This window comes from Heterocephalus glaber, unplaced genomic scaffold (genome assembly GCF_053883595.1).
Source record: "Heterocephalus glaber isolate CG9 unplaced genomic scaffold, H.glaber_assembly_v1.0 deba00001457, whole genome shotgun sequence".
In the NCBI taxonomy this organism is placed as follows: Eukaryota; Metazoa; Chordata; class Mammalia; order Rodentia; family Bathyergidae; genus Heterocephalus; species Heterocephalus glaber.
Genome location: NW_028258305.1, coordinates 33,074,714 through 33,146,802, shown reverse-complemented (window position 1 = coordinate 33,146,802; position 72,089 = coordinate 33,074,714).

The window sequence follows — 72,089 nt, the reverse complement described above, 5'->3', positions numbered from 1 at the left end:
TTTTACTGTAATACCGTTTTAAAATTTTTTAAACATTCACCATTTTATTATACCTCACATTTGTACATATGAAATACATTATAAACTGAAATGCTATAAAAGTTGAAAATAAAATAAACACACAGAAATTATCTTTATCAAGATATGCTCTTCAGGTATCTTTTTTTATCCACTGGGTATTTGCGATTATATACTTAAAATATCTGGGACAACAAACATGGTCCTAGGACCCTTGCATATGATAAGCTGGAGGCTGTCATCCCATGATAATTGTGTTTACACTTCAGCATACTTATTTTAGTTAAAAAATACATTTTTTCTAGGTAATGTTTCATTATGAGAAAATTATAGTGGGCTATTTATTGTTATGTCATCTGCCTCAAAGATTGTCTAATGCAGATAATAACACACCTGCACTCAAATCTAAGACAAGATAGAGCCCGAGAAGGTAAATTGGGCAATGCACAATATTTGGAATGCTTAGATTAGCTAATTAGTGGATTGAAATGATAGCATACTTCTTTGTGGTGGGAGCAATGGCACACACAAATAAAATCTTCAAAGAACATGGTGTTTAAATTACTCTATGCTTTATGAAAGGCACAAAGCTAAATAAGGCACAATCTCTGTCCCCAGGTGCTCCCAAGGCAATACAGACACACAGAAATTTATAAATAACCAACTGAATTAGAAGAAAGACCTTTGTGTTACAATACACAGCATTAACAAAATGATTCAGAGAGGATCAGTGTAGCCATCATTCAGCAGGGGACATTTGAATTGACCCATTAGTACAGTCATGTTTAAACCAAGATTATTTTGAAGACTACAGGAAGATAGATGATAGATAGATAGATAGATAGATAGATAGATAGATAGAGTTTAAAACCAAATTTGACTATGAAATTGGCTCATAGCACTGAAGCCCTCTCAAAACACTTCAGGCAACTGGTTGACATTGGAGACCTTTGAGGAAGGGCGTGAGCCACCTTATATTTTAGGAGGACAAGGAGGGAGAGTTGGCTTATTTGTAATTAGTTGAAGAGATAATTTATTGCAGTAAAGTCAGAATACAGATAATGGTGAATAATAGAGATTTGAGAGTAGAAGAATTAAACACAAAGGTAGGATGTAGGTGATATTGAATGTAGAAGAAAACAACTGTAAGGTAAAGATTAAAAAAGAGTTCCAAATACATGTGAATAGATGTCTATAAAATCATCAGTCAAATTGGGAATCCAAAGAGAGATCATTTTGAGGAACAAAGTTGAATCCCAAGTTCTGGGGCTGATTGAAACTATGGAAAGTGAGGAGTCTAAAATTACAGTGGAAACAGCATAGACCTGATATTCATTAAAGAGAGATGGGTGAGGAGAGATGTGGAAGCTACTTCCAGAGTTGATTGTTAGTCATGAAAGCAATTGATCTGGGACACAGAAACTTTACACTTATAAATGACCTGCATTTGAAGTTTGAATGAGGAGAACGTCTACAAAATTAAATGTAGAAGTGATAAAAAGAGTGAACTTTTTAAGGCATAGAAGGTAATTGACTCACTCTTCATTTTCTTTACTTCAGTCAATAAGTACCTCAGTCAGTAAATAAATTATGGCCAGTAGTAAACACAACATATAAAAATATGGAAATCTATCCTCTAATGACTATTACATTCTCTCAATGAAACACAGAAGAATGTTCTAATATATAGCCTTCAAATCAAAGGGAAGTTTAAAAGGAAGTCAATGATTTACTCAATTCTTAGACTTAGTAGGAAAAGATATCTTTATTCTTCAGCGGTATGTACTCACTTGTCAAGCCATCCTCCACTCCAACTGCAATGCTAATCTCATCCTAGTAAGGTTCACACAAGGAGTACAAGACCTCAGCTGCAGAGAGCACTCAGCAGCATCAGAAAAGCTGCACCCCATGCTACGTGGAAGTAAGAGGTCAAGGTTGAGGGCAGGCAGTGTGGCCATTCTCCGCAAATTGGAAGTCAGCTCTCCACAGGGACTGCCAAGCTTTTCCTTTAGTAGAAACCCACAGAGAAATATTTCTAACTGTTCTGGTCATTACATAAGACTAGTAAACTACCTTTCAGTAAACTTAAAAGCACAAGACAGATATTTTAGAAAAATTGGTTTATTTTAAACTCTGTGAATAAAGCAATGAAAATGTTAAAAGAGCTGTCATGTTTCATACGTGATTTACATTAGGTCATTAATTATAAAACACCTTCCATTATATTTAGAAAAGATGAAGTTCATGAAGGGATTGATTATGTTGTTACTATGCATTTAGTTAGAATTAAGCTAGAATTATCTTTATGGAGTTTAAAACTCAATTAAAACTGGTCATCGCTATTATGCATATACTTTAAACGTGGAGAAACATGCTGAAAATTATTAAGTATTATCAGGTTGTTTTGATTAATGAATTTGGAGGTGGTTTGCTAAAATAGGGTTAGAGTGATAAAAGATAAAAAATATTAATTTATTGCTATGAGTATTTAAAATCTCATTTATGGCTTAGTTCGACTCAGATTTAAATAATTCATTGAGTTTATTTGTATACAACTGGAAATAGGTAGATGTTAAACAAATTGATATGTTGCATATTTTAAGGAAGTCATTTCGTTCTTTTAACAAATATTTTTGATTGCTCAGGAGGATTCTTGTAAGTTGTGGACACACAAACTTTAATGAGACATGTACCTGACTTTGAGGAAAATCAAATATAGGGCAACAGACAGGCACACCAACCACAAATTACTCTGGAGTAATGATCCTAAAGGGCTCAGGAATACCGAGGAAGGTATCAGAGTCAAGGGGAAAGAGGAGAGAGAAAAAAAAATTCAAAAAAAGTATTAAATATTTTTACAGACCATCACTATTTAGTTACTAGCTGTCTGTATTAGTAGCTAAAATATATCCAAGATTCATTCCAGGTTTCAAATTCCAGGTGGTCTTAGATAATTATAGTACATTAAAAATATAAACCTTCAGGAGAAATCAAACAAAGCAGAGCAATTATTGCTTTAGTCTTGGACATTTAATACCCTTCATGAGTAGTATAATAATTAAATTTTTATCTTGAGAACTTTTTAGGGAGAAATTTCTGAAAACCTCTTGTGGTAAAAGTATTAAGAGACACTGGGCCGCGCGATGGTTCTGCCACCTGCCTCGCAAGCGCAAGGGCCCAAGTTTGATCCCCAATACCAAAAAAAAAAGAGAGACACAACACAATGACACATTCACTGAGTTTTTATAGCTATCTCGTTAAGAAGTATTTCTCTTTTTTTGGAGTTTCTATACAGTTTTCTTACAGGAAATTTTAAATTTTCATTCTCCAGGATCTATATTTTTTTTAAAAAACTGAATAAAACAAAAAAGATCTGTCATGCTTCATAAGTGATTTACATTATATAATTATGTATTTCATGATAGACTGATATCTATTATGAAATATGGTGTTTAACAAAAGATAAAGTTCATTGTCTTCACCCTACCACGCTACTCAAAGGACAAGTACAATGCCCTTGGACAAACAGAATGAGAGTCCATTCACCTCTGTTCCCCTTACCAGAGTTTATAAGCATAAATACTATGGTGGTCTTTGTTCTAATCCCTGGGAAATAGAGATTCAGAATTAGGGCCCCATTCTTAAAAGCTAATCATCATTTGAGATAAGCAGATAAATGCTGAACCTAGTGTAATCTGAGAGAGACTATGATAACAGAGATGCACGGGTGTGAAGAGAGAGGGTGTGGTTATGCTTCATGGGTCATTTGTCTGTGAGCAAGACTTTCCAGCCAAACCTAAATGAGTCAGTAGGATTTTGTTAAACAAAAAGCAAAGGCATAGGAAGCATATAGGGTATAGGAAAAGCTGAAGCAAAAAGAGCTGAATGTATTTCGTGAGCTATTACCTAAAGAGAGATCATAAGAACTTATTTTGGAATAAATAATTAAAGGTAGTATCATAATTTGAGATGTCTAAAAACTTGGGATAACACAGGAAAGACTATTCAAGACACACATTCATGTGACCCCTCATTTGATAAAGAATAAAGATGAAAAGATCAGCTTTGATGATATTTAGGTTTCCTTCCAATTCCGTGAGTGTTCTTCTGAAGTAATTAGACTTTTATAAAAATTCACTTCCTAAGTTTCTACATTTCATATTTTTTAACTCTCATGAGAGTTTATTGCAAGGAGATTCAAAACCATGAGAACATTCATTTCAAAGCATCGTAACCAAATTTGCTAGCAGCAATTTAGAGCCTGAAATATATCAGAATTGCAAGGATGACTGGAAAAGTTTCACATTGTTCTTCAGGATATATTAACCACTCTAATGGCCCAGTTTGAACTGTTTTCACAAGGGTTATGGTTTAGATATGGGTTATCGCTGCCCAGATCCTCTTCTCCTGGGAGGTGGGGCTTTGGTAGCTGATTGAATCATGGGGACCATGTAGCTGGGTCGCAGTTAGGAGTGGGGTCTGTGTGAAGAGACTGCCTCTGGGGGTGGGACCAGAAAGGTCCATCTCCTCTCTGGGGTCCTCCCTTCTCTCCTCACTGGCCACCATGAAGTGGGCAGCTTTCCTCCACCAGATCCTGCCCATATGCTGTTTCTTCTTGGACCCAATTAACCAGAGACAGTAATGAGCCAAAGTAAAAATCTCTTCCCTTAGGTTGTGGGTGTTGGGTATAGGGTCCTATAAATAAAAAGTGATTGATACAATAGAATTTCCTCCTTTTATCATTTCTATGTGGGCCTCAGTTATTCATTTTCTGCGCGCGCGCGCACACACACACACACACACACACACCCATCCAATAGAGAATATCATATTGGTAGGTGTTTGGGCAGATATTAAGTCACTTTTTGGTAGCCAGTCCTTTGGGTCGCTAACTAATCCATGAATGCCTCTGGCTCCATATACAGTGACAGGGTGGAGGGCACTGACTAAAAGAAACCTATACTAAAATAACTTCTGGCTAGTTTCCTCAAAAGGAAGTAGCATGGTATCAATGATTTTTAAAAAACTGATACACAACTAAATGGATTCTTCTTTGATCAAAAGTCATACAATAAACATCTGTTAGAGAAATAAACAAACTCTGCTCTGTTTGATTTGATGTTGATTGCCCAAAATATGTCTAAGAAAAAAACATTTAATTCTATCATGACAGCTACATTGGTTTGATCAGTAGGAGTACCCCTCCCTAAAACACACACACACACACACACACACACACCCACAAACACACACACCATTGAGCCCTCTCACCCTCCAACTCCCACTGATTTAAATTTGGAGCATTAATTTGCTCAGGACTAAAAGTGGTCATTTCACAAAAATCCTTAGATGCTACATAGAAATTTACTTCTTTTTTAAAAATAATGATAGTCTTAAGATGTCCATTTAACAGGTTTATTTTATTGATTCAGCTCAGTCATAAAACTTACAATCAACAAAATATTATTAACATTTCCTCATGTTTCCTATAAGTAGTTTCTAAACTGGAGAAACCTAGTGAAAACAGTGCAATTCAGGGAAATGGCACATGGTGTTATTCTTCCTCACAGAACTCCGCCTGGCTTTCAGAAAGGACCGCCTAAGGAAGAGGGAGGGGCTGCGGTCCAGATGTGAATGTGTCTATGTCTCACTTGATACATGTTTTGACTTCTTTTATAGTTGTTATTCCTCCCCATTGCACTCTTCAAAGTTAGTTTGTGCAGATCAAGTCAACATCGAGACATTCAAAGAGTGGGAAATTTTAAAAAGCAGATTTTCAGTTGACAAAATTATATTAAGACTTTTTTATGCCAAAAAGGAAGAATACAAAAACACAAATCAAGAATGGCACAGTCTGAGCGATGTATACCATCTTGGTGAGCCGAAAATTTTCTTCTAGAAAAATGGGCTTTTCTCACATTGTATTTCTCTGTAGGACAGTGTTGCTGCCAACTATGGATCTAAGGTAATTGATGATGTGTGCAGATAATTTCAGTAACACATAATTATCTCTTAATTTCCACAACATCTAAATTAGTGCATATTGCAATTAATTGTACCCTGTGGCCATTTAGTTACAAAACATACCATTCCATTGTCTGTGAAGTGAAAATTGTTGATACAAGCTTTCATCGAGAAACTAGCAACCTCTGTGGGAGTCCAGAGAGAACAGTAGGCTAGGTGCTCAAGCCCTCACCTGAGGCATAAATTGAGGCAAATCCCTTCTCTGACTGAATCTTCAGTTTTGTTGGCCGCCCTGTGTGAATAGTGGTGGCTATCTGTGCTCATCAGACTCAGTGAAATCTCCTATGGTTCTTATCAAATAGGTATAAAGTGGTTGCAGTTCTTTTGGGGGAGTTAATATTATATCCAGAAAAAGTGTGTAGATCATGGAACTAGAGGAAAGGTGCCTCCCCTAGTATACACAAGGCTTGCTGTTTGACTTTGTGCAAATAATTCCACTTTTTTCCTTTCTGCTCTGTGAACATAGCATATTTGATCATATACTCCTTAAAACCTTGTATATCTCTGAAAATGCATGACATGTTATTAGTCTCATTTCATATTCCTTTCCTTCTGAACCCTTTAAGTGCCAGAAATGTAACTTTTGATATGTGCAATGCTAAGTACATATTTCTTTGCCACATGATTAAAATTAACATGCTATTCCAATAAGCAAGTAAAGAATTAAACCATACTGTTTGTGAGTAAACTAGTATGAGTACGTGCTGCAAGAATTTAGAAATAGGCTGACTTAAATCTTACATATTGAAGCACCAGATGTGACTGCAAATGTAATGATCCCAAACTCAGTCAGCATCATCCACAAAGCTATTAGTCTTAAAATGCTCCAAACCATCCAGGTTTTATTTTGCTCTGTTAACACAAAATTTCACATTTAGAAATAACTCACTCATAACTGGTAAAATACAAGAGTGATCATAGAGTTTCCAGTGTGTCCCAAGGTGTTTTATATGATAAAGCTGAATTGGAATGTACTTTAGGAGACTATCCTTATATTAGGCACATGGATGAGTGCACCTTGTCATTGTGATTTATAGCAACTCAATTCTGCTGAGGAAGAATATAGGTCTTGGGAGAAGCCCCAGTCTTAGTCTGGAGAATCTGTTTGTTCATGCTAATTGGAAATTCTCAAAAGGCACAGTTCTTGTCTCATGAGAACTTACTAGGTTTGCATAGTAAATCAGCAGCAAATCTGCTAATCTATCTAATTCATGCATAACTGCTCAAAATATTCCAACTTGGTTTTAAAATGACTGAAGATTCTTTGAATATGAGTGATACCCCTGATCAAAGTACCCTCAGGATGATTAAATGCATGATTGAATAAATTCACTATAAAAATATAAGACAGTTTTAAATTGAGACAACTTAGTCATTAAGTTCTTAAAAAACTTGCTAACCCCCTGGACGTGAACAATTTATACTCTAGTACAAGTGTTTGTAAAGATTAAAACTTTTTAAAATATACATACATATTTATATAGATTTCTGTACTATGTAGTAGATTTCTATACTATATACTATACTATATATAGTATATATATATACTACATAGTACATAGTGTATATATATATATACTATGTAGATTCCTACAATATATAATGTACTCTATATACTGTATATTTATGTAGATTTCTATACTATATAGATTTCTACACTGTGTAAGTCTTTATCACAACTTTTCAACTCAGGCAGTGATGATCTGACTACATAAACATTTCCTATTATGGAATACATAAATGACTATGTAAAGTTTCAGTCAAACACATTATCTTGATAAATGATCAGTAAGACAGATAGGGCCAACTGAACATAACTTGCTGTATTGTTCCTCTAATAGTTTGCCTTATTATGAAAAGAAGATACAAATATAAATAAAATGAAGGAAAACTAAACACAGAAAAAAAAGACATACATATGCTAAATGGCACACACACACAAAAATGTAAGAACAAGGTCTGTAGATGAAAGAAATTCCTTAAAAATTTAGGGAGTAAGAAGGGATTCAAAAAGGATGTCCTCAGTGAGTGAGTGGCTAGCTGTATCTAGTCACCCTTCAATTATTACCTGAATCTGCTCCCCATGACTAGTGGGGTACCATGCCTAGAGTTAGGAGAGTGATTTCAGACTTTGCTATTTTATACACTGTTCTGCGACGCTAAAATGTGAGTTGACTGTAACTCTAAATGAGTTAATATAATAGGTCAGAAAAATATAGGCTTTTGGACTTAACGAAATGTACATTAATCTAAAATGTTTATCAAATTTCTGACCATTTATAGATGATTAATTTATAAAACTTGAATTTTGCTCTCCCCCTGCTTCCTTTTCAGTATTATTTAATAATCTAAACCTCTCTTAAGCAGATCCTTCATTTTTTTGTCTTTCTCTCCATCAAAACCTGGTCAAAAACTGCTTTTAAGACATACCCTCAACACTAATATAAATACATTTGACTTTTCCTTTAAATATATCTCAGACATTTTTGTACCCAGTTATTATGTATCCAATTATATCCTCTTTCTGCATTTATATTCTTTGACTTGTGACTTTGAAGTTGCTCTAAATCTATGCCTTCATCTCTTAAACCTGGGGTTTATTCTGTAATTTATTTGACTAATAAAATGTTAGCAGATGTAAGGGATAATACAAACTGAAATTTGATAACGTGCTTTTGAGTTTTTGCTTAACTGATATACTTCAACTATCACCATAAGATTATACCCAGGTTAACTCTTTGCAGAAAGAGGAATATATGGAGCAGAGACAAGTATACTCAATTGTCAAGGTCATCTTAAATTTAAGACACACACACGAGTAAACATAGTGCAAACCAAAAAAAAAAAGAACTAGACAAATTACAAATTAACAAATAAGTAATTGTTGTTTTTACCACTGGAATATTGTGGTGGTTTGTTAGACAGCATGAATAAAGTTTTAGATAAACAGCATCCATGGATTATTATGTGAAAATAAAAAGTCATTTGTAAAGTATTTCAAGTAATGATTATTTCAGATATGCTACCCTTGTGGCAGTCATAGTAGACACTTAGAATAAAAAGCCAATGAGAATATACTTCATAGTAAAATCATTATGAGTAATCCCACTCATGAATCTCACTCGGACAGATTTGTAAAAAGTTTCACTCCTGAATAAAAATGTTTAAATATCTTAGATAAAAATGCATAAACTATTTCTAGCAGCTGAAGGAATAATTCATCAAATATCTATGAAAATGACAGAGGCGGAAACTCCAAGGCCTCATGTCTTTTCTAAAAGATGGAAAAATCTGTTGAAATTGCCAGAGTCAACCCTATGAGAACTCTGGAAATAGTCAAGGATTTAGAGTAGCCAAGGGAATGCTCACTTAAGATAAAGGTCCTTGAAACACATTAGGAAAGCTTTGTGATATTTAGCCTCTGTCCCATCCCACCATCCCCAAAGAGGAGCAATGATGCAAAAAGTATGAACCCCATTCAGACACCTGGTTGAGGGGAAGGCGGAGTGGCCTGTATTTTCTAAGAATATTTAGTCTGACCTGCACGAAGCAATGCTTGAAGAAGTAACACAAGAGGTGATTTTGATTCATCTAACTTGATGCTCAGGGTGAAGAAATGGCTTTGCAAAAAATATTCCTTAAAATTTTGGAAGGGAAGTGAACAAGTGATCACTCCCGCAGAGGGAATAGGAATAATACTAAAGACAAAGATCAGACATACCAAAAGCCTGAGAGGAAGACTCTACTGCTTTAAATTTACATTGCAAACCTCGGGTTAATTAGCAAGAAAGTATGCTTTAAATGAACTAAGAAGAAAAACAAAATTATACATAATTTAGAAGATCAATTAAACAAAAAATAAACAAAAAATGAAACATTAAGAAACAAGAGAACATAAGATAAAACCAAAATAAAAGGACAAGTTTTTTTAATAGTAATTAATTTTAACATAAGTAGAATAAAATGTTCCATGTAAAGGCAAGAAAGGAGAAAAATATAAGCAAAAGAAATTATCAAAGGAAAAAGTCTACGACCTCATGATTTCAGTGATAAATTCAAGCAAATATTTTTTAAAAGAATCAATGGTAGTTTTTCATAAACTCTTCCCAAAATAGAGGATAAAACACTTCCCTACACATTCTCCAGGGCCATCATGGCCCTAATAACAAAGCCAGTCAATGAAATCAGGAAAAGAAAAAGAAGGAAAGGAAGAAGGAGAGAAAGCAAGAAAGCAAAGAAGGAAGGAAGGAAGGAAGGGAGGGAGGAAAGAAAAGAAAGAAAGAAAGAAAAAGAAAGAAAGAAAGAAAGAAAGAAAGAAAGAAAGAAAGAAAGAAAGAAAGAAAGAAAGAAAGAAAGAAAAAGAAAGGAAGGACTACAGAGCAGTATCTCTTATGAATACAGATGAAAAAAACCCTCAGCACAATACTAGCAATTCAAATAGAGCAATTATATACTACGAAAAGAAGGATTTGTCCAAGTAATGAAAGTTTAGCTTCATATCCAAAAGCAAATACTCTTCAATAAAATAAAAAATAAAAGCCACATGATCATCTCAATAATCTACTTGACAAAATTCAACACATCATGGACAGCAAGACTGAATATCCAGCTCTTGAAAGCCACCACTCACAAATCGATCTACAGATTTGATACAATAAAACCTCTGACTTCTAGGCAGAAATTGAAAGATGACTTTAAATTAATGTGGATGTTCAAGAGACCCATATAACACAATCTTGAATATGAAGAACCAAGTTGGAGAACTCACCCTTTCCACTAGTAAGTAACAAAGACAATGTAGCATAGAACTAGCTGTCTGTATAGATCAATAGAGGAGAACTGGCAATCCAGACATCCATCCTCATATGTTCAGTGATTCATTCTTGAAACAAAAATTCAACAAGGAAATAAAATAGTCTCTTCAAAAAAATGAGGATGGAAAACTGGATATCATTATCCAAAGATTTTAGACACCTACTTCATACTATATCCAGAAATTACGTCAAAACTAGTTGAACACCTATATATAGAAGCTGAACTTATAAGATTAGAAGAAACCTTTACTATCTTTGAGAAAGCAATGGTTTCTTGTGCTAAAACACAACAACAAACAAATTGGATAAATTTGAAAACTTAAAAATGTTAAAACTTATTTAAAAACACATCTTTATTCAGTCTCCAGTTGATGGGCATTTGGGCTGTTTCCAAGTTTTAGCTATTACAAACTGTGTCCCTATAAACAAGGGTGCACATATATCACAAGGGGATGATTCTTTTAATTCTTTTGGGAAGATACTCAGCAGGGGAATAGTTGGGTCAAATGGGACCTTGTACTACTCAGCCATAAAGAATGATAAAGCAGAGACATTTATAGCTAAATGGATGCACATTGAGGCCATACTTTTAAGTGTAATAGATAGGACACACATGGGTAAACACTGAATAGTTTCTCTGGTGTGAGAAACTGAAAGTGTAAATAAGGATCAAAATGTATAATAGGGGGCCGGGGATTTAGCTCAGTGGTTCCACTGCCTGCTTTGCAAGTGCAAGGACCCGAGTTCAATCCCCGGTACCAAAAAAAAAAAAATGTGTAATAGATAATCTGAAATAGGAAGAAAAGGTCCAAAGGGAAAAGAGAAGTGGGAGGGGTAGGGAAAAGGAGAGAAGGGAAAGGAATAAATAGAAGAAAAGGGAAAAAATGGAAACAAAGCCTGTGAACAGGGAGTGGTGGAGGGGTCGAAGGGAGGGCAGAGGAATGAGGAAAAAATAAGAAACAAGATATAGCATGTAAAGGTAGAAATTCCCAATGATGAATATCATCATATTGTATATCTAAAATGTACCAATCAACTTAATGAATAAAAAAAAATTAAAAACTTTGTGTCTCAGAAGATAGCATAAAATAGTGAAAAGACAAGCTACACTGGGGATAAAATATTTGCAAAGCATTTATCCAATAAAAGATTTGTATCCAGTATATATAAATAACTGATACAACTCAATAATTAAAGACAATTGAAAGTGGTCAAAGGATCAAGATAACAATTTTTTAGAGAAGGTAAACAAATAACTAAAAGGGTATAAAAATATGGGTGTAATCATTAGTCATTCTGGTAATTGAAGTAACCACAATAAGATACCATTGTACATGTATAAGAATGCCACAATAGAGAGGGAAGGCAATTTGTGTTAGTAAAAATACACATCATATACAACCCATGTACCCTAATGCCAGGAGCATGAACAGGATAGCTGCTTTGGAAAGCTTTCAGTCTGTTCATCAAGTAATGAATCATAGTTACATGATCCAGCGATTTGACCCCTAGGTTCATACCAAAGGGAAATGAAATGTCCACGGGAAACCTTTCATAAAAATATTTATAGATGAAGGAGCAAGGCTGCAGAGCAGAGATCGACAGCAAAGTGCAGCCTCTCTGGGGCCTGCAGTTGAGATACCTCAAAGACGATAACTTGATAAAGAGAGAGAAAAAAAAAAGAGGTGGATTTCCGGAAATTGGGAGCGAGGTGATGAGAAGATTGGAAAGTGCAAAGAAGTTAGAGAGACAGCACAGCACAGAGAAAGGGGTGAGGCAGCCGGGAAGGCTCCCTCGGCCTTCCAGGGAGGGCTCCTGCCCCAGTGATGCCTGGTGGGGGGAGAGGCAACAGTCAGGGCCGAAGTGCTGGCCGGAAGAGAAGTCCATGGCTATTACACACGATCGGCATGGAGTTTTACTCTAATCGTGACTCATTCTCCAAGGCACACTGGAGTTGAGGCGAATTCTAGGGCCACACCTGTCTTACCCAATAGTCTTGAAATTATCATATTACAGTGATATGTGCCTACCCATGTTTATACCAGCACAACTCATAATAGCTAAATCTTGACAGTGGCCTATGTGTCCATCAAAAGATGAATGGATAAAGAAATTGTATTTATACATTGTGCAGTACTATTCTTCCATAAAGAAGGATAAACTGAAATCTTCTAGGAAAACAGATACACCTTGAGACCATAATTTTAGCTGAATTAAATCAGAATCTCAAGCTTAAATGTTGCATGATTTCTCTTATATAAGAAGCCCCAAATACACATAAATTAAAAGCAAAGTAAAAGACAGACAGTAGGAAACAGAGAGATAAATCTTTTGCAAAAAGGAAAAGGACCAACAGATAGAGGGAAGGCAGAGGCAGGGGAGTAGAAGGGAATGAAAAAAATTAAATTGCTCCATGTATAGGTACCAAGTTTCTATAATGAGCATAATCATTATGTATTGCAAACATGTACTAATAGATATAAAAATGAAAAAGACCCTAGTTAAGAGACATGATCAAATTTTAAAATAATATTTATAGAAGCATATTTATAGCAATACAAAAAAGGAAGCAATGGAAATGTTCATCAACTGATGAATGGGTAAATACAATGTGGCATATTAATATAATCATATATTTCTCTGCAATAAAAATAAATGAAAAATGGATACATATCACACTGCAGGTGAATCTTGAAAATATGCTAAATGAAATATCTATAAAATCTCCATATTTATAAAATCTTCAGATCAACAAATTTTTTAAGTTAGAAAATTAGATTAATTAATTAGAAAATTAGCATAGTGATTGCCAAGAGCTGACAGGAATGGTAGTTAAGGGGAGAGATATTAACAAGAGTGTTTTTTAGGGTCAGGTGTGTAATGAAAACATCCTAAGACTGATGATACTAACAGAGGCTCAAATCTTTGAACAAATTGAACGCAATTGATTTTTACACTTTAAGTGGACAAATCACATGATAGGTGAATTATTTTTAGTAGTATTGCTCAAAAAGTGTAAATAATTTAAGACCCTTCCTAAGAGATGAAGGATATTAGCTTCCAAACTGAATAAATTCTACAGTGTTCTGCACCATAAATGAAATAAATGTAAATTAAGGCACATTATCTGCACTCCTGGGATATAAAAGCCTCTAATGAGAAAAACAAACCCCTAAAATGTATTAAAAGGAGAATAGTACCTAATTTCTCAACAATTATATAGGAACTCATAGTCCTAAAAAGATATTAAAAAAAAGAATGCTATCTAATTGCCCAACAGTTACATCTGAACTGAGATTAAAGGAAGAAGTAATCTTGGTGTTAAATTCTATTCCCACTTAGAAAATAAAGTATACATTTAAAATAAAAATATTTTCAGGAGTCTAAGATTTCAAAATATTGCCTTTCTTGTACCTTTTCTTGGGACACTAGTAGATGTTGTTTTTTAACAACACGAAAGAGTCAGAGAAGGAAAGCGAAGAAGATACATTACTGGGAATCATGAAATCAAAGGAAGAATGCTTAGAGAGGCCACAGGGCATAGATTGGATGCAATGTACCTACCTAGTCTGGAGAAAGACTGAGACAGAAACGGTGATGCCAAGGGAATGATAAACACAGACACCACCCTCCCTGTATTGACCGCTGTAAGCAGTATTGGAAATTACGGAACAATATGGACAAATAAAAGATAATAAAACAGAAAAACTAAGTTGAAAAAATAAGGAAAATAAAATTTAAAAATAAAGTAATAACTGTAGTACTGCCATGGAGTGAATAATTCGTACCTCATTAAAAGAACACACTGACTACTAAATAACCAAAAATTGTTATAAGAATTAGAGAAATGTAAGAATAAGAAGAGGAAGTCCAAATTTAGGAAAAATTTTTAAAAACTGATGTAAAGTTACTAGTTTTGCGGAGAAAAGTATAAGAAGAGGTAAATTAAAAATGTGTACGGGGCAGGGATTTAGGTCAGTGGTTCTGCTGCCTGTCTCACAAGTGCAAGTTCTCACAAGTCCTGAGTTTGATGCCTGGTACCAAAAAAAAACCGTGATTATGCAGATTCATGGATGGGTGGAGATGGTGTAGAAAATAGCTGGATTTTATTTAAGATTAAAGTAGTTTTTCACTTGCTACAGTATTTGTGTTCTTATATGCTTGATTAAATATACATTATAACAAAATTAAAAATTATATTTTTGAAAAGGTTCATTGGAAAAAAGCAGTAGGCTTGGCAAATAATATTTGCAAACACATGTACAATACTGAAATGATTGCTTTGGACAAGCTGACACTAAGTGCAATAACTCTGAGTATTGAAGGACCTCAGTTGCCCTCCAAGCCTCCTGTGTGCACCGACTCACACACACTCTTCACCCACTTTTCAACCACTGAGTATGCCAGTTTTTATAAAGAAAATTAGAGAGCACCCAGGTTGCCATGGCAGCCACACGCTGATAGGCTAAGCAATTGCTTCCAGATTGTATTTATTGCAATATTTCCCACATTTCTGGTGTTAGTATTCTACTAAATAATGTAGGCACAGCAAAAACATAGGACCTGCCAAATTTAAAATATCACAATTTATGATGTAATCAAATAAATTAATAATTATAAATATTTTCTTAAATAAAGTAAATTGATATAGTTTAGGTAAATTGGTATCACTTATATAAAATAGATATAATTTTCATAGAATGATATAGTTTTCAGCTTCACTGTGACCCTGTTGGTTTTTCTGAAATTGTATTACCCTGCCCACAATTATAGTTGGTCTGGAGTGACAGAACCTATTTGATAACCATATTGGAACTCTGTATTAAGATGAAACATGAAATTATGAAAATATATACTGTGTAAAACATTTTCATTGGATCCATCATAGTTCAAATCGACATGGACATATTTTTTTAAAACCTGGAAGTTAAAATGGGTCAACTTGGGATATAGGAGTAACAGTTTCCTAATGTAGATATGCATTTATTGCTTTTAGCGCTAGACAGGATTCTATCACATTGTGTGTAAACATGTAGCTGTGATTTACAGGTGAAAGAAAACAACCACCATTCTGGAAATGAATGTATTTCTTGGCAATTAACAGAATCGTGTCAATGTTTTGACTGCTACTGAGCCCAAACTTTGAAATAACATTTCCTTTTGAAAAGAGTAAGTTAAAACTCTTGAAGAAGTCACTTTCATTTCTGAAACATTCCAGTGGAACAATGTAGTGGTGATTATATTATGGTTTTCTACTAGCATTAGGAATGTAATTAAGCAATTTTTACTTCATCCATAATTTGCACTGATTATTTGATCTTGTCCATTTGCTGTTGATTTACTCATGCATGCTAAAGCAAAGTGATTTTGGTAGGTTGCTTCCTCACTGCCATTTCCTCTAGAATGTGGTGAAAACAATGATGCTCTAGGCCATGATTTGACTGTCAACAATCTGCATTGTTTTCTTTAATAAAAAAACCAAGATGAAACAGCGTTTTGCAATTGTTTTCAGTGAATAAAGCAAGAACTCAGGTGTAAACCTTTATTCAAGTCACAGAATCCTTCCTTGTATCATCCTTCCTTCAATCATGATTGCAATAAAATTACATGTCTACGTCAAGAATTACAAATAGTAAGTGGGTGCTCACTATGTAGGTAAAAGAATGGATTTCTATGATGTACAGGTTTAGCCAAATATAAATGTATATTTATCTGTAAGTTAGTAAACATGATAATGCTCTTATTTCCTGCAAGAGCATTGAATATGTAACATCCAATAATGTCATCTGAAAAAGAATTTGCATTTGTTTTTTTAATGGGCACAATTTAACCTTGCTGCTATTTCATAAGATATTACATAATCAACTGACTAATTTTTGCCATAAGAAAAACAATTTCAATTTCTTCCTTTATAAATTTGGTGTCATCTCTTCCTTTAGTGACTATATCTACCAAAATATCTTGGACATCCTTACTGTGTATTTGTTCGGGAAAATCTATTGACACAACAGGGAGGTTATTGTACTTTATTTGAAAATGTCAAGAAGGTAATCAATGGCTTCAAGATTCTTTGTCCAAAATTTTAATGGACAAGCTGGTAAAGACTAGGAGCAAAATAACTGAATTTACAAAGAAAAAAATCTAAGTCTCAGTTATTTATTGTATTATTTCACTTTTGCTTTGGATATCTATATAATGCTACCATACCTACATAGACACTTTCTAACCAAACACTTATTCTTATTCTTTTTAGATTAAGATTTGTGATCAGTCATATTTTATAATTGGAAGTGCCAATTTAGCAAATATAAGCAAGAGCACCAAAAGATAGGGAAATACTTGAGACAGGGAGAAAACTATAAGCAAAAATTTACGTGCCCACTAAAAGTTGTCCTTGATTTTAAAAAAGCAGATTCAATCTTTAAGCAATACTTTAATGACTAGTTTGGTGAAAACCTGAATTATACATACATATAGTGAAACTTGTGAAATAACAGGGTAAATTGCTTCATTAACTTTAACTTCTAATCTGACAAACCATTTATAGACCACTCAGTAGCACTGAGAGCCCATGAATAGCTCCGTGAATGCATTTTGGAAACCCTTGCATTGTTACCTTCGTTAAACTGCCTATAGCAAAAACTAGACTCTGTTGAGCAGCTAGGTGAAAGGCAGATGGTAGTTTTAAACATCTTTTCATATAATGTCCCAAAGAGAATAAAGAAAAAGACAAAGAAAACCAGTATAGTTAATAAAACACAGAACCCTAACCAGATAGAAACTCATAAGCACTAGAGGCTTGGGTGAAAAAGCCCAAAGATCTTTCTGTGCATCTATCGCCTGGTTTCCTTGCAACATACGATTGCTCTCTAAAGACATCTGCTTTTTAGTTTGACACAGTAAAGGAGAATTTGGAACAGTAAATAGAAAAAAAATGTCTCTCTCCCTAGGTAACACCTCTTATTATGTCCTCTTCTGCTTTGGATAATTCTACAATGAGCATTAACCATAGCACTTTTATTTAGAAGTTCATCTGAACTTGTTATGGATGGATAACTAGGACCAGTCCTGGTCTTGTCAGTCCAATGTAAATCCTGAATCTTGCTCAATTCTTGGCATGAGGGGCTGGCAGTTCCTGCGGATGTGTAACAAGAAGCCAGGTTACATTACCACTCAGGTTGTCTTTGCTCATCTAAGTGAAAGAAACAAAATTATTTTACTCAGTTATAATTTCTTGAATAAGTCAATATAGAATGTATCATTCTCTATGTTTTACCAAGAAAAATCCTTACATTGATGAACTGCAGCAAATTCTAAGGTGCATGATTTGTGTTTGTCCATTTACTGTTAATATTCATGTTGGAATTTCATGATGTTTATAAAACCTCACTGTAAAAAAGCCAACAGTAAAAAAAAAACCCATTTAATTGTGATTATAAATAAATAGACTCTAAGAAGCAGCTTGCTTATTTTCAAATGAATGTTGCTTTAACTGCATTTTGAAACAATAAAATTAGTAATGTATTTGAACAACCTATCTAATGTATGCTGTGCTATCGAATTTGCAGAGACATCTGTCTAAATTGACAATTAGTCCACATTGACCATCAGATCTAATTGCATGATGGATGCTCTATTACAGCACAGAAAGTCCTTGATCTTCAAGCAGTGTCTTTATAAGTAGGAAATACAGCTTCCTTCATTGAGAATAATGGCTGGAAGTTTTAAGTATCTCATTCCTGGAATACTCTTAGCCCCCTATTTAAAAATCTTATCTATGATATACAGAAAAGTATCATCTTTCCATGAAAATTTATCTTCAGTAGCATATCTACTTGCAAACAGTTTACATTTTTACACAGATCATCATTGTTTAATCAGTGATTATTCTGCTTCTTTACTGGGCTAAGCACTTACATGGGTCATTCCTAATTCTTAATCAACTTTGAAAAATAATCATCATTAATCTCCCTTTACAGGTAATAGAAAAGTGACTCCGGAAAAAAATAATATGTCTAATTTAACACAGAAAATAATCACTAGAGATTTTCTTTTAAATTTATAATTACTCTGACTTCAAAGTCCATGCCGCCCTGGAGAAAGCTGGCTAATTCCTATACTGGCGCCTGACATGTGGGTGCTTGTATCATAGTATAATTGTACATGCATTTTATTTCCATTATTGGACTAAGAAGTCCTAGAAAGCTTAAGAAAAAAATTTTTTTGTATCCATTAGATACAAAGTTCATATTCTATTAGTTCATATTCATATAAATATAACTTGTTAAATACTGACCCTGATAAACTACTTTACTAACACATTTCAATGTGATTTTGACGCTTCTTTTCCCAAGGAAACCATTTTGAATTAAAAGTCTTACAAATTTAGTAACACAGAATTTTGAATAAATATTCACTTAAATGGGTTTGAATGCAAAAATGCATAACTTCATGAATGAACAAATAGCTTTCTTCAAGTTAATTAGGCAAATTCCCTGTAAGACTGTTAGTATCTATGAAAATTTCCATGAGCAACAGACTACAAATACTTTCAAGTTGGAAAGATAAAGAGAACCAGAATATGCCTTCAAAATGCTTGCAAAATTTGGAGGCACTTTCTAGCACGGGATCTTTGCCAATTGTAGACATAGCTCTGCAAGATAACACTTTGAGAGTTAGGTTACAACTCCTTGAGGCTGTAATGTTCCATTCTTCTGTGCCTAACATTTTTTTTCTAGACCCATTTCCTCTAATAAACATTTCCTAAATATTGCTGTAATAATAGAACTTGCTATGGACATACTTGCATCTATGCATTTTTTTTTGTTTTCAATAAATATTCATTAAAGACTCATTTTGTACCACTATTTAGGACAGGTTTTTTCTTACTGTACCAGGTAGAACATTTTGCCTATTGAAGGCAAAAACTATGTCCTATAATATTTGTAAGAGTGTAATAGTGACAAAATTCATGCCTGCTAATAAAGCACAGATTATTTCATAGAAACACGGTTATCTAAAATATGATCTAATTATGATATAAAATATTATCTTTGATGTTCATGCAAGTCATTTAAAAATTAATCTATTTTGAAATAATGTAATAATGCATTTATGGAATACAATGTGAGGTTTTGATAAAAATCTTAATCCACTGATGAAATGTCCTCCACCCTTCCACATTTTAGGGCATTGTCATCATTTGGCATCTTTCACAAATGTGTTCTTCCAATTACTCTCTCCACTTCTGCCACTTTCTGTTCACCTCAATCTTTTTAGATATCTTACAGTATTTTCATTATCTTTGTTAGAACTCTTATGCATAATGTATTTAAGAGATATGCAAGATTAGGAAAGAATCTTTCAGTTTATTACTATGGTTGAGATCTGGTCAATGAGAGAGCACAGATCATGTCCTCGAGTATGAACCCTGGCTGTTCTTCCCATCAACGTGTCCCATACAGGGTGATGGGATAGGACAGCCTAGACGTCAAGGATAGGATCTGATTATATGAGAGTCAGAGAATGTGTGCTAATGTGCAGAAAATGATCAAAAGAATAAAAATTGTTACATCAAAGTGTTGTGATCTTTAAAGCAAACATAGATTTCTTTTTCTCCTATGGCTTAAAGGTTCAGTGGTCTCCTTCATGTCCTTATTCTATCCTCATAGAAATCTAAGACCTAACTTAATTACATTTTTATCCTAATAGCAAAAATAATTGAAGAAATAATAATATTTGTATGCAAATCCAGCAGCAGAAAATTCCTTTAGTCCTTGTCTGAGTGGGATACCGGGCCAGGCTTGATCCATTTCACCAGTGACACAGGAACAAGCAAACTACAGAGATGAAGATTTTATGATCTACAAAAACAAATATCCTCAAAGGACCCAGAACACATTCCATCTGGAAGCAAATAGCTGCAGTCTAATTTAGGCACAGTGAGAGATACAATTCCTATTCTTGGGCCCTCTCAGAGCTCTTGCTCTAGAGGTGTCTGGATGTACTCCTATGTTGGTGTATGGTGTGACGTTATTGTGGCTCATTTCTCACAGAATTTATTTACAGTGTTTCCATAACAAGGGCCATTTCTCTCACCTGGGAAAACTGAAGAGTGGGGTTAATGAATTACCTCCATCAATGAGACAAATTACCACGTCAGCAGCAGGATTGAGTTCCAGTGACTCCAAGTACAGCCATTTGTGCAGCGCAATATACTACTTTCATTGTAAATTACAACTATGAACTTTCATGTGAGCCCAATACTTTTCTAATAAAGGAAGGCAGAGCGTTTGGAGAGTATTGTTTTTACTCCATGGTCTTTTGAAAGGTACTGAGTAGATGTCTGAATCTATTAAAGAATTAGAGTTTTTCCAGAAGAGAAATGAAGAGAAAATAATGAAGTTGTTTCTCTTGGTTGCACATTTATAGAGATTTATCTGTTAGGGGGTCTTTGACTGACAATAATTGGATGATCAACCAAATGTGACTTAGAAGATAAAGTAATTTAGTATTTCAAATAGTACTTCTGGTGGCAGGTGTCAAAGCCAGAACTAGTCACAGCAGTGTAGACATGTAATCAGTGACACATATTTCTATCATTGCATTCAGTTGCCTTAAATGTCACCATGATTTCTGTCTCCTTGTCACAGAGTGATTGCTCTCTAGAGTACATGAGTCATGGCCACATTTGGGGAAGATAAAAACAAGCATCTTTTGGTCTTCTTGAAGAAAGCCTCTTCCTATAAGTGTACCAATGAGCTTTTCCTCTAATCCGATTATCCAGAATTCAAGTATGAGAAAGGAGTTTAGGAAACGGAATCTGAAATTTTGGGTTCTATGAATGTAGACAGAATCTAACAGAAAATAAATTCATGGTGAAGTTAATGGCAAAAAGTGTCTACATGCAAAAGATCAGAATTTCAAACATGCTATTATTCATCCTGAAGGTGACAAAACCTAAAACACGTTACTAGCAATGATACTTATTAAATGTATTTAAACTTTTATTAATTGAATCATAGTCTTTTTTACTGTAGCTATTAAATCACTTTTCCTATGCTATTTATATATTACATATGACCCCAATTATTTACATCTGTGTATAACTGGCCAATTTTAAATGAACCAATTACAGGCATTTGGTAGACAGGTTGAATATGCTTAACAGAACAGTTAACTTTAATCTTAATTTTGGCTAACATTATGTAAATAGACCTTTATATATTAAATATATATTTTTAAATATCATAAATATTAGTCACTTTTACAAAAGATAAATTGAAGCTCTTTGTTTTCAGTTAAGTAATTTTTGCATTGAAAGCAGCTTTAGATGCTTCTAACGTTTATATGAAAGGGCAAAAGAGCTACCGTATCTAGCAGTTTGAAAACGAAGGTCAAGGTTGGAGGAATCACATTATCTTGTTTTAATATTTATTATAAAGCCATAATAACTAGAAGAGTGGTTTTGAAGACACAGATCGCATAAATAATAGGAAATGCAGGAACAGATTATCAGACTATAAGTGCATGTGATATTTAAAAAGTGGAAAATCAATTAAATGGAATAAAGACAGTCTATATCAAATTGTATTGGAACAACTGGTCATCTATAGGCAATGGATGTCTTCTTAAATCTTATATTTCATTCAAAGGTCAACTCAAAATACATAATATGCAGAAGATCACAATACTGATTATGCCCAAAGCAGGTCATAAGCAGTGTAGGCTGTAAGGAGTTAACCCCACAATTGTCTTGTTTATAGAAGTGAGTCCAGCTGAAGCCTATGTGCCAAGGTCTGAGTAATTCACACCCAAATTCCATTCCCACAATTAAAACTATCTTAACTAGAGGGACAGCATTCTAATTACAACCATATATTTTTGTCTATTCTGTTCCTAATCTAAGAATGCTTCATCTTCTCCTTTATGAGCCTTGCTTACATTAATTTCCATAGAAACCACGGAACTATGCATCATCTTACATAGTCCCTTTTTTGCACATAGCTTGCCTTCAACACAATTGATTACTGATAAAAATCAGTGGCTTAGATGGACCAGCACCTTTGCTAATTAAGCAGCATTGGCCATCCTGGCTCCCCAGTATTCTGTCTCTCTTAGTTCTGTGTTTTAGTTTTCTTCCTCAGACTTGTCATGTACACTGAGCAGGAGACTAGATCCTACTGCAGAGGTTTTTGCAATGCTTCAGGGATTTCCAGTAATAATAGATATAAAAAGAAAAACTATTTTCGAAACAGTTTAAAATAAACTCAGGAAAAAAGTACCAGAATTAGGACTGTAATTCTTAGAAAAGAAACTAGCACCCTGTTGGATGATAAAAATTATAAATAAGACTTTGCCAAAATTACAAGCTCTGCTCTCTCAAAGATATATCAAGAGAAGAAACATAGAAACTATGATTGGAAGAAAATGATTGCAACACCACATATTCACATAGGACATGTATTACACTATATAGAAAACTATCAAAACTCAATATCAAAATTTAAAAACTCCAATTAAACAGAAAAATTAGACGCTGGGCAGGGTGGTGCCCAGCCTCTAATCTCAGCACTTGGGAGGCTGAGGCAGGAGAATAGTTCCAAGTTCCAGGACAACCTGGACTACATAGGGAGACCTTGTCTCAAAAATATAATAATAATAATAATAATAGGAACAGTAATAATAATTAACTAAAGACTTGAACAGATACTCCATCAAATAGGACATAAAGATATTAATAATCACATATAAAGATGTCCAACATTATTAGCTATTAGGAAAATATAAAAACCACAATGAGGTGCCACTACACAACTATTATGACAACTAAGATATCATTCTCTATCAAAGGCAGACTGAGAAGTAGAGCAAATAGGACTTTTGTTTATTGCTGATGGGAATGGGAATGTTACACTACTTTAGAATATTATTGGACTACCCTTATGAAATCACTTACCATTGATCCAACAATTTCATTCCTGGGTGCTCTACTCTAGAGAAGTGAAAAATTTTGTTCATTCTAAAATATATACTTTATATTTATAACTTTGTGTTTCTAAAAGCTTGAAGCAATAAAATGACCTTCAAAGAATCAGTATATTAACAAACTCTGGTGTATCCATAACACAGAACACTACTCAGCAATTAAAAGAAACTATTGACATAGGGAGTAACTGGAATGACTATCAAAATCATTAAGCCACTAATAAGAAGTGAGAAGCCACTTCTTCATTGATGTTGTCTAAAAGGCAAAAAACGTAGTGATAGCAGTGTAAGGTGATGGCTCAGATCTGCAAACTGAGTTCTTCGGGAAGCTAAAGCAGGAGGATCAGAAGTTCCAGCCCATAAAGTCTTTGTAAATAGGGAAGGGTGGAGGGAGTGAAGGGAGGGCTAGGAATGGGGAAAAAATAAGAACCAAGATGCATTATGAAAAGGTGCAATTCCCAATGAGAAATGCAATTGTGTTGTATACTTAAAATGTACCAATAAAAGATTTTAACCAAAAAAATAAAAATAAAAAAAATAAGTTCCAGCCCAGTCTGAGAACTTTACCAACTTAGAGAGATCTTGTTTCATAATTTAAAACAAAGGGTTGGGGATGTATCTCAGTGTAAAAACTTTGTATTCAATCCCCAGTACTGATAACTACACATGTACTTAAATAAATAAATTAAAATAATAATGATAAAAATAGATTAGCAGTTGCCAAGGATGAAGGAATGACTAGAAAGGAAGAATCTTCTGTGGAAATATTACTCTAAAACTTGATTTTGCTAGTGGTTATATAAATCAACATATGTGTTAAAATTCACAGAGCTAAAGATATGGCAAAAAAACAAAGGTTAATTTTATCATATAATAATTTTTAAATAAAATGAAAACAGAAAGTGATAAGGCCTGTCTGTTTCAAATAGTTCTATTAGGTATAATTTGGATAAAAGAAAATATTCTCAGTGAATAGAAATTAAATTTCTTTAATAGTTACAGCACAGTTTGAATTATCTATTTCATATTGAGGGAGTTATGATAGTTCATATCTTTTAAGGAATTGGTCAAATTTATGTATGCAGAGTGGTTGATAGTATTTTCCAATAAATAATTTGATGCTCTCAAGTTTTCAATGATATCCTCTATAAAATTTCTGATATTTGGAATTTATTTCTTGCCTCTATCTGGTTATTTGTCAGTCATAGTTAATTTTTATACATTTTATTTATCTTTACAAAAGAAACAGGATTTTCTTGTATTAATGTTCTCTTGTTTTAGTATTTTCATTTTATTGATTTCTACTACTTAGTATTTCTTTCCTTTCACTTTTGTGGGCTTACTTTGTTTTTCTGTTTTTAGTTTCTTAATTTATGAACTTATAGATATTTGTTTTCTTTCTGTCTTATCTAACATAAGAATTTAGCGCTACAAATTTCACTTGCAAAAATGCTTTGTCTCCAACATATTTTGACACATTACATTTTCATGTCCTTTCAGTTCAATGTATGTTTTTATTTCTCTCAAGACATATTCTTAAACTATTGATGAATTTTAAGTGTATAGTTTAGTTTCTGAATGTTTGAAGAATTTTCTGCTACTACACTGTTATTGATTCATAGTTTAATTCCACTGTAATAAAAAAACTCACTGTATTATTTTAACTTTTCTAAATTGGGTAAAGTTTATATTGTTTTGTTTTGTATGGTTTTAGTTACCCAGGATATAGTATAATTTTTGATATGTTCCATGAATATTTGAAAGAAAGTGTTCTCTACTTTTGTTGAGATGTTCAACAAATGTGCATCGGAACCTTGGTTGATAATACTGAGTTCTATATCCTTCCTGATTTTTTATTTGTTGTTCTGCAGTTGTTACAAACTCTAACTGTGGATTTGCTTATTTCAATTTGTGCAGACAGTTCTCTTCACATATTTTCCCTGATTGCCTGCTTGGTACACACATACATATTTGGGATTATTATACTAGTAGACTGACTTTCACATTATGAAAGTTCCCTCTCTGTTCATGGAAATTTTCCTTTCTGTGAGATGCACTTTATCTGATATCAGATACTCAGGCTTCCCACTCAGACTTCCTTTTGGTCAATTTCTATTTTCATTTTTTACATTTCTATTTTCAACATACTTGTTTAATTACATTTGAAGTGAGTTTGTGTAGATTGTATATGCAGTCATCCCTCAGCATCCATGTGTGATTGGTTCCACAATCTCCTAAAGATACATAAATCCATGAGTGTTCAAGCCCTGTATTTACATATAAATTATATAGCCTTTCTGTTCACTTTAAGTCATCTCTTCATTACTCAGAATACTACTATAAGTATTGTATAAATTGTCTAGGGAAACAATAAAAGAAAAATTTGTATGAGTTCAGTAGAGAGCCAACCTTCTTTTATATATATTTTTGATCTATGGTTGGTTAAATCCTCAGATTCACAGTCCAGGAAAGTGAAATATGAACTGTTTTTTGTTTTTAAGTTAATTTTTAAATCTAATCTGCCAATCTCTGTTTTTAATTGTGAATTTAGACCCCAATATTTGATGTAATTTTTGATATGGAATAACTTAAATCTTCCAGTTTTTGTTTTAATTTCTGTTTTTCATTTTGTATCTGTGGAATCCTTTCCAATTGTTTTCTTATACACCGCCATCATCACTAAGAACATCTCTCTCACAGTATTAATGTTTGAGTTTTATAGTTTTATATTCACTGTTTATACAGGAGGAAGTATCTCAGGATAATAAAAGCATTTTTTTTCCATTACACAGGGGAAAGACCATACAGGTTAATATTGGAGTTTCTCTTGCACAGCTAAGGAAAACCAATAACAAACACTATAAAATTATTTCATCTTGGAGCATCTAGGGATCCAGACCATTTTCCTATGAGAATAAATATGATATTTCTTTAATTCTGAACTAAGTGACCTCCATTATCTGTATACCCAAGTTAATTCTGTGACCCTTCATGTGACCAGATTAAACAATTCCCAGTCATACACAGACCTTTATTTCAGTAAGACTTTCTCTTGCATGGAACACTTAGCAATATACTGAATGTGTTGAGGGTGAATGATTCGAGATAACCAATCAGTAATATGGCTAGTGATGTATTATAATTTTAGGATAGAAAGACAAATTAAGCCAATAAGATTTTACATATTTAGAATCTGAATTAAATAATAAAAGAGAAAAAATCACAAATTTATGAAATTTGAAAGCAAAAGATCAAGAGCATCACTCTAATAAACTCTTGTGTATCAAGGAAAATAGGAGTGGATTGAAAAACTGTTGATAAGAACAAGGTAAAAAAAAACAGTAAGAATTGCTCAAAATGAACCTATTAATTCTTCTGTTAGCATGTCTAGAGGGAACAATCCTTTTCAGGCCATCCTACATATAGGAGAGTGAAGGTACCTGCAATAAACATGGGTTTCCTCTAAGTACTTGAGTACATTTATCCTTCATTACTGTTCACCTTCTCTCTATCCATACCACAATAATTCAAGTAGCAAATCAAGGAAAAACTTTTAGTGGTGCATAAACTTCAAGAAGTATTTCAAAACTAGTGCAAATCTGTGTTGTATCATCACACATCTTTCATCTTTGACAAGTAAGACTAATCTTGAAATATTCCCACCATGTCTGAGGTATAAAAAGCACAACATATTATACAGAAGTAAAACTGTCTATGATAATATATGATATCAGTCTTTAGGGAGGACTCAGTATCTCTTTACTGTGTATCATTCCAATAAATCTCTGGATTGCCTTCCTATTTATTTTTCAACAAGTGTGTTGTATTATCTCTGAATATAAATATGAAAAGTGATCACAACTTTGCAATGAAGGTCATTTTCATTGGGCACTTCAATTAAATTACTAGTTGTAGAATTAATTGAACAATCCTAGTCTAATGAAGGAATGTAAATTTCATGTAACAAATGGTTTAATTAATAAAATGTATAATCATATTTCAAACATACTTAAAGTTCTCAATTTTCACTTTTGAAATAAATATTCCTTTAAATCTCCAAGGTTGACATTGTATTGTTGGGCATAAAGTATCTCAAGTAACAAGAATAATAAATTTTCTTTCTATATAATTCTAAAGGGATATGGCAATTCTATATTTTTAAGGAAATAACTTTCCAGATGTCATTTGTATTTTTATAGATCTTATCAAATGAGATATTTCTCGTTCATTTTTACCCAACATAGAATATATAATATTAATCCCTTTATGTCAATTTATATCTGTAAAATTAATGCAAAGAAGATATATGCTTGAGATACTTTTAAAAAGAAGTTTTTCATTTCAAGGTTGCTATTATATATGTTAGAGCAAAGCATATCTGTGAAGTAGAATCTCTATGTAATCACAATAGTTGCAAGTTATTTGTATGAATAAGAAATATAACATTCATTATATGGTTTATAGTGGTAAGTACAAGTAGAAAGTCTCCTAATTTAATTAAAAGGTAACAAACACTAGTTTGGATTTTATTTATTTTTCATTCAAATATATCCACTTTTTTTCAAGCACAATTATTAGTGAAGTATTTTTGTTTCCAAATACTGCTATGTTTTTAAATTAATAAGTACACATTTATGCTCATGTAGAGACTGTACTAAAATGTATAGAAGTAATCGAGAAAAATTTATTATTTCCATGTTTCAGTGACATTAAAACTGTGTCCAAGAAGCAAATAAGCAATCTTCAATGCCGAAAGAATGTGTTAATAAACATAGTCGGTTATATTTGTTATTTTTTTCTTTGAAATGTTGATTAAATGGCTCAAGTTGATACTATCTCTGTCTAACATAGATTTATTTTATCAGAAAAAATATTTTAAAAGCTTATAGTGTGGGGCTCTGAGCTCTGTGTGAGTTGAAGTAGGCAAATTTTCCCTAGGGAGAGAATAAGCAAAGGATAATTAAAGATGCAGACAAAACATCAAGTGGGTGCAAAGTTCTACCGAATCTACTGTGGGTTTACCAGTTGTTGTTTTTCTCCTGTCTACTAACCTTAGCCAAGTCAGCTCAAACCCTGTAAGTGTGCATTTGTGTCCGTAAAGAGACCTCCTGTAGAACCCACATTCTGGATTCAGGAGCAGATCAGGATCTCCTAATTCTCAGAGACCTAGGTTTACACTTTCATCCCCCAGACTTTAGAGGCACAGTTGCAAGAGTTTTCATGAAGTAAATCAAAAAGCTAAATTCCACAGAAGGGAACTTTTCTCTGTATTCAGGGGAATTGTCCTTCCAAGAGAGGGCTCAGCAACTACATTGATTTCCTCTCTCCCTCTCCTCCTTCTTCCTTTATCCTTCTTCTCCCCCCTACTTAAAATTCATCTCATCTTACTACTGAGATCCACACATGAAATGGCAATCTAAAGTAGAACATGCACTCCTAGTTCCATCTCATTAGCTGCACATGTCTATATTCAATCCTAATTGTCATCCAAAGACTATGGGAATTGAGCTAATGGATAAATTTCCATCTAGGTCCTAGAGTGATCACTGAGTGATAGATTAAAACACTACTATGACAGCTTTGGATGCTTAACTGGTACTGGAACTATAGAAAAATAGCACATAGATACTTGTTTGGAATGTGTGGCCAGATCTACCAGAACAATTGATGACTAAAAATAATAAAATTCCCCATAGAATTTAGACCTGGCCCATGGTGTCAAAATTAAAATATGAAGGATCCTTCAAATAAATGAAAATTACTTGGCCTACAATCATGAACACTTTGAAGTAAATGGAAAAGCAAAGTCTCAGCAGAAAACTAGAAGATATAAAGAAGAACTTAATGAAAATTATAGAAATGAAAAGTATAACAACAAATTAAAATTTTACTGGTGGAACCTCAAGAAACTGTAAAAGAATAACAAAACATAATATTTTCATCATCAGAGGTTCATAGGGAAAAAAGAAACAGTGATACTGAAAATATATCTGAAAAATTAGTGGCTGAAAAGTTATTCAGAAGGAAGGTAATGATAGCAAAAGGAAACATGAAATATCAGAAATAAAGGAAGAGTAATCAATTGGGTAAATTTGGCAATAAATATAGCAGATTATTTTTCACAATTTGGGTTTTTTAAAACATGTTTCACAGTTAAGCATAAAAAGTATAACATTGTATCATGAGATTTTTCATAATCCAGTAACCACGGAAAAAGTTTTTTGAAAAGTTAACAGAGTATCAATTGTTAGTTATTAATCCTTTTAATCCTCATTCACACTCTCAGTTTCTCACACTAGAGAAACTATTCAGTATTTACACGTGTGTCTTATTTATTTCACTTATGAGTATGGCCTCAATGTACATCCATTTAGCTATAAATAAGAACCAAGATATATCATGTACAGGTACAAGCACCCAATGAAAAATGTAAACATATTGTATACCTAAAATGTACCAATAAGAATTTAAGCAAAAAAAAAAAAAGTTAACAGATATAAGCCATACAAACTAGTCTCGCATCTAGATAATTATACTTGGGAAATGAGCTTACATTCATAAAAACTATATATATATATATATGTGTGTGTGTGTGTGTGTGTGTGTGTGTATAAAGCAGTAGCATTGTTCACAATTGTCTCAACCTGTAAACAAAAGTATTTTCTAGTGAGTGATTCTGTAGTGTTAAAACCATACTACAGAACACTATTCTATAATAAAAAGGAACAAGTCATTAATTCATGCACCCACCTGGCTGAATTTCACAGGCATTACACATGATGAAGAGACAACCACAAAAAGTTACAGTCTCCAAAGTTCCTGTATGTGAAAAGTAGCTCTATGATTCTATCTCTATATGACATTTGGATAACAAAATCTTAAGGATAACATTTGGATAACAAAAACACATTTATTGTTGTCACATTCAGGGACTGGGAGAACATCTGAGTGTATATGAATAAGATGAGGGGGTGTTTGGGGGTAATAAAACTGATTTGTAGCCTAATGGTAATCAGATGATGGTTGTATGAATTTATATATTCTATGAGTTCAGAGAAATAAGCCCCAGAGGTAGCATATGCCTATAATCCCAACTTCTCAGAACACTAAAACAACAAGGTCAAGAGCTCAAGTCAGACTGAACAATTTAGCAAACCAATCTTAACATCAAATATAAAGAAGTAGGTATGTAATCTAGCACTAGAGTGCTTGTATAGCATGCTCAAGCCCCTGGGTTTAATCACCACCAAAAAAATAAGAATTCATGGAATTGAAACAAAATAAAAATATACAAACCTGTAAGAGATCAATTAAACTATCATGATTACATATAAAACACAATATGTTATTTACAGAATTTTTCCAGAAATAAAGTTTTCCTGAGATATGTAGTTATCATATGTAAAGCAATGGACTCTTCACCAACACATTAAACACTCAAACATTTGTCACAGCTTAAATGTTTAGATGCTATTTGGACAAATGTAGAAGCAAATAGTATGTACGGAACATGTGCTTTTCATTTTTTTTTTTTTTTCATGCTTACAGAAGTAGTAAACATCGTCAACAATTGAGATGAGAACCTTTGCTTTCACATTCTGGGTATCAAACCAAGATATTTCTTTTGTCATTGAATAAAACATAGGAACGAGGCATTGATTAATCTGCCTTTTATCTCATCTTCCTCTTTGAATTTAAGTTGAGCTTCTTGTTGCTGATCTTAATTCAATTCCCCATGAGACATTTAAACTGGAAACATTGGACATGTTGTTTCTTTATATCGAGATGATTTATTAGAGTTGTTTGCGTACTCAAATTTTTCTCCTGATCATTTTTTTTCAGATCACAAAATACTATTTTCAAAACAGGATTCATTTATTATTTAGAATAAATTTGAACACCCCTGAGTCCTACCTCCAACCGGGCCATCCCTCTGATTCAGCCTCGAACTCATCAGTGGATGAATCCACCCCATGATGCAATCTCACTGCAAAACCCCACCTCTGAATACAGGAAGCCCTTGAGGGAACTATTTTAGATCGAAACCACAATGTCTTCACTTGATAACTTGGAAATACTGCTTAGGTTTGCCTTCTTTCTTGTTAGTACATTTTTATTCCAAAAAAAATCTTATGGATGTTTTTCCTCTTTGAGAATTCTTACGGAACACTTCCAACTTAATACTATTGCATCAAAACTTCCTCCATAACATTCATGGCTGTCTGAATTGATTTGCCCTCAATTTAACTCCCAATTCATAAAACTTTTCAATCACAAAGTTCTATATGATACACTTTTAATTTTGTTTTACTTGTATAGTAATCATTAACAATTATATCATCTCTATGATATGTAGAAAAATTATTTCTGGGCAGAGTCCAACATTTTTCATTTTTGTATGCCAGTTCATACCACAGGGCAATGGAATAGTAGATATTTACCTACTGTGGCTTAACTCATGTAAATGTAGAATTAAAATATTCCCTTATCTTCCCACTATTTTTTTCTTATTACCATAACAAAATTATTTGGATGCCTTAGGTATTATTATTTTTGTACTCCTTCCATTGTTACATAAATACCTAAGGAAGAGGACTTATTGTTCATGAGTCTATATATTTCTAAAGCTCATATATATATATATATACACACACACACACATACATATATATACAAGAAAGAGCTACATGAACTGACCATATTGACTTATTTTTTATAAACATGGATCCTTGATAATACCAATTAAATATGAAGATAATATCAATTAAATATGAAATGATTGTGATCCAGAAACTTCTTAGTACTCTGCCTAATGGATGACCCCAAGTTTCCAAAGCTACTGGATGTGAACAACATTCTATGTCATTCAGTGTATGGTTTTGTTTCCGTACATCTTCCTTTAGATTCTTAAATAACAAAGAATGCTCCAGTTATTTTTTGGTTCAAGGAAATACTTTCTAGTATTTAGAGTACCATAAATATATTATAGCATAGCTTCTGAAGCTTTCTTGGAGATTCCAGTGGCTGGTTGTTTGTGGTAAACTAAAGGGGGTCCACATTTCTCAGTGAGAGAATTTATGCTTCCTCTGGGCAGACTCTAAAACTTTTGCATTCCAACAGGCTTTGTACTGTGGATTTGAGACTATCAGTTTCTATCTCCTGTCTTTTTGAACTCTTGTTCTTTGAACCCAGCTGCTGTGTTGTAAGGATCCCAAGAAGTCTCAAGTAGCCATTAATGTAGGATAGAACCAAAACCCATGACCATTGTTCTCACTGAGCTTCTAAGAAACACCAATATGTCAGCTACATCAGGGAGAACATTGTAAAAGTGAGCTATTCATTACCATTCAGATTCCCCCTGATGAAACATCAGATGAAGCAGAAATGAGCCTTTCCAAAATTATGAACTTAGGATCAAAAGAAGTAACTGCTGCTCGTATAAACCACTGAATTCGGGGCTGTTTTTACATGCAGCAATAGATAAATGTTATGGCTTATATATAGATGTCCCCCCAAAGCTGTGTGCACTCATAGATATGGAAATTAGGATGTAACTGGTTCAAGTTTGTGTGATACTGGATTAGTCCACTCATGGGTTTATAGCCATCAGTGATGTTAGGAGGTGAAGCCTGACGGGAAGAAGTAAGTCAGTGCTCAAGGGCTGGAAATATATATATATATATATATATATATATATATATATATATATATCCTCCTGCTTTGTTCCTGCCCTACCTCCTTCCTACCATGATATGAACAAGCCTTCTCTGAAGTGCCCTTCTGCCATGCAGTCCTGCTTTGGAGCCAACTGACTATAGACTGAAATCTCTACAAACTGGGAGCTGAAAAACAAATCAAAACAAAGTATCTTTCCTCCCTTAATTTATGGTTGTAGGGTATTCTTTTCCCAGCAAAGAGATAGTAACTAAAACAGTAAATGAAATATGGGTCTTAAAGAATCTGTGCTTTTCTCTAACCATTTTCTTCTTCTCACCTTTGTCTGGAACATATGTAACAACTCACGTCATTTGTTCAGATCCATTCTACCCCTGTGGGACTTAGATCTTTACCTGAAGTTTCAGGACTTAGATTTTGGCTTAGCCTGCTGGCAACTACTTTATCCTAAAGTTATATATGGCCACATATTACTAGCCTTTGGCATACCGTTAGTTGTTAGCTGCTTAAATAGATACTTCAATTGTAAGCTTCCCTATTTTGAAAGCTATGAATCCTACTGCAAATCTCTCCTGGCCAAGAATTTCCTTATCTTGTAACTCATTTGCAAACAAACACCAGGCTAAGTATATTTTAAAGTATTTCCTGGATCAAATAATAAGCTCAAATAAAGGTTCCTAAGATTTATTCTCTCTCCATAGGCTAAAATCCATATGTATATCATTTTTTATTAAAATTCCCAGGAAAAAATACCAGATAGGAAATTACTCAGGCTGTCACAGAAGCCAGTTACCTCTTCAAGAGTTTGATAATTCTGAACCCATCTTGAATATTGATTTACTTTAAATTATGTATTTTTACCCTTTGGCAATCCAGTTAAAGAGCATCATCTTTGACCCTCTTTGTTTATGTTTTATCTCTATGGAAACCCTTCACAAATATCCCTATGATCCAAAACATCTTATTTTCCAGTATCAGCCTATCCCATTCTTGTAAGTTTATTTAATTGTCTATTTTCTCATATGTTAAAAAGTGGATGCAAGTTTTCAACAATTTAATTACAAAAAACTTCAAGTATTTTTCTTTGAATTTTTTTAATCAGCATGTTCAATGAATATATATGAAATAGGACTTCCTAAGTATGAATATTAATGTCTCTATGAGGTTTCATTTTATGTAGCTTAACCTTCCACCTGTCGTAATTGCCTCTGAAGTATATATATATATATATATATATATATATATATATATATATATATGATATTTTGGTATGAGCTATCAGGAGAAAGAAAATATGAATTACAGTGGAGCTTAAAGGGAAGGAGGTGACATAAGTGGGACCCTCTCAGCAAACATGCCACTCTCTACAAACAACCGGAAACCACTGAAGGGGTCTGCTGTCTTAGTAAACAGAACAGATTGCCATAAAGAAAACTCAGGACAGGACATACAGTCTCCCCAGTGCTAAGGAGTCCAGTTTATCTACACACCTGCATTGACTGTCCTGGGAACTTTGACCCCAGATTCCTTAGGATTTCAACCCCCATCCCCAAACCCTGTAAAAACTTAACTTCTCTTGCCAATTGCTGATATCTTTCTCCATCTCAGGCTGTCTGCACTCAGAATAAAATCAGCCTTTTTGCTCCCTCAAAGTCTATGTCTCTGTAGTCTTTCATGTGCTCTTTGCAACATGAGACATATATTGGAATGCTTAGGCTGGATTTTAGTGTGGACGTAGGCAGAGGGTTAAATTATGTCTTTTGCAGCTCAAGTAAGTTGATACTTTATGTAAGACCCTAGGAAAATACACTGAGTGATGGGAAGAATCAGATTATTTGGTCCTAAGTATCCAAAAAGAAGATCCACTAAAATACTGACTATGTTATTGTAAAAAGTTAAGATACCTGGGCACCTATATTTTTGTCCATTAGTACTAGGGTTAGCCCATAAGGTATAAGTAAGAGGATTGGCAACTCACAATGGGGACAAATTACAAAGGTGCAAAGATGGATCACAAATTTGGTTCTAAATTATTATCAACTATTGTGAAGAAAATTGCACTCTGCCACATTTTTTTGTCATATTAGCCATTGTATACATTTATTTTTTATAATGAACTTTAACTTTATGAGACAACAGATTGCCATTCATTTTTTCCCTAATTCCAGAGGGCTTAGTTGAGCCTCTGACATAAAATGAGTATGTTTTTTGGTGAAATGAATAGAATTCATAGACAGATGTAGTCCATCCATAGTGTATTTCTTTTAGTTTGAGTTTAGGGGAAAATATTCTTACTATTATTATCAGAAGATTAAAAATTTTTTTTTAAATGTGTTGCCTTCACTTTGTAAAGCTGAGGGGGTTTTTTTTGCATAGAAGTTTAGTGAAGTCTTTATAAACATAAATATATGTATTTGTCCAAACATTTTAGCCACATTTATGAAATGTTATTGTTGACTATATTCTGAGTCTCCACTAAAGACTCCCTTATTAATTTGCATTTGTTTCTGTCACTTTCCCCGTGACTTGCACAAGTATCTGGCTATTGAATTTCTAACTACTATTATTACTTTGAGCATGATAAAGTTTATAGGAATTTGTTACAAATTCTTTTCTCTTCCTAATGAGATTTATGTGTGCCTAATATACGTTATGTATCCATTTCATTTTATAACAGTTAAGGCAACTTTACAAACAGAGGTTATGCTATAATACTTATTAAATTCTTATACAATGTAAACTTTTTTCCTAAATCAAAAGCATCTAGATTTCCTTTTTCTGTGGTCCCAACAGGCTTTAACTCTGACCATCTCAATTCTTGGGAGATTTACATTGTCTAGTCACAACTAATTTACATGAAATATACCCATATATAGGTATTTTAATGAGTCCATGAGCCTTTCTTTGAACACATTTTCCCTTATATTTTTGACTGCTATTACCACTTTGTTGTATACATTACCATTTCTGAATTCCTTCTTCAAGGACCTGGCTCCAATCCCCAGTGAGCCAATTAGCCTCATTTTTTTTAGACCCTCCCTTACTTATTTTTTTATTGCTTTCATTCTTTTCTGCCCTTTTTTCTTCTGTGGACTCCAGAGATATATATGCTTAGAAACAACAAAGTCATTTCCTAAATTCATTCCTTTCTGCCATTTCTAGATATTTAAAATATTTAATTCTATTCAACAATCATATGAAATAAAAATTTTTTTCCATTTTGTTTGACCAAAATCTTTTCCTTCAGACTTTCCTCCCTCTGCAAGGTCAACTAGCAGCTCTGCCACTGTTTAAGGAGATGTCATCAAATTGACAACTCCTTTGCTTTCACTGAACACAGCTGTCTGTTTTGAGCATGATTGGCCTTTCTTTTATCAATCACTCTTCTTTCAGATAATTACTACAGAATTCAAAATCATAATTATGTTCTCCTAAGAGCAAAATGTGTTGATCATAGTTCGTATCTTGGGACGCCTCTGAAACATACCTTTGGGGGAATGTTGTATCCATGTCTTATTCCCTGACTATAACATAAAAGAAAAAAACGTGGCTACTCTTTTCTTTCCTCCTTATTTTTTCAGTTCTTTTTCACACACATGTCGAAACCTCATTAGTTCACAGAATTTAATGGAATTCTTTGCATATTTCCTTAGGATTCTTTTTTAGGAAAAGGCCTGGGATTTACTTATTCTGGGAAGACAGAATTGGATATGATTGCCTTTGTGATATTAATTTTTTTCTTGAGTGTTAGATACTTTCGGTTAAAATTTGAATGTATCAATTTTGACTAGCTCTATTTTCATCTCTATAGTTATGTAAGATGAAGACAGAACTAGATATTGACATAGAGCACTATGAGCATGATATGTATTTGGAGCACCATCTATATTTCATAAAATCTCAACACTGAAGAGGTAGTTTATGTGCTACAAGAATAAAAGGTAACAGTATTTATACTTGTGAATTTTGTATCAGGCAAGCTGACATTGGCTTCAACATGTATTTCAATCTCTGGCAGCAATGTAAAAAAATTTGTAGTCAATTATATCTACCTTTATGGAAAACTAGGAAGTTTCACTACACCTTCAGTCAAAGGCTAATATTAAGCACTTAAGGTGTGCTTATTTTGTTTCTGATATTACTTCTTTAGTGAGCACAATATCCTGCAAACTCTGTAGTCACAAGATTATATTCCTTGGCACTACCAGGTGGTCTTCCTTTCTTTTCCTCCAATCACCTTGCCCTCAGTTATGATAACACCGAAGACTTTGCTACAAGCATGCCTCCTCCCAAAAGGAGGGACAGAACAGTCTGTGAAATAAACAAGGCAAGTAATTTATTTCCATTTTAGGGTTGAGTAATCTGTGGCCCAGAAATAGTAATTAATATTCCTATCAATAGATATAATTCCTAAATCTAGACTCATTTCTAGGAAATCTAAGAAAATACTCTTCCTTCAAAACAGCCACTTAGTCCTTTGATAAGAAGATTAGATAATCTGAAGATCTTTCCAATGAAATGATGTTTTCATATTCTCCTTTCAGCTCTACTATCTAGGGAAGCAAGCCTGCTCTCAGCTCTAAATACATCACCCTACATCATCTATATCAATACAAAGTTCTTGCAAAGTATACATCTGATAAAAGTCCAAAATAGCAAAATAAATTATTCCCTTTGCCCACTTGTAGTTCCAAGTGCTTCTATTTTCTGCAGAAGGGTAAAGATGTGTGTCTGGAAGAGATGGAGTAACATAAATCTACAAAAGGTGGAAGGGCGAAACATTTCTCCTGAGAAGACACAACAGAGATAAACGGAAACACTTTTTTTCAGATTCCTGTAGCATGGAACAACTGAGCTCATTCATTCAAACACAATTTTCAATTACATATGGACCGGCTTGTATGTCTAATAGTTTCTACCCAAAACTTCTAAGTTTTTTTTTGTAAAAATATGATCGTATATCATATTGTATAATAGGTGAAGATGCGCATATAGGAATAGGAGGCTTTGACAAGCCAGCAGACAAACCTATTTATCATCAATAGCCAGGGAATATTCTGATAAATATGTCTTAGGATGAAATATAGGAACTGAGAGAAGATGCTAAACCTTCCACTCTACCTGTATTTATCTTGCAGGCACTACCTGTACATATTCATACACCTGTCTCCCCTGGCCCTAGTCTCACTGCCAAGAATTTTCTGGTCACCTTTTTCTTCTATATCCAGAGTTAATATTTCAGGAACTTTCCCTAGTCTCATCTCCTCCAGGAAGCATTTTCTGATGGTCCTTTTATACAGATTTCTCTATCCCTTAAGGTTTTAATAATCTGGATAAGTAGAGGCACGGCTTTTCTCTATGACAGTCAGGTTCAGAGCACCTATGTGCAATACACAAGCTTCCCTCAATCTGAAAAAAACTTTTCTCCTGTTATCTCCCTCTTATTTTTTCAGAATGTCTTCTCTTTCTTCCTTGACTACAAAAACTCTTAGAAAAATAAGTATACAATTACTATCTTCAGTTGGAAACTACATAGTTGTAAACCTTTGCAAACCAGTTTTATCCATAAAATCCCACCATATCAAATCTATTTTGTGAAATCAAGATTCTGTGGCATAAGCCAGGCCTGATGGTGCACACCTGCAACTCCAGTTACACAAATAATCCCAGCTACTAAGCAGGACATTGTGTCAAAATAAAATCTGAGAAGGGCAAGGATGTAGCTCAGTGATGGAATGAATATATGTCTAGCATTTGTGAAATCCTGGGTTAAATTTAATCCCCAGTATAGAAAAAATATCTGTAGTGTATATGAGGGTAATATGTATATGAATTTTTATATAACAGCTCAGGGTTTGTCTATCTGCAGTCTTTGTTCTAAATATATTACTTTTATATGGAACAATCATATATATTTTGGGGAATTTGTACTTGTGTATTGTATCTGTTGATCATTTTCAATCCCTTTACCACTGTCTCCCCTTCTATTCTCCCCCTCCTCTCCCTTTCTGCTTCCAAGAGTTGACCTTCTAGTTTGTTTTCATGTCTCTTTTATCTTACTCATTTTTCATTTATACTTTAGGTTTCTCATATAAAAGAAAGCATGTGATATTTAATTTTCTGAGTCTGATTTATTTCACTCTACATGATGGCCTATAGTTCATTGAACTTTTCTGAAAATAATGTGATTCCATTCTTCTGTGACTGAATAATACTTGATTGTGTATATGTACCACATTTTCTTGATGTATTGATCAGCTTACACATACATATCTAGGCTCTTCTCACAGCTGAACGATTGTAAATTGTGTCACTATGGACATGTGTATTCATGTATTACTATAATATGCTGTCTAATTGTTTCAGGAATATACCCAGGAGTGGTATAGCTTGATCAAACAGAATTTCAATTTTTAATTATTTCAGGAATCTACATAGAGATTCCTGTAATAGTTGAACCGAGTTACATTTCCACCAACAATGTAGGTGGGTTCTTTTCTCCCCATATCCTTGCCAGGATTCATTATTTATTGTACTTGACAAAACTCATTGTGGCTAGTGTGAGATTGAATCTCAATGTAATTTGACTCTACATCTCTAATGGCTAAAGACATTAAATATTTTTTACCTTCTATTTGGTTCAAATGTCCATTTTTTCATTGGTTTTGGGGCGATATATATATTTTTTTTTCCTGAAAACCAGTCCTAATAAGATGAACTGAAATATGGAAAACAAGAAAGAGAAAAGAACAATCACGCTACTGTGCTGGTTAAGATGACTATCCCAGCGCAAGTTGGCAATGTTGCCCGCCGTGTCTAAGAGCCTATGTTGTTTTCAGAACTATACATTTGGGGCATTCTCATGGCTCCTTGCAACAGGTCTCAGTGTTAGGCTCAGGAGCCACGTTCCAGAGGTGATATCCACAGCTCACCCTGCCCTGTCCTTCTTTCTCCAGCTCCCAGCTGTGCTGTTGCCAGCCTAGTCTCTCTGTAGCCTGCAACTCCAGGGGTCTTCAGGACCAGAAAGGATGCAGTCTCACCTTGCACAGGGTCCATGACTTCTCTAAACTATCTGGGCTGGCAGCTTCCATCTGCATATTGGCTCAGGGTCTCTGTCAGGGTGGTGATTCCAGCTATATCTGGTGCGAGCGAGACGATAGTCCTAGGCAGGATCATCTGGCCCATCTTGCTCTGAGCCAGCACTTGCTGTTTTTAGTCCCACTGGGGCTACTAAGTCTCCCTGTAGCTCAGGCTCCCACTATGCCCCAGGCCATCCCTACCATCTTTCTCTTTGCCTTGGCCCTGACCTTCCTAGCTACAGTGTCACCCTCTAAGTATCCCTCTCTCTTGCTGTCCACAGTGCCCAAGTCCTGGGAGCTTTTCCCAGGTGAATATTTCAGACTCCCACAGTGACAACTCATTGCCCAGCCAGTTCTGAGAGCAGCAGTTGTTATACAGGGCACTGGGCAGCCACTTACGCATAAGTTTCTTTCCCTGAAGGACTTTGTACTTTTTACACAATGATGCATTTTCCAAACATGTGCTACAAGCAGGCCTTGTAGGTTAAGTGGTGCCTGGCTTCTTATTCTCTCCATCTCTATCTCTGGATTTCATCTATTTGCTGTCTCCTGCAAGCTGTATTCAGTGGTTGGCCTCCCTATCCCTCCTTACAGATGTGTGAATACGGACCTGAATGAATGTTATAAAAGCAACCTGTTAGCGCTGTTGTCTCTATTCCACCATGTAGAATCGCTTCCTGCAGATATGATTTTGAGCAAATCATTTTGAGCTTCAAGTCTTTTTTATTTATAAAACTAGATATATTAATAGCTTTTTGCTGTGTGGTTTGGAATACATTGATCTGCTTTCTGACAATGTGACATAACAAAGATTGGCATTACCCTGTTGCTTAAACATCTAAAACATTTCGAAAAAGTATAGGAAATAATTTCACCATAAGGCAGTGATTCTTATGATAAGAGAAACAATCAGATGATTCCTATGGTTGTCTTAAATAACTACCTGCAGCTAATATCCAGGCCAACTGTGGAAGACACGTATCACACCTAAGCAAAGGAAAACAGAGACCAAGGCAGGTTCCTGAAGTTCATGTACAAATAAGATTTCAGGATCTCAAACTGGTCAGACTTTGTAGTGCATGACACAAAAAGGAGGGTGCCGGGTAGAGTGGAAATAGGCATATGTTGAAAAAAGTGCTGCATGGAGAAAAAGCACAAGTTCTTGGGATGGGCACAGATTTCTCTTGAGCCCCAAGCTGAATATTGGATCTAAGGTCAATACATGTAAAGAAAATATTGGGGGCTAAGAAAGAGACACAAGAAAGTACAAGGTGACAGTCCTTGGAGCTCACCAAGGGCTGAGAATATCTGAAGTTCTCACGAGCTAGGAGAGAAAAACATAATGCATAGATGGTTGAATAGAACACTTAGAAGGATTTTTCTCAATAATGGAGCAAAGTTTGTCCTAGACTTAAAAAATACTCTGGTCTTTTCTATCAAAACTTGAAATCAAGTCTTCAGAAGTTTGATCTATTCCCATAAGTTAATTGCATCACAATTGAAATTCCATTGTTACAAAATTACAAAATTACAAAGCACTCAAAGTAAAATTCAAATGTCTGATATCTAATAATAAGTTACTAGACGTTAAAAAAACAGAAAAAAATAACCAGTTATGAAGAGGAAAAGAAATCAATACAAATAAACCAAAATATTATACAAATGATAGAGCTATCCTGGAATATTAAATAGTTCTTATAACTATACACCATATAATAAAAAAGGTAGAGTGAAGCATGATAATCTTAGAGAGGTGAATGACAGGTAAAAATACCTAAATTGAACTTTTAATGATAAACTAACATATATGAAATTATCTAGGTTAGTTGGCTATGATTCTCATTTATCTCAGCATCTTGATTCCTTAGAGTATAATGACCATTCTTTAAAATTGCATTTTCCTTTTAACTTCCACTATCTCTCTAACCAATAGTGGGAAGTAGTAACAAGCTTAATTGCCCCTTGGTTAAAAAAACAAGTCAGGATCAGTTCTTAAGTTATTTAATATTTTATTGCTAATACTTGGCATACTGTCTAGAAGAAATGGAGGGGAAAGAGCAATAGAGACATGGGTAGGGTTAAAATGACAACAGAAAAGAAGTAAGAAAAGGGGGAAGATTTAAGAAAAGAGCAGAAAGTGTGGGGACAAAGACTGGTGTCTTAGCCACAGAGCTAACAACTTCTTTCTGTGATTTAAAAACCTGAAGAAGGTGGAGAGTGTAACCTAGTAAGAAAGCACTTGTCTAACATGTGCAAGGCTCTTGGTCTACTGCAATAAAAATAATAAATGTCAGCTCAAAACATTTAACTCATGTCATAGAAGCCCAACGTATAGCACAGGTTTATTTGCAAGACCTGATGAAACAAACACATGTAATTATATCATCTTAAGTGAAAGCAAATTGAAAGTAATCACTATGCAGTCATTTCAATCCATTGATTTTTTTGGTACCAGGAATCAAACTCAGGACCCTGTGCTTGTGTGGCAGGTGGCAGAAACACTGAGCTAAATCCCCGGTCATTGATTTAAATACCAAAGTGAAGTATAATTTAAGTGTGAAGCACTCTAAACCACTACAAAGCATATTCTGAAGAAGCAGTAAATAAAAACTTGTGGAGAAAAGCAAAGTCTTCAGTGGTGAATGAGGCTCTTCAACTAATTCAGTCACAATGACACTGAAATGCAGTACACAAGAGTCAAATCTTCCTAAGCTACCTATAAACACTGTGACACCTGAAAATGGACCATCCAGAGACCGCAGGAACTACTGCACTGAATGAGAAACAATCCTCATATTTGAAATAACAAAAGACCAATCCTGCCAGAAAAGAGAAGGATTTGAAGTGACATCATTCAGGTTTGAAAAATCCTTTGGCCAGAGTCAAAACAATGTTTGGCATGATTCTTCCTTTTCCAGAAGCAGAAAATTATTATAAATCATACTAAATATGCTGCTTTTATAGAGAGAAGCCATCATAGGCTCAGAAAAGGGAATTCTGCTTCAGGGCGCTTCAGTGGACAAAGTACAGTACTCAACATGATTCTTTAAACTATTAAGCTTTGCACTGGCTTGCAGAATATCACACTACACCTCCTCCTGTGACCTCTACACCCCTAACCATCTTCTTTCAGGTCTCTATATACTGGCTGAAGACTGCTAATAGGAATAAATATAGGCTTTCTATCATCTTCACTATAATTTCCCTATTCGGTGTAGATTATTTTGGGGCTATAGTAAGTCAATCTTTCCTTTACTGTGGCAAATACTGAAGCCAACAAAATTTGTATAGATGCTTGAAATTCGGCAACCATGTATTATCAGACCACAGCATTTGCTGATGAATCCAGTCTTTTAGAATTTTCCACTTACCGATGATTACATTATGATTTTTAAACCTTGCCTTATATTCTCTACAAAATTGTTAATATTCAGATTAAAGCTAATATTCAAATTAAACTATTTCTTCGAGAATATAATATGGGGGCTGGGGATTTAGGTCAGTGGTGCTGGGCCTGCCTTGCAAGCCCAAGGACTTGAGTTCAATTCCCGGTACCCAAAAAAAGAAAAAGAATACAACATGGGTATTGCTTTGTACTCACCATTACATCATACAAAGAGGTAAATAATATCAGGTTACAGTGGACTCTTGCTTTATGAACTCAATTCATTCCCAAGGACTGCTTGTAACTCAAGTTGGTCAATTGATTTCAAAGGCTCTTTCTTGTATAATGATCTCAGTGTCCTTAGAGAGACACTGGCCTAGTATGTCTCAGTTAACCCCACACAGGAAAGAATGTAATGTTCCTTTCATCCATATGTTCCTTTACGGGTTAAATCTGTATCTGAGACTATTTGGAAGCACAAGCAGCCAGCATTTAAGTAGTAATTCAAGACTTTGGTCATAAGTTAAAACTAAAATTCCATCATAACCCAAATTGTTTGTACGTCAGGCTGGTGATAACTCTAGAGTCCACTATATTTCACTTTTAGTGATTTTTTTACTCTAGTTGGTAATTTAAGTATTATCAGCCTTATCTATTCCCTAAATTCCTCACTAACTTTACTGGATTGACATCCTACATAAGCACCACCTAAATACATTTCTATATTAATAGTTGGTTTTCTAACTCTACATTCCTTCTTCATTTACTGTTGTGAGACAATGACCTCTGGGTATCTTGAACATCTTCACATCTTTACAGCAGTCATGCCAATAGCCTTTGCTCCAGAATAGCTTTCTAAGGATATATGTAATGAAAAGAGTTAGAAGATACAAATGGCCATTTCTTCATATTTTTTTCAGTGTAGTGTAATAAAGAAAATGGCTTCCTCTGGAGCAAATGATGAATACACTTAATTGAAATCCATAACAACAGATCATCATTTTAAAGCCCTGGTTTCCCCTCCCTTCACACGCTGAACTCTTTTTGCTGGCACCATTGGGCCTTCTCACAGATCCCTGTGGAAACTGGGGTTCAGGAAACCCATGCTAGAAAATGGTCACTGCTATTCATTTAAGCAAAAAAAAAAAAAAATGTCCCTTTGCTGTTACCTAGGAGTCTCATGTCTGCTGTCAATATGCACAACATTATGGCAGGCTAACTTCCATGATTATTTGTAAATTGAGTAAAATATCAGAATCTTCATGGTGCACTCCCTACCAAGGTCCTGAGTCCTGCAGAAGACACTGAATCAGCCCACTGCAGACAGGCAGGTCTGTGCAAGCCCTATGGAGGTCCCAAGTCACGCGGAACACACCAAATCAGCAACAATCCACTGGACCACCACCCGCTCCTCTGTACAGCCACCTGGTTCCACACTACAAAGACTCAGAGGACACCAGACCACCAGACCAAGGTACTGAGTCCCACTGTTGCCAGCCCAAAGGTAGGGGCTTCTGAGCCATTGTCCCATTGCTCCTGATCTAGAAGAAGGGGATTCCTGGCCACCATCCCTCCCACTGTGCCCAGCCCAGAGGATAGGGCTTTTGGGCCACCTTCGGTCCCGCCATTCCTGGCCCAGAGGAAGGGGGTTCCTGGCCACCATCCCTCCCACTACTCCCAGCCCACATGAAAGGGATTTTGGGTCACCATCCCTACCGTTGCTCCCAGCCCCTGCCAGACCTCTCCCAGCTTAGAGGAGGTAATCCATGCAGGAGCCAACAGCCTCCCCCCCGGACAGCTGAAAGGAGAAAACACATAAATAAGTCTCAAAACCAGAATTCCAGATCACCTACAGCAACCTCAAAGGGAAATGAGATGGAACACTCTGATACTCAACCACCTGGACCCACTAAACTGGCAACAAAAGGGAAACTGGAAAAAAATGAAATCAGAAATAATTTCTCAGATAACAGGAGAAATTCTGCTCCTAGTGCAAGACATGATTAATAAATTTAGAGAGGAGCTGAGGAACATGATGGAATCCCAACATAGGAAACAAATGGAATCCATAAAACAGATCCAAATAGATTTCCAGGAGATGAAAAACTCCACTGAAAGTCTACACAGCAGAATGAGCCAATGTGAGGACAGAATATAGAAGATAAGATTGCAATTAGTGACCAGGTAAAGAAAAATTTCTTCAAAATTATAAGGGAACATGAGAAATCAATCCAGCAGCTGCTAGATGATGCAAAGAAGAATAACATAAGACTGATTGGACTCAATGAAGAAACAGGAAAAAGTGGAGATAACATAAAAAAATATCTTCACAGAAATAATGGCAGAAAATTTCCCAAGTGGGGCAAAAGAGCTTGATATACAGATAAGTGAGGCATATAGGACTCCAATAGCCTTGATCAAAAAAAAATCTGCACATAGGCATACAATTGATATGATACCAGAAACTAAACAGAGGAACAAAGTTCTACAAGCAGTTAGAAAAAAGAAACAAATCACATACAAAGGAATACCCATCAGAATCACAGCAGACTTCTCAACACAAACCATCAAGGCAAGAAGAGCTTGGAGTGACATATTCCAACCCGTAAAAGAAAACAGCCTCCAACCCAGATTGAGGTACCCTGCAAAACTATCTTTCAAAATGGATGGAGAAATAAGATACTTTCATGACAAAGAGCACCTTAGAAACTTCATGAATACCAAACCAGCACTCCAAAGAATTTTACACAATATCCTAGGAACAGACATTGAGGATCACAACCCCAGAAAGCAAAGCAGAATGAACCCATCTGGCATGACAAGAAATTAAATGGAAACGGGGAGAACCCAACAAAAAGAAAAAGTCGTGGCAATCACAGGTCAATATGTTTCAGTTATAACCATCAATGTTAATGGTCTCAATTCACCAATCAAAAGAAATAGACCAGCATGACTGGTCAAGAAGCAAAATCCAACAATATGCTGCATACAAAAAACACACTTAATTCAAAAGGAAACTCATAGACTGAAAGTTAAAGGGTGGAAAACAATACTCCATGCAACAGGAACCAGAAAAAAAGCAGGAGTAGCTATCCTCTTTGCAGATCAAGTAGATTTCAAACCAACACTGATTAAGAGAGACGAAGAAGGACACTACATCCTTGTAAAGGGAACAATCCAAGAGGAAAAGATGACAATCATAAATATCTATGCACCAAACACTAGTGCACCCAACTGTATAAAACAAATACTAACGGACTTGAAAAGTTATATATGCACTAATACAAATGAAGTGGGGGACCTCAACACACCACTGTCACAAATAGATAGATCAACTAGACTAAAAATAAGTAATGAAATACTAGAACTCCATCGAACTCTTGAACAAATGAACTTAACAGATGTTTACAGAGTCTTCCACCCCACAAAATCAGAATACACATTCTTCTCAGCTGCACATGGGTCATTCTCCAAAATAGACCACATATTCACATATACAATATGTTTAAGTAAATGCAAAGGAATTGAAGTTATCCCCTGTATATTATCAGACCATAGTGAGATGAAATTGGAGATCCATAGCAAAAGAAACTCAAAACTTTTCATAAACACGTGGAAATTGAACAACACACTTCTGAATAGCCAATGGGTCACAGAGGAAATTGAAGAAGAAATCAGACAGTTCTTTCAATTAAATGACAATGGTAATACAACATATTGGAATCTATGGGACACAATGAAAGCAGTCTTATGAGGGAAATTCATAGCAGTGAATATGCATGTTAGGAAAACAGAATGAGCCCAATTAAACAACCTGATGCTGCACCTCAATCTTCTAGAAAAAGAAGAACAGGACAACCCCAGAGCTCATACAAGGGAGGAAATTATAAAGATGAGAGGAAGGCCGGGGATTTAGCTCAGTGGTTCCACCGCCTGCCTTGCAAGCAGAAGGACCTGAGTTTGATCCCCGGTATCAAAAAAAAAAAAAAAAAAATGAGAGGAGAAATCAATGCAATGAAGACTAAGAGATAAGAGAACGATACAAAAAATCAATGAAGCCAAGAGTTGGTTCTTCGAAAGAATCAACAAAATTGACAAACCCTTAGCCAACGTTGTCAGAAAAAGGAAAGAAAAAGCCCAAATCAATGCAATTAGGAATGAAAAGGGTGAAATTACGACAGATCCAGCAGAAATACAGAGGATCATCAATATCTACTTCCAGAACCTATAAACCAATAAAATGGACAACACAGAAGAAATGGACAGATTCCTAGACTTACCAAAGTTGAATGAAGAAGACCTAAAAATCTGAATATCCTAATATCAGCCAATGAAATTCAAAATGTAATGAAAAACTTATCAACTAAGAAAAGCCCAGGACCTGATGGCTTCACTGCTGAATACTAAAAGACATTTAGAGCGGAACTGCTGCCACTACTGTTTAAACTCTTCAATGAAATTGAAAGGGAAGCAAAACTCCCAAATTCATTCCTGGAAGCAAGCATCACCTTGATCCCCAAAGCAAAGAAAGACCCAACTGAAAAAGAGAACTATAGGCCAATCTCACTAATGAACATAGATGCAAAAATCCTTAATAAGATACTGGTAAACAGAATGCAGAAAATCATCAAGAAGATCATACACCCTGATCAAGTGAGATTCATCCTAGGGATGCAGGGATGGTTCAAAATATGCAAATCAATGAATGTAATACACTCTATCAATACAGCCAGGACAAAAACCATATGGTTATCTCCATAGATGCACAAAAAGCATTTGACAAAATCCAACATGCATTTATGATAAAAACCCTACAAAAAATAGGAATAGATGGTCTCTACCTCAAACTGATGAAAGCCACCTATGAAAAACCAACAGCCAATATCATACTAAATGGTCAAAACCTGAAATCCTTCTCACTAAAATCAGGAACAAGACAAGGATGTCCACTATCACCACTCTTTTTCAATATAGTTCTGGAAACATTAGCCATGGCAATTAGACAAGAGAAAGAAATAAAAGGAATAAAGATAGGAAATGAAGAAGTCAAATTGTCATTATTTGCAGATGACATGATACTCTATATATAGAAAACTCCAAGAACTCCACCAAAAGTCTTCTAGACTTAATAACCAATTCAGTCAAGTAGCTGGTTACAAGGTCAACACACAGAAATCAGTAGCTTTCCTCTACACAAATGACAGACTCACTGAGAGAGAAGTAGGGCAAATAATTCCTTTCACAATAGCATCCAAAAAACTGAAATACCTAGGAATCAACCTAACAAAAGAAATCAAAGACCTCTTCTCTGAAAACTATGGCACTCTGAAAAGAGAGATTGAAGATGAAATCAGAAAATGGACAGACATCCCCTGTTCCTGGGTAGGAAGGGTGAATATAGTGAAAATGGCCATACTTCCAAAACTACTATATAGATTTAATGCAATTCCAATTGAGAACCCAGCAGCATACTTCATGGACCTTGAGAAAACAATCCAAGAATTCATTTGGAACAAGAAGAGACCCAGAATAGCAAAAGCAATTCTAGGTAACAGAGACATGGCAGGGGGTATCACAATCCCCAACCTGCAACTCTACTACAAAGCTACTGTGATAAAAACAGCATGGTACTGGCAAAGAAACAGACCTGAGGACCAGTGGAACAGATTAGAAGATGCAGAAACAACTCCAGACACACTCAGCCATCTCATCTTCGATAAAGGTGCCAAACACCCTCACTGGAGGAAAGATAGCTCTTTAGAAATGGTGTTGGAAAACTTGGGCTTCAACTTGCCAAAGATTAAATCTAGACCTGTATCTCTCACCATGCACTAAACTAAAATCGAAATGGATTAAAGATCTAAATATCAAAATAGAAACTCTGAACCAGCTGGAACAGAAGTTAGGTAGAACCCTTGAAGACATCAGTGTAGGAAAGATTTTATGAACAAAAACTCAGTTGCCCATGAACTAGTATAAACAATCAACAAGTGGGACTTCTTCTTATTTAAAGGTTTCTGCACAGCAAGAGAAACCACCAGCAGTGTGAAGAGACAATCCACAATGTGGGAAAAAATCTTTACCTGCTCTTTCTCAGACAAAGGTCTACTATCTTGAATCTATAAAGAAATTAAAAAGATCAGACCTCCCAAATTTAAAGACCCAATTCAAAAATGGGCATCTGAAATGAACAGACATTTCTCAGACAAAGAAGTAGAAATAGCAAATAAATACATGAAAAAATGTTCAACATCACTGGTCATTCAAGAGATGCAAATGAAAACAAGGCTGAGATTCCACCTCACTCCAGAAAGAATGGCTGCTATCATGAAATCAACCAATAACAAATGCTGGCAGGGCTGTGGGGAAAGAGGAACCCTGCTCCACTGCTGGTGGGAGTGTAGACTGGTGCAAGCACTGTGGAAATCAGTATGGAGATACCTCAAAGAACTAGGACTGGAAGTCCCATTTGACCCTGCTATTCCACTTGTGGGGATCTTCCCCAAGGAATTAAAAGAATCGTACCACAGTGATGTATGTGCACCCATGTTCATAGCAGCACAGTTTGCAATAGCTAAAACTTGGAAACAACCCAAATGCCCATCAACTGGAGACTCGATAAGGAAAATGTGGTTTTTTTATAAAATGGAGTACTACTCAGCCAAAAAAAATCGAGAAATTAGAGACATTTATAGCTAAATGGATGCACATTGAGGGGATACTCTTAAGTGAAATAAATAGGACACACATGTATAAATACCGAATAGTTTCTCTGGTGTGAGAAACTGAAAGTGTAAATAAGGACTAAAGGTATAATAGGTCATGTGAAATAGGAAGAAAAGGGGCAAAGGGGAAGGAAGTGGGAGGGCTAGGGGAAAGGATAGAAGGGAGTGGGATTAATATGAGAAAATGGAAAAATAGGAACAAAATCTCTGTAAATAGGGAGGAATGGAGGGGTTGAAGGGAGGGCTGGGCAAGGGTGAAAAATAAGAACCAAGAGAGACTATGTAAAGGTGCAAATTTCCAATGATGAATGTCATTATATTGTATACCTAAAATGTACCAATGATTAGAATGAATAATTGAAAATGTAAAATATGAAGAAAAGGTCCAAAGGGGTAGGGGTAGTGGGAGGGGCAGGGGAAAGGAAAGAAGGGAAAAAAAATGATGAGAAATGGAAAAAATGGAAATAATGTCTTTGTAAATAGGGAAAGGTGGAGGGGGTGAAGGGAGGGCTAGGAATGGGGAAAAAATAAGAACCAAGATGGATTATGTAAAGGTACAATTCTGAATGAGAAATGTAATTGTGTTGTATACCTACGATGTACCAATACAAGAATTCAATACAAAAAAAAAAAAAAAAGAAAAAGAAAAAACTCAAAGAGGTACAAGATAGTGAAAAAAAAAAAAAGAATCTTCATTATTGCTGACATTCCTTAACTGGAACTCTTCTACAAAGAATATCATTTCATCACATATTTGGTTCCCTTAGTAGAAATTAATATAGAAAATGAGATCATGCTTATTTTTTTCGTATTCAAGTTTCAGAATGAGCTGCTATGCAGGAAAACTCCCAAATTGTCAATGAATTACAAATTGATGTAATTTTGTATGAGTTCCAATTATCAAACACCATGATATTGATGTTGAAACTGTCCTATGTTTGGCTATTGGGAGAACTGATATAGGCTTTGGTATACATTTGAAATTTTCTCAAGTTTGCTAGAATTTTTGCTTCCTCTTCCAAAATTCTTAGTCTCATTTTATCCCTTTCTTCTCACAGACTTCAAGATATTTATTTCAGCTTGTTTTTGTTGGAAATTCTATTTGGAGATTATAATCTAGAAGCTAGATATTCTTGTTGCCAATGAATTTTCATTGTTTCTACATAATGAAATACAGTCTATTTTTCAGAAAACCTGAGTTCATAATATTTATAGGTAAATGTTAATATTTCAGGATTTTATTTCTCATTGAATTATTTTATTTCCAATTGTATTTTTTTTCTTTCATGGCAAAAGGGATGTTAAGTTAATCACTGATTTTCCATTCCTACTGTAGGCAGATAATAGATAGATGAATAAAAAAATAGTAATATCAAACTAATTCTAAAGGATACAACTACTAAATAAATTTTAAATTGTTTGTGTTTCTTTTTCCCTTAATGTATATGCTGAAAAAAGTGTATAATCTAAACTTCAGATATTATAATTACTTGAAATAATCATGTATGACTGAAATATCAAATACATATAATTAGAAATGTTTCCATTTATTTTAATTTCTTGAAATGTATTCAGAGAACTTCACAATTTTGTGTTCAATTATATGAGTTTGTATACATGCATGGATTATTTTAATCACTATATCAGAAAGGGTAGCAATGATTCCAAAGCTCCAAAGCATCCCCTCCTTTATATTTAAACTGGTTCCCTGTCTTTAAACTCATCCTTGAGACATTACTAATGGACTAGTGATTTCACTTGCGAATAACCATCATAAATAATGCCTTTATTTGATGTGTTTGTGGAGGTTCTATACTACCTGTGTTTAAGATGTAGCTTAGGAATTAGGGTTTTTTTCTTTTTTTTTTCTTTTTTGGGGTTTTGTTCTTCTTTAGGTAGAATTTAAGAATATGCAAATAGTGTGCTTTGATCGTTACCTGGTACCCATTTAAACATCTACTGTGTCCCACAGAAAAGAGTCACATATAAGTTAGACCTAGGACGCCTTAACTTATCTTAGGATGTGAAATATTCTCTGAAACAGTATGAAACTGATAATATTTACATAGCAAGTAAAATATGACAAAAATTCTCCCATGGTCTTATTTCCCCCTATTATTTTATTTAATTTGCAGAACTAGCTTTTGAATGTAGTATTATTGCACAATTGATTTAATTTTATCAAATATTGTCCTGACTGTGACTATGACTGTGACTTTCATGACTGTGAAAGCTACAGCCCACATTTACAGTGATCTCTGATCTCTATCTTCCCAGCTCATACTCAGGCAACACTACTTCCTATGAGACTTAGTTAAAATTTTAACTATATCTCTGGTTGGAGAATAAAAATTATTGCCCTTAAATTTAAAACAGTAATAAGCAACTTGAAATTGTAATTTAGATGATTTTAGCATGAACTTGGATATAATGTATAACTTAAATTTAAATCCTATATACCTAGAAAATTATTTGCACAAACAGTAAACAAAACAGAAACAAAGATGATTATTCATGATAATTCCTAGTCAACAGTGATGGGAATAAAATCGTTCTACTGGGAGAGAGTGGGTGGAAGAAATTAACTATAAAGTGTGACATGGGACCATTCTAAAAAGAGACAAATGTTCTATAACTCAATTATGGTGGTACTTACAGGGGTATATAATTTTATTCAAAATCATTGACCTGTGCATTTAATATCTGAGAATTCTGTATGCAAATTATACTCAAATATTTCTGCTTAAACAAAAGATATGTCTACAATTTCTAATAACTTCAGGGCAAAGGAAACTCAATAGAGAAATAAAAGTGTAATGCCAGGAGCAAATATAGAGCATATTTTCCTCGTCATTTGAATTATCATAAATTTTCTAACATTTTTTGGAACTTCTTTATAGAATAGAAGAGAAAATACATATATTGAATGGCATTTGGAGTTAAAGGTTAATGAAAATACACAGAACTCTTACAAAAATTAATTTAGTATTAAAAACACACAAAAATATAATTTTTCAAAGGTTACAAATAAAGCAAAAACAAATATTAACTCATTATTATAAATTTGTATATTGCCATATTACATAGTTTACTTAAAATAAAATTTAGTGTTTATATTAGAAAATTTTATTCACTCTTAAAGAAGTGGAAAATCTAATACACAAAGTTAACAAAATGCTTAAAACTTAAATCCAAAATAGTATCCTAGGACCTAAAATTTTATGGGTAATTTCTTTTAAAATTCTTAAAGTATGATTATTTCTAAATGTTGCTGAATGCAGAAAATATGGAAAACTCAGTTATTTATAATATGGTGCTGAAACACGCATTCCTTAATTCCATGTAGATATAAAATGCAAAAACTCAATAAATCAAAATAAAAACATAAACAATTTTTTAAGTTTTACAACAGAAATGTAACACAATTTTTATGACTTATTCATATAAATATAAATATATATGTATACAATTTTTGTGGTAAGCATCCAAAGTTTGGAATTCCAATTTGTAAAATACTTTAAGAAAATATGGAAGATCTGGCTAATAATTTTACTAAAAATATTTGTATCTATTTTATTTCAATTTTTATTTTATTTATTAAAATGATTTAATAAAATGATTTATTTATTTACTTAATAAAATAATTTATTTTATTTCAAGTTTTAAAGCTGGATGTAGTAGTACATACCTGTAATCCCAGTTACTCAGAGTGTTGAGGCGAGAAGCCCAATTCAGCTCAAAAGTTTGAGAGTGGCTTAGGCAACATAGTGAAGATCCTATCCTAAAAAATCTGATAGTTTAATAAGATTAATTCTCCACGAAAAATATTCTAAACTCTGAGCAAAATATATAAAGGTAAACACACACAGACACACACACACACACACACACACACACACACACACATCAAAAGCAAGAAAACCTAGAGAGATTTTGGCCTTTGAAAGAAGAAACTTCTGTGAGTCAGATATTCATTTGCAGTTTTTCTCCAACACAATTCTCTAGTTCACATGATGCACCAAGGGATTTCAAGCAGAAAACTTTACTGTTGTTTTCTTCGAACTTCGGAAGAAAGAGTTCAAGATTGCCTGAGAGGCTGGAAACTGAGGAGGAGAATCCCAGCAAGAGGAAGCCAAATACTGGAAAAGTTTGCAAACTTACTTGTAAACTCCTTGCCAATATTTAGCAGTCTGAAAGTTGTGCTCTTAAAAGGGGGAATTCCAAAAAATCTAATATAGTCTCCCAGTTGAAAAGCTGAAAAACCTAAGCAGAAGTTTTAACTGTCACCTACCTCAGAAAATATGGACCCTGCCATATTACAATGGCAAGGTAGAGTGCTTTGGGAATAGCTCATAATTTGCATTGAAAATCAGAAGGGCCAGGATGCAAAAGTAAAACCTTCCTCACACAATGAAATGGACCATCCCCAACAAGTATAAAATCAAGCTTCCGCAAGATCAATAGTGAAGTATCTACACTGTGTTCAATAGAACAAAACTTGATGTTATTAAAGGGAAAACTGGAAAGTGAAAAAGAGACTCTCCATTAAAATTCTAGTGTTAAAATGCAGTACAAAACCTTGAAGTTCTATGCACAAATACCATATCAGAGAGAGCAGAGTTGATGATCTGTAAATTTGAAAGCTGACCAATAGTCAATATGTAATCTGACAAACATAGTGACTTTAGTTTTGTACAAATCCTTTGGTTGCCATCATTCTAACATGAGCTCAGTTCTACAAGAGAAAAGAAAGCAAGTGGAACAAGTGAATAATTGAAGTGCTTGAAACCATCCCAAATTTGGAGGAAAATATGAATGTTCAGATACAGAAAGCTCAGGAAAGCTCAGGAAATCTCAAACAGGATAACTACAAATAAAACTACAGATAGGTGCATCAAATTTTAACTACTGGAAATTGAAGATGAAAAAAATGTAAAAGCAGTTTGTGGATAAATAATATATACAGAAAAATAAAAGCAAGAATAATGTCATGTTTATCAGAAGTAATGTATATATCAGACAACGTAATGATATATTTAAAGTCAGAAAAGAAAAATCTAAATCCACAATTCTCCATTTGGAAAATAATGAATTGTACTTGAAATACAGAAATGGTCAGATAAGCAAAGTTTAAGATACAGATAATAATCTGTTTAGAAAATATGTTTTAAAAAGATGTGCTACAGATGATATGATCATTGGTATAGAAAATGTAGAAATAAACCTATTAAAAGTAATAAATTAATTCTACAAATTCACCCTACACAAAGTCAATATAAAAATCAATTTAACTTTTTATATTCTCATGGCAAACAATTGTAAAAAGACATTTAAAGACAATTTATCTTATAATAACATTAAAAAGAAATATGAAGTGTTTAGGAATACATTTAACAAAATGCTTGCAACACTGCAAAAATTAAAGCACTGCTGAGAGAAATTTAAAATAAACAAATGTGGAACTATGCCATTCTAATAGATTAGAAGTCATTATATTTTTAAGAAGTTGCTTTTCCTGAAATTGATGAAGTAAATCATAAAATCTCTACACAATTTTTATAGGAATTGACAAACTGATTCTGTCATACATAAGGAAAATATCTAGAGCTGCCAATACAGTCTTCAAGAGAAACAAACTTGTAGGTTTTCTTACCTTACTTTAAGATTACCACAGCTTTTAATATTAGTGATAAGTAGTAGTAAGTAGGGACATGAATCAATAGAACAGAATATTGAAACCTGAAATAGACCCACAACTTCATAATTATTTGATATTGTCCAAGGTGCCAAGACAGCTTAAAGGGGAAAATGACTTCCCTATAACAAGACCTGCTGAACAACTAGATAAATGTATAGAAAAAATCTTAACCTCCATCTTTGATACTATCTCTATGTCGTAAGATAATAGTTATTTTAAAATATTCTCAAAACACAAATATTTTATATATATGTATATGTATGCCTTTTTATTAAGAATTTATCAACTAAATTTTATTGCTAGCAAAATTATATTCATGTTTAAACTAACAGGAAATAGTGGTTTGTAAGTACTGCAGGGCATCACTCTTTCTTCAGAAAACTTGATAAATTATAAAAGTATACTTTCAAGAAAATCAGAGCGCTGTGGAAAGAGAAATGACTACATGAATTAAAATTGTGTTGAAGAAAGAACTGGTAATGTGAGCTGAGATTGACAATTTCTTACCGTGGGTCTTGTGAGAGGCTGAGGTTTCAGCTGATATTTGAGGTTGGATTTATCAGTCTCTACCAGAGCAAAGTTCACCATCTTGTGGGGATAGAATTACTCCATAGTTTCACTATGGTGATGGATCTACAAACCTATCGGTGTAAAAAATTGAATAGAGGTATACACGTGTGCACGCAAGGACACAAACACACGAAAACACAGAACTAGGGTACTCTGATTGAGATCAGTGGATTGAGTCACTATCAATCTCTTGTCTATTGTATTATATTTGCTCCTCTGTTAGACGCATCTACCATTCTGCCCTCATTCTCTTTGTCCCTAATACCAGGCAATGACTAATTTGTCCTTCATCTGTTATTTTCTGAGAAAAAACCTGGGTATGTAACTTATTTGCTTTTTGAATTAAATTTGTTTTAACTAACACATGAAAATATAAAATTGCACATATTATTATGGTGCCATGTATATTTCAATGCCTGATACCTTGTATAATGTTTAAATTAGGTGAAATATAGCTCCTCAAGTATTTATCATTTTTCTAGGTGAAAGCCTTCAAAATCCTTTCATTCACTTTCCAAAATACACAATATATACTTGTTATTTATAGTCTCTCTTTTGCACAATATTGCACATGAGAATTTATTACTCCTATCTTATTGTAAATTAGTCAATTGATCGATCCTTTCCCATCTCTCTCTACCTACTGCTTTCCTAGCATCTTGTAACCACCATGTTTTACTTAACTTCTAGATCAGCTTGTTCGTTAATGGAAACATGCGGTACCTATATTTTTTTGTGTGACTTATCTTATTTAATATAATGATCTTCAATTCCATATATGTTGTCACAAATTACAGAATTCAATTATTTTTATGACTCAATAGTATTTCACAGTAAAATTTATCACATTTGTTATATCAGTTCATTAGTTTATGGACACTTAGGTCATTTTCCTTTGTTTGGTTCAGTTATTTCCATTGTTTGGCTACTGTAATTCTGCCTTGAAAAACATGAAATTGCAGGTGTCTTTTTGACATTCTCATTCCAATTCTTTTGGATATACAAATAGTGGAATTGATAGATTATATGGTGATTTTATTTTTAAGTTTTTGAAAAACATATATTCTGGTTTCCATAATGGATGTACTAAGTTATACTCTCACCAACAGTGCATAAAAGTGCCTTTTCTTCCACATCTCTGCCAGCATTTGTAATCTTTTGTGTTTTCGGTAGTGCCCACTCTCACTTCATTGAGGTGATAATTTTATTGCTGTTTTGCTTTATAATTTCCTAAATTTTAGTGATGGTGATAATGGTTTTTTTTTTTTTTTTTTTTGCTCATTTTCATGTCTTCTTTCAATAAATGTTTATTTAGTCTATTATTCATTTTTAGAAATTGTATAATTTGCCTTTTGGGGAGTTGATATTTTTTAAATTCCTTAAATATTTTCAATGCTAACCTAGTGTCAGATACGTAGTTCACAAATATTTTCTCCTGTTATATGTGCTGTCTCTTCACACCAGTGTTTGTTTCCTTTGCTGTGCAAAAGCTTCTGGGTTTGATTTAATCCTATGATAATCTTATGTCTATTTCTGTTTTTGTCAACAATGTGCTGGGACTTTGTACAAAAATTTTGTGTCCATTCCAATGTCCTCGAGCATTTTCCCATGTTTGCTTTCAGTAGTTTTAATGTCTTAGGTAGTGCAGGTCAGTCATTAACACATTTTGAGCTCATTTTGGTAACTACTAAGAGATAGGGTTCTAACTTCATTGATTTTTTTATGCAGTTATCCCATTTTTTGGTAGCATTTATTAGAAGACTTTCCTTTCTCCACTGTGTATTCTTAGCATCTTTATATATAAAATTTACATTGGCTGTAGATGTATGTATTTACTCCTAGGTTCTTTATTCTGTCCCATGCACTTTATCCCAACAGCACTCTGCTTTGATTACTGCTGCTTTGTAGCATATTTTGAACTCAGATAGTATAACTTCTGGTTCTTTTTTTAGATCAAGTTTGATTTGGCTAGCCATTTTTTTTTGTCTTTTGTTTTGATTCTACACTCATTTTAGTGTTGTTTATCTAGTTCTTCAAAGAATGACACGTTATCTTGAAAAAGGTTACAGTGAATATGTATGTTATTACTAAGATTTTGAAGATATCGATGCTTCCAATTCATGAGTATGGGATCTCTTCTCACTTCTTGTGTCTTCTTTTCCCTTCTTCAGCAGTGTTTTGTAGTTTTACCTGTAGAATTCATCTGGGTTCCTTCAATTTATTGTTTCGAAGCCATTATAAGAGCAATTACTTTCTTGGTTTGTATATCAGATTATTTGCTATTGGCAAGTTACAGCATATTGATTTTTGTAGGTTGCTTTTGTATTTTTAAACTTTGCTGAATTCATTTACTAGTGCAGATAGGGTTTTGATAGAGCCTTTAGAATTTTCATAATAAGATAATGTCATCTGCAAAAAGATATTTAACTTCTTTTTTCCCCTCCCTCTATTTCTTTCTCCTCGTTGATTGCTTTGGTTGGGACTTCCAATGCTACATTGAATAAAATTTGTCAAAGTGAGCATTCTTGTCTTAGTCCAGTTTTTAAAAAGAAAGCTCTTAGCTTATTCATCTTAGTATTGTATAGCTATTGGCTTATAATATGTGGCCCATGTTGTATTGAGGTATGTGTCTCCTCTAAGTTATCTTGCCATTATGGATTTTCAACTAGAGAACACATCTTTATAGAAATCACTCAGTTAAAAATAATGTAGAGGAAATACATTTTTTTTGTGTATAGAATGTTCAAAATGACTTTGAAACTGATTCTAAAACCATGCCGGGTCATGTCTTCATTGGTACTATATTATCTCCATTTCTCATGTATATTCTCACAACAAGTTCTCTTAAATATATCTATGGAATGCTTCACATTTCCTTCTCTTTTGTCAAAGTATAATTGTGAAAATGGTTAATAACGTGACATACAAATATAAACTGAATTTTTGCAGAGACTTATTTAAATTATTACTGAGGAAACTATTCGTACCAGTTAAATTTCCTGTCACTGAAACAGAGTACCCGACACTGAAAACTTGAAGGAGAAGATATTTCATTTGGGTCACAGTTTCAGGAGCTTCCACCCATGGTAGGATGGCTCAGAGAAAGAAACATCACGCTGGAAGGGTGTGACAGAGGGAAGCTGCTTACATAGCTCATGTCAGCCAAGAAGTAGAGTGCAGGAACGGTGCCAAAGGCGAAGGTGTTACAGATCAGATCTAACACAGGAGATTTGCCTCCATGCCAATTCGGACTAACACAGGTTTGCCTTACTAATACCATAGGGGACTACTGACAATTAAGTTTAACTGTGACACCAGGTGAACAGTAAAGTTAATTCAAAGAAGAATTAGAGAATATTTTCCAGACAAGTTACACTGAAATATTTTTTTTAAAATTAGAAATAAAACTGATTAAACCCTTATGTAAAGATACACTTGCTTATTGACTATGTTTTCGTTAAACAGGAGTCATTTACACCTTCACTGGAAAAATGTATATAAGTTCTCATTGCTTCACAAAACCAGCATTTTAATTAGTGGCAAATAACAAAGCAAATGAGAATGTATCACCCTAGATAATTAAATAGCCTAGGGATAAGCCTGTAAGATGATGTGCTAGCGTGATATTGAAAGAATATGAATAACCTGGTGTCATATTTACTGATTTGGGATGTCTGAACACTTTCAGGGGCCATCAGGATACTTTGATCATGCCAGGTATAAATGGATAGCTTTGAAACTAACTTAAAGGCTCATTCTTCTCAATTTTCTAATTAATTTTATGTACTGCTGTACTGTTAAACCTTCTTGTCTAGAAGGCGCAGTCTTTTTTTGCCATGTAAAGAAATGGACATCAAACAATAGAGTACTGATTAATTGATCATAATTTTTCATTTGTGCAGGGTTTTTTTTATATAGATGTGAAAACTAACTTATAAATGCCCTGTTTTAATGCTTTTAAAAACTTAATTAAGACATCTCTTATGACATTTATTAAATCAACTAAATGTAGATCAGATTCTATGTGCAGTTATTTGACACTTCAAGCTTGTCAAACGAAGAAGGTTCAAACTTCCCAGGAATTTTGTCTTCATATTTAAAATTTTACCCATCTGGCTCTTTTAGGGTTGCAAAATGGCTGCTGCTCCATTGTTCTCCCTGGATTAAGGATACTCCACTCACTGACAGCCCTTCCCTGCTGTGTTTGTTCCTTTGAATTGTAAACAAATACATGGAGCCCCACATATACACATCTGAAATGAATTGTTTTATACATTTTGTCCATTTTCTAATTGGCTGAAGCCAAAGTCTTTTAATACTTTTTAAGTCCTTATTTGATAACTCTAATAGCAAGATTAATTGATCTGCTGCTCATATTGTCTTTTTTCTTTTCATTACCAATTATATTTTTCTATATCATATTTTGTAAAAAGAATTTATATGTTGGTATATAAGGCTTTTTCTAATAATGGATAGTAGAAATGATGTTTTCTTCCCTGAAAAAGTACATCATTCATTGTTTCTATAAGGCAGACAAAGGAGAGTTTGATCACCTCAAGCCAAACAAAAATGAACTCTTGAGGCTGAATAGAAAATAAAGTTAGATACTGTACATGTATTTGTCCATGGTCTGAATCACAAAATGTGTAGCATGCCTGTTATATGGCCCTCCCATTAGTCAAATTTTCTGTGAAATGTCCTGAGAAGGGAGAAGGAGGATCCTCACACTTTTAAGCCCTGTGTTGCCAATGCAAATTCTCAGAAAATTTCCTCTGACACAAAACTGTCATACACTTAAATGAATTCTTGAGTCCAACCCATCATAATAGCCTAGAAATTCATTAAAACTCCTTTGTATTAGCAGTTTGCTAGATGTCATCATTAAGGGAAAAAGCAAAGGGTACATACTAGTTGTTGCAAATACACATAAGTTTATAATTGCTTCAAAATAACAAGTTAAATTTTTTTAAAGTATAAATAGGAGATAAGAAATTTTGCAGTAAACAGCAAGGATATTTATGTGTGTGTGAGTGATTATACATGCATTTAAATGTTATTCTTAAGGTATTCTCTATGAATTTCTGCTCTATTGTGCCAGTAATTTAAACATTATATAATTTCTTTATTTGGAATTACCATCCTTTGATAGATTTATCTAAGTTACAATAAGGGTTTAATATTAAAAAGTAAAGAATATAACAATGCATACCTTATATAAGTAAATATTATATAAAGTTTAATAAATTTTCTTTGCATTATTTATCCATTTTTAATTTAACTAGCTTTTCTACCTATAATAATTGTAAGATTTTTATTTAAAAATTACAATAAAACTGTATGCATTCACATTAGTGATAAATTAAAAACTCAAACTGCTTCTACAAACTGCATCTCTGTTCTCATTAATTTCTCATTAGCAGTATCTTGCAAATGGTGGCTATTATAGATACAGACATCTTGGCAGTCTAGATCAGATTTTCAAAAAAAACTGCTGCTAGCCTAGGGCCATATTAAACATGTGTGTTCCCCTATGGTTCCCAATTTAGTTGCCCTTGTGTCTATAGGACTCTACCTCTTTCCCAGAGGAAATATTACCATCTTTCACTGGATAACTAAAATCTGTGTCACACCCTGACAGCCCTGAATAGTCCAGGGTCTTTGATCATGTCATCTCACCTTGCTAATGACTTGAGTTTTTGACATTTTAAATGCCCCATGTCTACTTTTTATTAGAAATTGAGAAGATATTTAGTAAATGAGAAGATATTTCATGACAGATGCTGCTGTTGACTCATGCTAATAGTTGATGATTATCAAGACACTGAAAGACCTGTAGAACACAGTAATTTAATAGTGAGAGTATGATATACAATGTATAAGATTCTGTATAAAGAATCTGTATCCTAAGGACAGAAATCCATGACTTTATGCAAATCATTAGCTCTGACACAAATAATTGTTTACTATTCTCAGGTTTTGATACATTTAAATTGCTATTCTCTCTGATAATACTCAAGTAAGATTTACTAAAATGTAGTTTCTTCATCAGGGAAAGTCTCTACCATCTGAAAGTAAAGAATTTCTTGGGCAAGTATACTTTATAAGCCTTCTTAAATCATCAGTTGTAAAAAGTTTCTACTCAAGTTCTGTATGTGCTGCTGAAGCTAGCACTCTACTCAAGTTCTAAATAATGTTCCTTCACTATAACCTCATGTCAGAATTATCCAAACAGCATTTAAAAATCCTGATGTCTAGGTCAAATTATATCACATTATATATTATACCTATTGTATCACAATCCCTTGTGGATCAATATTTTTTAAAGCTTCTCATGTAATTCTAACGTGCAGTAAAAGTTGAAAATCCAAGCAATATCAAAACTTTATTTTTATTCTCGTAACCATTTTCTATATATTTTGCACATCATTGCTTTTTGATAACATTACTTTTCAGATTTGTTTCTTTTCCCTCTATTGATTCATTTCTCTAGAACTTTTTACATGACCAAAAATTTTTTGTCTAGATTGATTTGCTTATAGGAGTGTCATGAAAATATTCTCGTCACTTTTTCATGAGTGAAGTATTGTCATTCATACAAGATTAAAATCATATTTTGGTTGTTTCTTCCTTCATATCTCTTATTACCCTCAGTAACATATAGTATATATTTTTAAAATTTATCTTGTGTAATAAGCTTAAAAATCTATCCTATTTGTCCTTAATTTACAGGTCATATACTGTTTTTTCAGGAGTTAAGTGGAAGCATTTTATACCAGCATTTCCCACACCTTAAAATTACAGAAGTGGAAGACATACACAAGGTCTGTGCATACAATTCAGTTAGAATTGTACTCATTTCAAAATAAAATTTCCTAGGTAGATGCCACTCTAGATCCATAATATATTAATGACCATCCTTGTTAGATACTGCTCTGTATTTTTCTTTGTACTTCCTTCTAATTTATACATTCATTATCATTCATTTGAGACTTGTCTCATAATACTGATTAGATTTATTGCCCTCGCAATTAAGATATTCACAGGTTTGGAATATCCATAATTCACGATTACTTTTCCTTTCCAGAGTAATGACTTCTTTTAGGTGAGGCAGGTGTGTTATATGCAACCATATTTTAAGGAATTGAAAGATTATATATTTCCTAAGGATTCTGATTCAAGTTTGAACTGATTCTGAGTCTATGCCTGAGAAATAGGAGTTAGTTGAGAGTACTGATTAGGAGTAACTGAGCTCAGGAAGTGGTAGTGGTAGTGGAAGTGGAGGAGCTTATTTCCTTTCTCCTCTAAAGGACAGATATTCAATTATTAGCAGTCATCAACAAGCTTTCTTTTACGTTTTCTTCTATACAGTGCAACAATTTCTCAAGGAAACAGTTTTCAACATTTAACACTCTCCTGAAAGTCTGAAAGGATATTTTGTACTTCTTGTGAGCTTCAAAATACAGTGTTCAAAATTGAGCAAAATCCTCCAATTGGGGAAACCAGTTCAGCGTACTGTCAGATGATGATTGTCTGAGATCTGGTTGTCAGCTTTCATTTGTAGTTTCAAATCTCCGACGCTGAGATACAATTCCTCGTGTTTGTCTTACATCTGTGCATAGATAGCCAGCAAAGACAGTCAATGCTCATTTTCTCCAGAATACCTTTTCAAGAATGTTGGTGTAATAAATAATAAGATACTATGTCTGCTTCCATAGCCTGGGCCAGGCCTGCTTGCTGTTCATTGAAATAAAAATAATATCTCCCTCTGCAGCTTGGTTATTGTATACTTTCAAGTCAGGGATCTCTTTATATGCAAGCCATACCACGTGCAGATGCACTTGGCCCCATTCACCTCATCCTGTGGGATCTGGTGCTCAGGGCCCTGGTATAGATGATGATAATCTGGTTGCTGCTATTGATGAGTAATAAATTGTTCTTTGTCTTTCGCATCATATTCCCTTGTCTTTTGCCATTGTCCATGAGAATGTGTCAAACTCCTTCGTTGCAAATATGGCAAATTATCAGAAACTATTTTCTTTAGTTTTTGACCCTGTTAACATTATTTATAGTCTCATTTTAAGTCTTTAGTTATTTTCATGAATCTTTATGTGCAACACCTTGTAGTAAAGGTTTTTTTTTTTCCAATTGTGTCTATTGCAAATTGTTTTGATGCCTATTAACTTGGTTTTGGTATACAGTTTTAGTCTAGATTTTCAAAGTATTTTTAAAATTTAGAATATGTATACTCATGCTTCTCAGATTTTTCTCACTGAGAAATAAGAAAGAAATCTATGCTGATGTCATTGACAAAAAGTGTTCAAACATGAATAGCAAGAGAAAATAGGCCTAAGGCATGTTATTCAAAAACTTTCTCAGAAGTATCAATAAGTTGATAATCCAGATGTTTGTCAGACCAGCAACAAAACCCTCAAAAAATATCACCACCCAATTTTTTCAATTTTCTCTAAAATTATGTCATATAAAATATTTCTACTGAATTTGGATGTAATATTTAAGTACATGCCCTTCATTTAGACGCTTAACAACCCAGCTACACAATAAAAATTAAAATACTTGTCCTTATTAATCTTTTTGGCATAGATTTTTACAGTATATATTGTTACATATGATTAAATATTTATTTGAAAATTGATTTTGTTATTGTACATTTCTGTGGAGATTTTAGAAAATATTTTTTATTTTAGAACAAAAGGAAGGATTTATATACATGTTTATATTATTGTGACTCTTTTGCTTTTCTCTATGTGCCATAACCTAGTGAGGTAAATATAGTATATAGTTTTACTTTCCAGATGAGAAAATTATATTTTACAACAATGGAATGTATTTGCCCTGGGCATACAATGGGCAAGCAGTTAATCTGGGCTTAGATATAGAAATTCTAAAACCAGAACCTATGTTCTTAACCTCATAATTTTCACCAAAATATTGTACCTTTCCCTGTCATTTTTGCCTCCATTCTCACCAACTTTTAGGCAAAATCAAACTCAAATACTTCTTTCTAGGCAGATTGTCTTTTTTTACTTATAATGCTAGCTCTATTTTATATGATAAGACATGAAATTTAAGGCACAAAATATAATACAGACTAATTGAAAAATAATTACATATTAGTAACCTTCTACTGTGACAAATTACTCCAAAATTTATCCTTTAAAACAATAAACATAACTGTGTCAAAGTTCTGGTATGTCGTGAGTTGGGGCTTGCCCTAATGGCTGCATCCACCTCTATTTCTGTCACAGGGCTCCATCAAGGTATTAACTGAGCACATAGTCATCTCAAGCCTTGGTTGGGGTAAAGTTCACACCTCAGTTCACTCATGTTAAAGGCTTGAGGTTCTCATGGAATTTTAAATAAATTTTACTCTGAAAGCTTACTTTTTAATTTTAATGGCCCATGGTAATCCACCCTAGGTAAATTCAGTGGAAGAAATACTTATGTAACATGTCATCTACTAAAACTGCATTTAGTGATGTCACAATATAGGTCTGGATTCTGAGTAGTTATAATTAAAGACAATAAATAAAACAAGTACATAAGTTTAGTCTGAAGACTAAAGACTTTAGACTTTAAGAGTTTAAACCTGTATACCTAAAATAAAGCAGAAGCTCAAGGAAATGAGGCAACTGGAAAATTATATTCAGAGAAACTAAAATGAAGAGACATTGTTCAAGGTTTCATAAATATTTGGAAGAGAACTAGATATATCTGTCAAAACTCTAGCCATTTATTTTCTACCCTATTAAACCCTTTTCTTCTCCTCCATCTATTTATTTGAACTTGACTATCCAATCTGTAATGTTAAGGGTACAATGTTTATAATATTAAACCAATGGTTATAAAGACATAATGTTTGGTGATTCAGTGAAATGACTTAAATAAATTATTAGCTACCCTGACTGATTGTTAATGTAAAAAACTATTTCCATTTTTTTAAAGTCCATTCCATTTAATATTGGTAGTTTAATGTGTGTTTTTGCTATTGAGATTGTTAATAAACTTAGAATTGTCAACTTCTATGCTCACCCAGAACATTGCAAAATATTTTCAGTACATAGCATTTATTTTATTGTGTAGTATTACAGTTGACTGTCACAGTTAAGATACATGTGTAATATATTTAATTCTGTATTCATAGTATCTAGCATCTTACTAAATACTAAATTCTTACATGTAACTAGAGAAGATAAAAGAAATAAAATTATTAAAATAATTTTGGAGCAAATTTCAATGAGAAGTCCATTCACTAAAAACTAAGAGTTTTAAATTTTATTTTGACAAACATAAACATAAAATTTTGAAATTCTGTTGCAAAACAGAATACTACAGTTGAAATTATTAGTTCATCATCTCTTTTACTTTTGTGAGTATCTAGCATCCACACATAATGTACTAGGAAATGAATATTCAGTTTCTAGGGTCAAAGTTCTGATTCTGCCACAATGACACATTGAAAAGGCATTGCATGTAATAGTCCCCAGTAGAATCAGTGCAGTCTGCCAAAATCCATGACTGATCCCAGTGGTTATTAATTTTGTGGTCTTAGGCAAGTTATACCATCTTTCTGAGTCTCATTTAAATACCTCTTCTATAATAAGAACTTCCACATATTGCTATATGACAGAATATACATAAAATTCTTAGGACATGGAAAATGCTTGGTACATAGCCATTAGGGGATACTTTGTGTATCTGGTGATACATGGCCCTTCCCATCATATGCATTTACTCCCAGAAGAGTATTTAAACTTGAAGACAATAAAATATGTCATGCTAAATATGCCACATATTTTATTATTGCTTAAAACAGTATGCTTAGTGTTACCTATTGCTGTATCAACTATAATCCCTACCTTTTCATTCCTTTATAAATAAGTATATATGATAATTCATTCTTTGATATGAAGATGTGCATTTAGTGTGTGTGCAAATATAAAGTTATCATTCAATGATGTTCAATTTGCAGAGAACTTAAATCACAATTTCTTTTAAACCTTGGTTTTCTTTCTTCAGGTGCCTGGGCTTATAGTTCGTATATCAAATTCCATGTAGCCCTGTAATTGCTGGATGGCCATGTTCAGGAACAATTCAAATTAAATTGACACAGCTTACGAGTTAAGAGAATGAATTGATTTGACAGTACCCTATTAAATCAATTTAGGCTACCGTAAAAGTAACTGTAAAGGAATTTTCAGCATTTTATGGTTGCTGGAATTATGTGACTAGTATCTCTTGAGAAAATTGCGGTTTCCTGTAGATCAATATATAAATCTGTGTGGTATTCCAATTTGTTTCTGCTATGTTCAACTCTAAACTCAGAGGCTTCAGATTTACTTTCAGCTAAAATCCAACTGAATATAAACTTTTCTCTATCTGGGATTCTTAAGAAATGTACATTCTGGATAATTAAGGAGTTTTGCTCCAGTCTTTTGTTGACAACCATGCAATAAAATATTTCTGAATTAGTCTGTTTACATTTCTATTACAAATGCCTTAACTACAGACTTAGCTGAGATTGTAGATTTCAATAACACAGGTTCCACACTCAAGTGCTAAAAAGGCCAAGCACTTAATATCTATGATTAAATTCCCCCCTCTCTCATTATTTTTTTTGTTTTATCTGAAGGCAGATAGAAGAAAGTTGCCTTTCAGTCCCTTTCAAGTCATCATAGATGAAGGTGGTCCAGTTTTCTTATTCATTTGAATATATACTATATTTCCAGACTTTTATGAGAAATATATAAACTATCATCTGAATGTAACAAAATTATATAATTTATTAGTTTTGTGTGTGTGTGGACATTTTGCTAAAGCAAAGCTGTCACTCAACCTGTGAAATGATTCTGGGTAATAAGATTTCATCTCAATGAACTGGTGTCCTGATAAAGTTCAAGATAGGTTCCACATGCAAGATAGTGTTTACCCTTCCCCTCATCAGGGGTAATACCTTCAATAAAAAGACAATGAAAGTACAATCTCAAAAAATGAGTATGTATTCATTACACACTGAAAATTCATTAATAGGCCTGCAAAGATAGATCATTTCAAGAATGTATAAAGGAAAAATGAACTAACAAATTAATAGTTTCAAAGAGAGTTTCAATTTCAAAAACTTAGAAGATAACTAATATGGTAAAGTAATGAAAAAGAATTCAAAGCTAGCCTAGTGACACATATCCATAACCCAGAGCACTGAGAGGCTGAGACAAGAGGGTGGCAAATTCAACTTGGGCAACTTAGTGACTCAGAGACAACCTCTTTCTGAGTAAAATGAAAAGGAATGGGGGTGAAGCTCAGTGTGATGGACTTTAGCTCAATTTCCAATACTACCAAGGAAAAAAAGAAGAATCCAAGAGCTTGGACACAACAATGAATGTCAAAGCCTGACAAAAAGTGTAACTGTGACTTATACTTTTGTAGTTTACACTACCTTCAGAAGTGGGAAGATTTGTCTTTATCCTTTCTTCTGGTTCAAATTTGGGAATTATACAGAATTTTCTTTTAACCTTAGAATTATTTTGCCAGAGGTTCCATTTCATAAACACTGACAATAAATAGACCATTAATTTCCTTCTAAATTTATTCAGAAGATTAGTTGAACTCAGAAATTCATTAGTAATCAGGACAAAGCATTGATTTTGGACAGTACTGTCAAATGTTTTAGGCAAAGCAGATTAGATGTACTGATTGAGCAGGGATAATCCAATACTTTAGCTTCTCTGGAGATCTGGAAGTTTAAAAAATATAAAAGCTAGATGAGTAGGTTTATTTTGTGGCTAATAAATTTCTTAATGCAGATCCTTAAGTATTTAGTCATGTAAATATACAGTGTAGACATTTCGCTATGACAAATATCATAGCATTTTTCTAAAATGAGTTGAAACTCAAGTCTCCTTTGTACTTTTTATAGATGGATGAAAAATGAATTTTGGTCACTATTGAGAGTTTCTTTATCATCCTCTGATCATGCAAATGTTTTCAGTCTTGGACAGAAGAAAATGAACCACCAGTCTTTTCAAGTAAGTGGTTCAGACCAAACACCAGAAATTGTTTCCTTTGTCCACACTGATATCTTTGCTTTGAGACAGGAGAGTATGATGTGGATATCAGGTGTGGATAAGGAAATGCATACCAAAAATATTGAAAATATTCATTAGAATATCAGAGTATTTTCAAATTGGGTTGATGTATCTTCAGTGAGATATAATGTCCAACTTTGCTAAATGGAACATTTTACAAATAAATAAGTTTTTCTTGAGGTCTGGCTCATTTATTCACTGACCAATAATTCATGTGCAATCATTTTATCCTAGGCAAAAAAAATAAAACACAAAACAATAAAGATATTTGTCTGTTTAGTCATTAGAGACAGGTATGACCAATTAAAAAATAATGACATAAGATAATATATAATATATGAAAAAGAGAAAGATAAAAATTATAATGAAATATAAAGGAAAGTAAGAGGAAAAGGAGTTTTTGGAGTGATGTAGTTCTGCATGAGTAGAAAATAAAGTACTAGCAAAGTAAAAAGTATTCAAGCAGGTACCTGAAGATGTGTGGGAGAAAGTCTTATGGGTATCAAGAAGAAATGGTTCTGGCCAGAGGGATCAGTAAGAATAGAAGCACCAAGGCAGGACTGTGTTTGGCATGGTCAAGGAATATAGAGGAAGCAAGTGTATCTTTGAAACTAACAAGCGTAGGAGAAGTAACTGGATATGGACCCAGAAGTGGTGTTGGGCCAGGCTGTGTAGGGCTTGTGCATGATGGAAAGCATAGTGCCTTTTATGCTGAGGAGGACAAGGACGCTGGGAGAGCGGACATTAGAACTTTTGTCCAGTACCGTTTTTTCTCCCCTTCCTCCCCAATTCCTCTGTCTCTTGTTTCCCATGCATTTTAAAACGATCTATTTTTATACCTTCTAGTTTACTTCACATAGATAGATAGATAGATAGATAGATAGATAGATAGATAGATAGATCTGGTGTGCCTGATTTACTTAATATTATCATCTCAAGGTGTATCCATTTTCCTAGAAATGACTCAAGTTTATTTTTCTTTATGGCAGAGAAGTACTCTGTTGTATATAAATACCACATCTTCCATATCCATTCATCTGTTGATGAACATCTAGGCCATTTCCAGGATTTTGCTATTATAAACTATTCTGGAAGGAGACCAAGAGTTGGAAGGAGCAGGGAGGGCAGCAAAGGATAGAAGAGAAATAAAAATGAATTAAGATGTACACATGCCAATGCCCACAATAAATGCAATCATTATGTACTGCAGACATGCACTAATTTAAAAAAGAAGAAAAATTAGACAATTTATTTTTGAAAATTAAAAAAACCTAAATCTCTTGTTTTAAAATTATTACTGTGCACATTCTGGTTGAAAGAAATTACAGGGATCAGTATGGGTGAGGTGGTCTAGGTAAGGTTATGCAATAATCCAGATGAGTACACTGGTGGGTCCTAAAAAGCTCCTGTTTCTCACAGAACATGCCAAATCAGCCCGCTGCAGACAGGCAGGTCTGTGCACACCCTACAGAGGTCCTGAGTCTCACAGAACACGCTGAATCACCCCAGTGCAAACAGGCAGCCACCTGGTTCCACACTACAAAGACGCAGAGGACACCAGACCACAAAAACAAGGTACTGAGTCCTGCTGCTCCCAGCCGAGAGGTAAGGGCTTCTGAGCCACCTTCCCACTGCTCATGGTCCAGAGGAAGGGGCTTGCCAGTCACCATCCCTCCTGCTGCTCCCAGCCCACAGGAAAGGGCTTTTGGGTCACCATCCCTACCGCTGCTCCCAGCCCCTGTTCCACCTCTCCCAGCTCAGAGGAGGTAATCTGTGCAGGTGCTAACAGCCCTCCACCCCAGTCGAAAAGGAGAAAACACGTAAATAAGTCTCAAAACCAGACTTCCAGATCACCTACAGCAACCCCAAAGGGAAATGAGATGGAACACTCTGATACTCAACCACCTGGACCCACTGAACTGGCAACAAAAGGGAAACTGGAAAAAAATGAAATCAGAAATAATTTCTCAGATAACAGGAGAAATTGTGCCCCAAGTGCAAGAAATGATTA